Source organism: Pelobates fuscus, chromosome 3 (genome assembly GCF_036172605.1).
Source record: "Pelobates fuscus isolate aPelFus1 chromosome 3, aPelFus1.pri, whole genome shotgun sequence".
Lineage (NCBI taxonomy): Eukaryota > Metazoa > Chordata > Amphibia > Anura > Pelobatidae > Pelobates > Pelobates fuscus.
Window position 1 is genome coordinate 151,123,449 of NC_086319.1, and position 72,089 is coordinate 151,195,537.

At 44.7% G+C, this 72,089-nt stretch overlaps 1 protein-coding gene across 3 annotated transcripts; it reads right to left on the reverse strand.

Moving 5' to 3' along the window:
* Positions 1-3,930: 3,930 nt before the first annotated feature.
* On the reverse strand, positions 3,931-30,792 carry LOC134602555 (aldo-keto reductase family 1 member C1-like). 3 transcript variants are annotated; one of them, XM_063447528.1, is made up of 9 exons: positions 30,634-30,792; positions 18,886-19,053; positions 16,835-16,951; positions 15,384-15,461; positions 12,058-12,180; positions 10,801-10,910; positions 10,386-10,551; positions 7,349-7,431; positions 3,931-4,266 (listed from the first exon to the last, which is right to left on the reverse strand). In XM_063447528.1, exons 1-9 carry the CDS (start codon positions 30,721-30,723, stop codon positions 4,224-4,226), a joined length of 978 nt encoding a protein of 325 aa, XP_063303598.1. In that variant the 5' UTR covers positions 30,724-30,792; the 3' UTR covers positions 3,931-4,223. The 3 variants fall into 3 exon arrangements, with proteins under 3 accessions (XP_063303598.1, XP_063303599.1, XP_063303600.1); XM_063447530.1 differs by lacking the exons at positions 16,835-16,951; positions 18,886-19,053; positions 30,634-30,792 and adding an exon at positions 15,741-15,973 and having other exon boundaries at positions 3,932-4,266; XM_063447529.1 differs by lacking the exons at positions 15,384-15,461; positions 16,835-16,951; positions 18,886-19,053; positions 30,634-30,792 and adding an exon at positions 13,072-13,195.
* Positions 30,793-72,089: the final 41,297 nt, after the last annotated feature.

A 72,089-nucleotide genomic window follows, 5' to 3' on the forward strand; every position in this document is an offset into this window, starting at 1 on the left:
GTGTGCATGAGTATGGGATGCATTGTGTGTTTCTCTGTCTGTATGTGATGCACGGTGTGTGTGACAAAATGGCTTTTGTCACTGGGTCTGCATGTGGCAAACTGCCCTGCCCCCCTATTCTTGGAGGAGCCGGACTGCTAGCCTCTTACCCTGGGATGCTGGCCCGTTAAGTCATGGGGTCTTAAGGCACTTGGGACAGAGCCCTCTGTCTCTGGATCACATCATTCGCCTTACTTGCTTGGATTGTACATTTCCCCTGTTACACTCGTATGTGGGTTCGTGCAGTTTAACTTCCATAACAGCTGGTGAACTTAAACTTTACTCGACGTTATTGAGAACTGTGTTCGTGGGATCTGAGCGCTATTCGCCTATAATATGCGCTCAGATCCAAGCTATCTGGGGGTGTGTGGAACATGGGGACTTCGTTCAGCGAAACATGAGTTATTGATTTTAATACAGTTTTGTTAAAAGGTAAAAAGCACATGTTTCTCTCTGCCCGGAGATAATTAGGTTCTCTGCAACCACTTAAGTTAATTATCTCCAGGATAGAGAGGAGGGGTAAGTTAATTATCTTCAGGATACAGAGGAGGGGTTACACTCTTCCTGTGGGTGTGTATAAGAATTGTACTGTATACTGATTGGTTCTGCATATTTTGTTACAGTCTTCCACAAGGTCCCATGTGGGAGTTCCCTTGCTGGGAGACCATCATAAAAGGGCTGATTTTGGCCATCAATAAACACATTCGTTTTACCCCTTCATGAAGTCTCGACTCATGTTTGGGGAATTGGGAGCTATAATCACTACTTCACTCTTTTCAGCTTGGATTTCGGGAGACGCTGCACGGATAGCGGTGGCAGCAGTGGGATTTTCTCCCGAATGAATATACAGAACCGAATCAAGTAGTGAATAGCATCCTAGCGACACCGGTACCATGGATTTATAATTAGGGCAACGCTAGTATTCGTACAGTGCCCCTGGCTACAGCAGCATGGAATCAGCTAGTTCCTGGACAGCGTTCCATGAGGAGGAGCACCCGGATTACAGGGATGCAGCCCGGAAAGGCGTATGGCACGATGCTATGGAGGACATGCAGCGACAACGGAGCGAGAGTCTCCCCAGCGAGGAGCAGAGGTTGCGAATGTGATTGGCGCTGCGAAAGCCTCTGCTGGGGGAGCAGCCCCTGAAGGAGTGGGTGTCGGAGCTCGAGACCCTGGTATGGCAGGAGACCTTGTTAGGGGACGCATACCAGGCACTATGGTGGGACACAGTGCGGCAGGCTCCCTGGACGGAGGAATACCACAGACCCGAGGGTGAGGATTACAATGGCCCTGGTCTATTATGGGAGTCCTTTGACAAAATGGATTTTGGGAGCACGGGAGAGTCCAGATTCTGGGACCTTATGGACTACAGGAGAGACCTACACGATTGGCCTCCCGAAAGGGGGGTGAGAGCAGATCTAACATTCCTGGTCAGAAGGGAGTGGGAGCTGGAGCAGGACTACCAACATCTGCTCAGCTTGATCCACTCACAGCCTAACCTGCAGCACTACCACTGGCAAGACCCGGCTGAGGTACACCCTGCTCCGCTACCAGCTGCAGAGGTAGGGGACCTCATAGACTGGTCCGGGGAGGATCCACAGTCGGCAGGTGGAGATGGGACCGAGGTCTCTTCACCGGTCCTGCAGGGATTTGGAAGCCTAGTCTCCATTCCCCAGCGGCAGTGTGTCCAGCAGGGAATAGAGAGCCCAGTCTCCTTTCCCCAGCAGCAGGACACTGTATTAGGAGTAGAGACTGTCGGTCTCCAGCAGCAGAGCTGTGCAGCCAAAGGGGAGACAGTCGGTCTCCAGCAGCAGAGCTGTACAGCTAAAGGGGAGACAGTCGGTCTCCAGCAGCAGAGCTGTACAGCTAAAGGGGAGACAGTCGGTCTCCAGCAGCAGAGCTGTATAGAAAAAGGGGAGACAGTCGGTCTCCAGCAGCAGAGCTGCGCAGCTAAAGGGGAGACAGTCTGTCTCCAGCAACCAGGCTTCAACCAGACTACTCCCGTAGTAGTGCTTTTACCAGGGCAGAGTACCTCTGGTCTCTGCCCATTCAGCCACCCAACAAGGCAGCCTACCAGTCCCACACACAGCCGTGGTGAGGCACCTGGACATGGACAAGTTTTTCCCTCACTCAGGTGTAGAAACCAGTTATTGTGGGGGGGAGGAGGGGGCTGTACTGCTGTTTCTGTTTTGTGGGTGGGCTGCTGGACTAACAAGGGCACTGACCGGCAGGAGGTCAGATACCCTGTTAGTCCGTTTGGAAAAGGGGAGATGTGTGTACAGTAGAAAGAGGGAAGTGCTCATGCCATTGTACAGAACACTGGTGAGACCTCACTTGGAGTATTGTACACAGTACTGAAGAACATATCTCCAGAAGGATATTGATACTTTAGAGAGAGTTCGGAGAAGGGCTACTAAACTAGTTCATGGATTGTAGGATAAAACTTACAAGGAAAGGTTGAAGGATCTTAACATGTATAGCTTGGAGGAAAGATGAGACACGGAGGATATGATAGAAACATTTAAATACATAAAGGGAATCAACACAGTAAAGGAGGAGACTATATTTAAAAAGAAGAAAAACTACCACAACAAGAGGACAGAGTCTTAAATTAGAGGGGCAAAGGTTTAAAAATAACCCAGGAAGTATTACTTTACTGAGAGGGTAGTGGATACATAGAATAGCCTTCCAGCTGAAGTGGTAGAGGTTAACACAGTAAAGGAGTTTAAGCATGCGTGGGATAGGCATAAAGCTATCCTAACTATAAGATAAGGCTAGGTACTAATTCAAGTATTTAGAAAATCGGGCAGACTAGATGGGCCAAATGATACTTATCTGCCGTCACATTCTATGTTTCTATGTAACTAAACACACTGACTTGTAGAAAACAAAAATTTAATATTTACCGTATATACTAAAGTATAAGTAGAGTTTTTCAGCACATTTTTTGTGCTGAAAAACCCCAACTCTTCTTATACTCGAGTTAATGTCTGTATTATGTCAACTTACATTGCCATAATACAGACCAGGACCGCCAGGCTCATTACAAGCCCGGCGGTCCTGTTGGGGGCTGGCAGAGAGCTCTTACTTACCTTTCCTGCAGCTCCTGTCAGCTCCCTTCTCTCACCTCCGGTCCGGTCAGCTCCCCTGTAAGTCTTGCGAGAGCCACGAGAGACTGCAAGACTTACAGTGTAGCTGACCAGCCCGGAGGTGAGAGAAGGGAGCTGACAGGAGCTGCAGGAAAGGTAAGTAAGAGCTCTCTGCCAGCCCCCTCCTAAACAGCCCATCAACTGGACCACCAGGGAATGAGAGCCCCTCTCCCTGGCCAACTAACAAGCAGGGAGGGGGGACGAAAAAAAATTAAAAAAAAATTACTACAATAAGAAAAAATTTAATTATTAAAATTAAAAAAAATGTAATACAATAAAAAATACTAAAATATATATTTTTTAAATATTAAAAATAAAAATGCCCTCCCCCCACCCAGTTCACACACACACACACACACACACACACACACACACACACTCTCTGCATTATATACACACAGAGTGTGCGTTTATAATGCAGAGTGTGTTTGTATGAGTGTGTGTGTATAATGCAGATTGTTTGTATGAGTGTGTGTGTAATGCAGAGTGTGTGTTTGTATGAGTGTGTGTGTGTATATAATTATAATTATAAAAATCACAGAATTTCATAGCCCCAAGTTTTACCCTCGACTTATCCACGAGGCATAGCATATTTCACAATTGTTGGTCACAAAACTGCACTCCACTTATACATGATATCGACTTATACACTAGTATATACGGTACGGACATCAAATGACTCTGCAAAACAGTGAGATTTCTTGTTTACTTATTTAATTAATCATTACAGGTGATGTGAAAAGACAGTAAGTTCAGATGAAGAAAAAAAAAAAAAAAGAAAAACACATTATAGAATTAAAATGGGTTAGAAAATGAGAACTACAGCTATAAGTAGTCATTGTTCCAAGAGCAGTTCCCACTGCATTCTGGATGTTCAAATCATTCTTGATGTAAAAGATGGACAGTTATGGCTTCTTTAACAGTCTAGTGACAGAAGTAGTTACAGGGATTTTTCAAGTTGGGTGAAATAGTAGTGAAAAGAACTCAAGCCTTTTTCTGCCACCAGTAGAATGCAGCTATACAATGTAATGTTCTTTAATATTCATCATTATATGGGTACTTGGGGTGATCCTGCCACCTAAGGATATAGAGATAACACAAAAACGTATTAGTGATGCATGATCACATTCTTTATATAATATAAGAAAGTGTTACTACTAATTATGAACTAGAGGTGAAGGTACTAGGTCCCAGAATTTTTTCATTTTTTTTAGTAGACATTTCATTTATTTTACCAAGGTACAAAAAAAAAAAAAAAAAAAAAAAAATCTCCTTTTGCATTTACTCTTTTTAATATTATTTGAATATTGAATAATATTAAATGGCCCCAACTGTTTTCCTAACGGTTATGCTAACTCAACATTTGTGGTAGGAGAGTACCCACACAAGTATAGTTTTTTTTTCCTGACTTCTGAATGCAAACTCATTTAATGGAATGTGGGACGTGGTTGGTATTACAAGGGATAGAGACCCTAAAATAAACAAACAGGAGTGAAAAGGGGCTCTCTCACTCTGGCATGGGAGGGGGAAGACATTCTGAACCGTTGAACCGGAGCACACACAACAGAGAGACACCAATGAGGGGTAGACGGTCAAAGACAAGGGAACGGGAGACGTAGATCGACCTATATAGCCAGAGACGCCAGCAGCTCCAAGAAACACTATGCTCTGCCTCTCCCCCTCCCCCCCCACCCTCTCCCATGACGAGGGTCACCCACCCTTAGCGCAAGAGACCCCTAATGAAAACCCCAAGACGACCGCTAGATCCGGAAATAGCACGAGCACTGGGAAGTCGGGGGTACGCCTAGCATATAGTATACAAATAAGGACCTGCGAGTCCAATACCATTGAAACATGACAACATATAGGTGTCTTGCTTAACACCGGAATATTTCTTTGCTCTTTATTACTTGGACCTGCGCGTCCGCACTGTTGGTTATACCTGTTGAAATTCTTGACAACATCCACATAAAAATATATATTGACAAAAAGATAAAATATTGAAGAAGGGCCAAAGAGCCCATATGCAAGAGGTTCCCATAACTGATGCTACAATGGACCTGCGTGTCCAACTTGTTGTTGGGCCTGCGCGCCCGCGATATAACTGTTATTCAAGCTTTAAGGACAACACCTAGATCTGCGAGTCTAAATGCTTTATGCCTCTTGGTCTATGACAGAAGACAGACGCTACGAACCACAGTGACGAGGTTCGAAATGCAATGCATGTCAGCTTCACCCCCGAAAAAAGCACTATCCATATGCTATGACAACCTAGCAAACCCCAAAACAGAAGACACTTGGAAATTCATGAAAGACTGGCAGGAAGATCTCCAAGAAACAATCCCCCCACGAGAATGGAAGAAAATCTTCACGGCACACGAGGGTCTGTCCTCCTGTGCAACCCACCTCGAAACGGCACGCAAGCTACTATACACGTGGTACCTGGTGCCCTCCCGCTTACGCACCATGTACCCCGAAACAACAGACGTCTGTTGGCGTTGCAATTCGCATAGAGGCACGATGTTGCATATGTGGTGGACCTGCAACACTGTAAATGAACTTTGGAAAACAACGGAAATCATGATACAAGAAACTACAGAATGTACCCTGCCCCACGACCCGAAAACAATCCTCTTACGATCATTCCCTGATACCATCCCCAAACCAGCGAAAAAAATGATATACCTCATATTGAGTACAGTCTCTACTCTTATAGCCAGAAACTGGAAGACCTCCACTCTTCCCTCAATCCAGGAAATTACAGCTTTGATGTCAACGACAGTGGACTATGAACTCCACATGTGGAACCAACTGAAAATTGGGAAACTGAGCCCCACCATTGCCGTGATGTTGCGCACCTACTTAGCGAACAGGAGCCACTCCACAAGCCACTCAGCCTAATGCGAAAAGAGGCTAACATAAGTCAACACTCACGCAACCCCCACCACTAAGAGTAGGAGAGCCTGCTCTCCACTAATACGCAACACTATCACACCACACGACTACAATGACCCTAGACAAATTCCAACCCTCAGACGACCCCGACAAAGACAGCATACACCAGAACCGCGTCCGATACCCTCACCAGGTTCTCTGTCCTTATTCTCCCTCCCCCTTCCCCCTCCTCCCAACCCTCAGCTACGAACTTGGAATAGGAGGTGACAGCATGCACCTGACCCATAGACCTTTGCACAACGACAAACTGATATCTTCCAAGAGCTAGTTCATAAAGACATGGAACGTCACATCTCCCACTGAACTAGAACTAAGCGAGAACACCACATACATGGTTCTGATATACCACTATCAACGGAACCTAGTCGTAGGACGTACAACACACTAACACATACTGGAACAAAGACTAATTCAACATCATTCCCCTAAGTGGAACTTACCACACACACCTTCGTCCAAACCGAACAGTTAAAACACACTACAGGTTATAATATGTATTGGACCGATACCCTACGTATGTAAACTATGCTGTGCAATGAAGTTAACTATGTCATGTCAAACAAACCCTTTTGACCCCCCCCCCCCCCTCCCCCCGCTTCCTTTCTGTATCCCTATACTATTTGAAAACAATAAAGAATACGTTATAATAAATGCTTTATGCCTCTCTATTTTTGTCACGGAAAATAAAAAACATATTTACAAAAAAGAAAAAGTGCTACCTTTTAGCAATTGCCACCAATGTTCCACTGAAGATATAAAAAGTTATGCTAGTTAACCAGCTGCATTTGTGACTAAACTAGTGAGGATTCAAAATTATTATTTGCTGACCAGCATTCTTACACAAAATAAGCAATGGGCACATCTTAAACATATCTTGTTGAATCCCTGAACACAAAACACTGCTATACTCCGTGTGCACAATATGGAATACTGCTACATATGATATGCATAGAGACAACACATAAAGCCCTTCTGAACATAACATTTGTACAACTGGCCACCACTGAAATGACACATTAACTATCTAGCGGCATACAAAGATACCATGCAATAGTGAATGGTTCATTTATCATGTTTAAATCAAGCACTAACCTTTTATTCTCAACTCTGCACATTTAAATGGTGTGCTTGAGAACTACTAATACAATACGATTATAAACTAGTTATAGTTTGCATCATTCTAGAAATAAAAAAAAAAATCTTACTGTTTAGTTTCAATGTATCGCATGTTTGTATTAAGTCCATCGAGAGTTTTCATTTCTTCAGCACTTAACTCAAAGTCAAATACCTAAAGAAGACATAATATTGAATATATATTATTAGATAGAATCACAGATACTAAGAAAAATAAAAAAATGAATGAGTTACCATAGGTAATAAAAACAAACAATTTCATCACTGGGGACATCACTGTAGTGTGGTCATCACTAGTGGCACCACTACATTCACACAAGCTACCAGGAAGGACAGACTTGTTGTGAAAATTAGTAAACTAAATAGCACTTTTCGATAAAAGCATGTAAAATTCTAGCTTTGTCCCACAACTCTGATCCCGTGGTGTATCCTGGTTTTGTGCTGCCCTAGGCAGGACAAAACTTGCATATCAAGACCTTAGAATGCCCGTACTTAGCGTCTCCAAAAATAGTCAAAATACTTGCCGAGGTCAGGGACACAGAATCAGACACAAAGATGAGGTAAAGCCAAAAGTCAAGGATACCAGATATCAGGGAAGTCAAAACAAAGCCAAAGTCAAATACCAGAAAATCAAGATCAGGAACGCACTCTCAGATAGCCACATGCATGAAACCACAACAGGGCAATGAGCAAGAGGAGAGTTGAGTTTAAATACCCCTGTCATGGATCCGATTGGCTGTAACCAGCCTTTGACCCCAAAGGCAATTACCAGGTGTGCATGATTGCTGCTCAGCACAAACCCTCCTGTGGATTTGATTGGCCATGACCGGCCTTTGACCCCAAAAGCAATGACCAGGTTTCCATGTGCTTGATTGCTGCTTAGCACAACTTTTCCCTTCAGGACAGTAATGTTGCTCGGCACAACTTTTCCTGTCAGGACAGTAAATGCCATTAACCACATTTTTATGTGCAGATGAATACGTGTACATAGAAAATTTCCCCATGGTACAGACTTTTACTGGAGTGATGGGGCAAAGAGCAATATCATTATCACTACATTCGTCACCTCCACCAAAACCAGACCAGACATTGTGGACACTACGGTGGTACTCTGCTTTGCCTCTTCAGTAAAGAGTGACACTAATGACAAAAATAAAGTCTCTGCAGAGCGCTCCCTTTATTGAGTCTAGTGGGGAAGGGGGTTAGCAGAAAATGGCATTAAATTGATTGGTTTTGAGCATTATAAAACACAGAAGCTGTAAAGCTCAAAATAGCTGTGGTAGAAGGAGCTGCTATGATAGTGGTAGCAGTAGCAGAAGTTAGAAAAAGGTGAGATCAGTGGAAGCAGACTCTTTATCTCTCCCCAATAGTCCCAGTGACTGAGGGCTGAACAAGCAAGGGAATTTGCTCAAATATATATATATATATATATATATATATATATATATATATATATATATATATATATATATATAAAGCCAGAGAAGCCCGGGTGGGGGGGGGGGGCAGGAGGAGGGACATTTCTGACACACAGCACTGTACTGCTTCTCACTAATAGTTTTAATAACTCCTACTGCATTTACCCACAATCTTCTTTAAAGGGACACTGTGGGCACCCAGACCACTTCAGCCCATTGAAATGATCTGGGTGCCAACTACCAATTATAAACTGCAATAATTACCTTGCGGGTTAAGTCCTCCTCTAGTGGCTGTCTACCAGACAGCCACTAGAGGGACTTCCGGCTTCTTAGACGACTTTGCATGAGGACCTCCAGGATCACCGGAATCCCCATAGGAAAGCATTGAATAATGCTTTCTTATGGTAAGATCCTAATGCAAGCGGGGCCATTGCAGACGTCGGCGGGGGAGGAGCCTAATCTAGAGCCGAGGGACATCAGCACTGGATTCAGGTAAGGGACTGAAGGGGTTTTAACCCCTTTGACGACATGGGATGGGGGCGGGAAGAAGGAGGGCACTGCAGGATTCTACAGTGCCAGGAAAACAGGTTACAGGCACTAGAGAATCCCTTTAAAGTGTTCAGTCACTCTACAGCTGAGACCTGAGACACTCATGCTGTGGCTAGTTAAAAAGTGGGGAAGCATCAAACTCCAGGACTGGGGCCGTGACTCAGAGAACTGAGCTTATTCTGATTTCAATATTTTTTTAATCTGTAATGATTGTTAATTATGTAAACCATGTCAGCTACTTCCTGGCTCTATATTACCACTGCAGATTCATTATTTTGCCAGTTGTATATCATGGTGCCCAGATTGGTGTTTTATGTCTCACTATTTTACTCAGCTCTACCTTATGTATGTGTATCTCTGCGGTCTACCCAGCTATGTGTATTGTAAAAATCTATTTGTATTGAGCCCAGCTCTGTGTATTATATCTCTATTTTTATGTGTTTGACATTTGGAAAACACTGCCCAGTGCTTTGCTACTCATATGCTTGCATAACACATATTGGAATTGCACACACTCAGAAAAAAATTAAAAAATAAAATAAATAGGAATTTCTTCAGTTAAACAATTTAAAAAAATCTGTTAACAACTGTATATTGGTAAGCTAGTTTCACACCAGGATCAATGATAAAATGCCTGCCAATCTCCTATTTCCCACTCAAAAGTGATTCAAGTGCTTTTGGCCGAAGCTGCAAGCTATATACAGAAGGAAACTAAAACTAGTCTCATACTAGAATCAATGACCCAGACCCCACACCCACACAGCCACTTCTCCATTCCAGGTAATGACTCAGAATCAAGAACTGCACTGAACTAAACTTGTTTGGGCTCATGCATGTCAGTTTCCTCGAGATTCTGGCACATAGTGGTTCAGAATCCAGAATTTTGGGCGATCATCCAATCAGCCTGAATTTGGACACAATTAAATTTATCCTGAGACGAATTTCCAAATCTAATTTTTTTTTTATATAACTTTATATTATTAAAGTTCTTTTATATAAAAAAAAAAAATGCTTTGAAAGTTCAGTGCCAAGGATGTTTACAGAATTTTGACAGCTGATTGAGAGGCAACAGTGCCTCAGAGTGTGACACTATTGAATGTAATAATTATTATTTGATCATAGTGATCGATTTTTCTTTTACCTGGAAATTTTGTTTAATCCTCTCTGGGGTGTAGCTTTTTGCCAGAACAACAATGCCTCTCTGAAGTAAATAGCGCATGGCTATTTGGGCCGAAGTCCTGCTGAGCTTTTTAGCAACTGCATTTAAAACAGGATCCTCGAGGAGAACAGGAGAATTTGCATCTACCCTGTAAGTGTTGAAAAAAAATGTTTGAATGACTCCTATCATGAATCTGTTTTGAGAGGTCAATGCTAAAGCAGTTACCTGGCAGCAACTCGGGTAATTATGTAGAAAAAAGACCCAATTCTAAAGTGGTCCTCATTAAAGGTGAGCAATTGTGTTTGGTTAACATTCTGGAACAATCAATATATTATCTTGGATTTGACAGCATTTTAGGTATGTACTAAAAATGTAAATGTTCATGCTATTTCCTTACCACTTTTCAGCCCTGCTGGACCCTAGAACACTGTATGCCACAAGCACAATATCCTTAGACTTGCAGAACTCGAGCAACTTGGTCTGATTCAGGTAGATGTGACATTCCACCTACGGATGAAACTTGTTAATTTAGATATATACAAGATAATGATAGGCGTGTGAGGGGAACATTTCTTAATATGGTACAAAACTATAGTATTTTCAGGCATGCTTGCTTCGGCATTTCTTCCTTGATCTTGACAGCTTGGCATATGATATAAAAAGGGACTATATATATATATATATATATATATATATATATATATATATATAGAGAGAGAGAGAGAGAGAGAGAGAGAGAGAGAGAGAGATATCTCTATCACAGTGCATACAATAATACCTGTGATACAGCTCTTCAATAATACAGCACATTTTAATTATATTCTGATGGTGAACCTTCACTAAATAAACCAAGGAAGTTCCTCTATAAAACCAACAATTTAACTCAGGCCAAAATATTGAAAAGTTCATTTGCTGCTTACTCACAACAGACTCAAACTAACCTGATTATTAAAGGAACACTATAGGGTCAGAAATAGAAATGTGTATTCCTGACACTATAGTGTTAAAAACACTTTTAGTGGCTGGCCCCCAATACCTCCTTTAAAAAGGCAATAAACTTACTTTTATTCCAGCACCGCGTGGGTATACCCACGCTGGCTCTGGCCCTGATCACCTCCATGGCTGAGATAATCAAAATTGACAATCTCAGCCATTCCAGTGATTTCTCATAGGAATGCATTGAATTGGCTGAGATTAGGGGGTAGTTTGAACGCCTTTCTTGCCAATCAACATCTCCTCATCAATCAATGCATCTCTTTGGGGAACGTTTGGTGCCTACATGCAGCGTGCAGCACTAACCCAGAAATCACCGCTAGTGGCCGTCTGAGTGACAACCACTGGAGGTGTCCCTAGGGAGTGCTGCAAAGGCAGTGTTTGCATGGAAATGCCTGCAGGGACATACTATACTCACCAGAAAACTACATTAAGCTGTTGTTGTTCTGGTGACTATAGTGAGTGTCCATTTAAGAAAATTACAGAGCAGTTTAAACTATGGCATTAATGAATGAACGCTGACAGTTTGTTGCACGGTACAGTGTAGCCCCAAGTGAAAACAACCCAACCACTTTATTATCAGATGTAAAAGAATATTTAGGAAAGTGAGACCACTGTAGCAATAGGAGAAGGAAGTTATCAAGGAAATAGTTGTTGTTACCTGGTTACAAACTGGTTTGTGCTTTAGTCCTGGCTTATTTAGAATTAATTCGAGCTGCCTTTTATTAAAATTTGACACACCAATAGATCTAACCAGTCCTGCATCTTTACAATCCTCCAAAGCCTATAAAATAGAAAGAATAGTAAATGCATGGCATTTATACAACCAGGTGATCCTCTTAACAATGAAATGTGTGTATATAGTGCTTAAATATTTAATTGGTGAACAAAGCAGCTCTGAAACATCTGAGTGGGAATAACCCCTCCCCACATCTAAATAACAAAATACAAAAGTGTTATATAAGTTATCAGCCTACATGTGAACTGGAGCGCTTATAAGATACAAAAATAAGGATAAAAGTGTGAAATGAGGAATAAAACATTTTTTTTTTCCCGTTCTTACTCATATTTGGAGTACTTCTATCCTTATCCAAGGAAAGGTGTGATGCTACCTTTAAGAGCATACCGACATTACTAACTGAGACAGTTTCTTACAGGCTCATGACCATGTAAGTTGTTATAATTATCATCCATAAAACAAAAAGATTCAGAACCACTTTTCTAAGTTCCATTTTTTTCTATACCTCGTGCATTATTACACTAAAGAGGGGTAAACTAAACATGCATGCTTATTTTTTTTCTTGTAAGCACTCCACTTCACATATAGGCTGATAACCTATATAGCACTTTTGTATAAATGCATGGCATTGCCTTTCAGTAAAGGGACAGAGAAATAAAGTGAATTAATCTTAAGAATCAAAATAATTATGAACCTGTTTAGAGGGCTTTCAGATAAAGATATTATATACTTTATTAAAAAACAAACAACTCATTTTACAATTATAAATGCATTAGAAAAACCTCTAACCATGTCTGAACCATTTTACTTATTCAAATAAAATGAAAATAAATGTTGAGGGGGGGTGGAGCCAGCACCCGATCGAGCAGGACGCATTACTGTGCAGCTCCGTAAGCATGCCCCGACTAACGAGGCTTTTTGCAGCCAATTACTTACCCACAAGGGTCCGGTGGGGCTCCCTGGACTCCTTAACCCATGGGGGAAAAAAAAAAAGAAAAAGCACCGGGCGGATCTGGGCTCTGATACCAGAGACATTGGTGCGTACATGCAGCCAACCTCGCGGCCAGCGCCTTCCAAGATGGCGCCGGCTGGGGCCTACTTTTTTGCTTCGTCGGACAACGACAGCCTCCAGGACCTGCCTCCTGCCCCATCCCAGGTACGCTCTGTATCCCAGACACCTCTGGAGGAGGGTGACTGTGCCCTCTCTACTAAAGCAGACATACAAGCATTGAGGCAGGACATTAAAGCCATGTTCCAGGCAGATATGGCCCTAGTTCGGGAAGACGTCACAACACTCACTGGCAGAGTGGAAGCGGTGGAGGGAGACAGGTGGCACCAAACTGGCACAATATGCCACAGATGCTGCTCTTGGTTCACTACAAAAGAGATGAGACGATTTGACCGCACAACTGGCTAGCATGGAAGACAGGGCTAAAGCACGCAATGTGAGAATACGTGGCGTCCCCGACACCATCTTAAAATGCTGAACTACCCCATTACTGCAGGAGGCTTATTGCCACACTCATGCCACCAAAACAGCTTGTGGTGGATACCTGCTTCCGTCTCCCAAAGACGCAACTATGGATGTATTGCTGAAGTTTGCAAAGGACTCAGACCGAGGGATGCTCATGGGCGCTGTTAAAAGCTCTCCCACAATACCCTTCGAGGGCGCACACCTAGTCTTTTACAAAAGAGTTTTCTAGAGGTACCCTCACCTGGCGGAGAGCGCTCTGACCAGTTACGCAACTACTGAGAGAACACTCCATCCCATACAAGTGTGGCCTGCACCGATTGATGGTGGACAGGAACGACCAGATGCATCTCCTGACACATTTCAGAGGCAACAACGTTCCTCCATTAGGTTTACCGATGGGGACCGTGAAGAAGAACGCACAATCATCCTAGACGGTGGAGAGAATCACTCCCTTTGTGCCCAGACGGGCAGCACCGGAGACTACTGACTCTCCTACCTGACGCCAAGGGCAGCTGACACTACTGTTAAACGCATTATGGTTTACTTTTTCATACTTCGGTGTTGGACTTTAAGTCTCCCAAGCACTCTGGCTCTGTAAGTATGTGACGTGCATACTGCCCAGTTGTGAACCCCCCCATAAGCCAGACTGAACATGCCAAATTCCCCTTTCTTGCAGTACATGTTCCCTCACACGTTCAGTCTCTGCTCTGAGCCTTTACTACATACTCTCCTGCCTGGAGCCGACCAAAGTTACGAGTAGCTTACATGCAGAAAGCGAACGCATATCGGTGCCGTATGCGAAACACGCAGTCGGCACGTTGCTTTGTCAAGCTGCAGGTACACAAAGCCTTGTACCTGTCCCCCTGATTCACTGTTAAAGCTATTGACTACAGACACGCAGGGTCTCGCAGTTAATATATGTAAAAAAAACAACAACAGGTCGTTACTATACTTGTGGAGTGATTGTTGCACCACTCATGTAAGCGTTGATATTTTCACTTTACAGTTGTGATATGCTCAGATGTTAAGCTGACCACAAAAATAAAATAATTTAAATAAAATAAAGGTCAATGAAATCAAGATAAAAAAATAAGAAAAAAAGAAAGGCAGACCCATTGCTAGGGATCATCTTCTTTTAGTTATTGAGAGTGACTTGTGGAGTTAGCATCTGTAGATAGAACATTTTGTGGGGTGTCATTTTAAGAATTAATTCAATAAGGAGAGCACTTAAATATAAATAATTACTAGAGAAAGTAATGTAAAAAATAAAGCAATTTGCTCAAATAACGTTTACCCCTTCCTCAACGTATCTGCCAAAATGAATGAGAAATACTGATCCAAATTCACACAGCAATAAAGAGAGATGAAAACAAACAAAATATGTGAAAAGACAAAGTATATTTTAAACAAAATAGCTACACAGTCTTCCGCATGAGAGAACCCTGGCTTGGCTCATAGTCATATATTGCATTACTAATTTGTTTTGAAGGTTATAAACTATTATAAGGCATTTAGGTTTTTGTAAATTGCTTTATTGTATTTATTGATATAGAAAGCTATTCTGCATTTTTAATTACCAGATAAAGCTGGCCACCCATGCTGCTAATCAAAATTCCATCATAAAAATGTGCTCTTTTATGCTGGTTTTGTCAACTATTTCAAACTTCGACATTCTCTAGGTATGATATTTATTTGAACTTCACAGTCTCTACCCACATGATACACAGTCTGTTGATGAAATATACCAAGCCAGAAAACACAAAAAAATTCCTACCTTCCACGTATCTCGAATGTCTGTGTTGTTATAAATAGCTTTTCCATTTTCATCAGTTGGAAAAGGATCATCTCCAGGCTAAAGAATGAAAATAGTACACAGATAATTTATATGGCTCTGATTCTCACTTACCTCTTTAAAGGTCAGGAGCCACTCAATAAAATCATATTCACAGAATCATTAGGTTCAGGGATAGAGTGGGCATACAATTTTGTGTCACATTGAATATTTCATTTTTAAGAGGAGTTAAACCTAGGGTTAAGGTAAAGGAAGTTTTTTTTCCACGTTTAGGCTTTGAGTGATGGAATTTCTACAGTGTACAGGCATGTGAAGTCTGGTTATTTGCAAAGCACTCACGCTCATTTGATTGATAGTAGAACTGCAGACGTTGTTGTTATACAGTGCGTATCACTCAGTGTTGTCCCTACTGCTCCTGCAAAGCATTTTCCTGTGTGAGACGCTGTTAGTGAGCAGATGGAAAATGATCCCCTGCCTCACACACAGACAATGGAGGAGCTGGGACAGCACTGAATTTAACACCCTCTATAACTATTCCTGCAGCTCTGTTATCAAGCCTTGGAGGCTGACTAGACTACATGGAAAACTGGCCAAGGCTCCTGGCACTTATCTACCCTCACCAGCCCACCTATGTTTTGGGAAAAATATTGCGATTATGCATCTCTGTGATTGATTTAAGAGTGTGTGTTCACACCTATAGGTTACTTTGGGGACAAGCCCTGAGAGAGAGTTCACAAGTAAATAAAATGACACTTTGTGCCTTGGGTAAAATAAATTACATTTACACATCAACTTGGCTTAAGAAGTGGCAGCATTTGCAACATGGGGACCAATCCCTTTAAATATAGAAGTAACTCATAACATATAAGACACACCATACGCAGCACATACACAATACAACAGATATTAGATAGAAGGAATGTTTGAGTGTTATGCATGTGTTTTAAATTTGTAACACTAAAAAACTCTTTTACTATGTTCTTCTGTATATATCTAATTGGGCAGGTTCTAAGTAAAGTTTCTCTCTGATAAGAAATGTGGTTCCGACTGTTTAATTTCAGTATCGGGTATAATACCTTAGTAGTACAAGACTTATCTGGACAAGGGGATAAAATGATATGTTAGTTCTTTGAAGAGTTGACACAAGGATACTGCATTCATTATTTTTACATAACACAGACTGTTATGACTGAGTTACTTTCAAGGGATACCAAATGGAAGTATTGGAAGTGAGAGAGGAATTATACAACATAATTGGTACAGTGACTTTGGCCAGAAGGATTTTTTTCTCAATCTGCCTAGGAGTCAAACTTCATGCAGTGGTTATGGTACTTGGAGTGTTCCTTTAAGTGGTTAACAAGGTTGGACATTTTAAATCATAAAATACTATAACAACATTTTAATTCAAATTGATAGTCATCAGACAAGCAAACCTTGAGTTCTACAGGCGAGTGAATAATGAACAAATCCAAATAGTCAAATTCAAGTGATTTCAGGGATTTTTCAACAGCTGGGCGAACCAGTTCTGGGGTTTGGAATGTGCTCCACAGCTGAAAAGGCAAATTGTGAAAAGTTACAATAAAATATACAATAGATAAAGTAATAAATAAATAAATAATATTACATGGTTATTAAATTGCATCTTAAAAATATATAATGGGTACAACTGCCAATATCAAATTAGTCATATAAACTAAAACTGGTAATATACTAGATTTACAGAGCAAATAATACAATTTCAAATGCATCATTTGTTATTGAGTGACCCCACACCCAATATCCTCAACCTAACCCTCGCAACTCAGAAGGAATCTATATTGTCTTAACCTCCAGCAACCCTCAGCTGATCTCCATTCCAAACTCATCCATCCCTACCTTCTCCTGTCCCTCTCTGGCTATCTCTCCATATAATGCTACCCTCACCTCTGCCCTAGACGCTGCAGCCACGCTCCAAGCACGCTCCTCAAGGAGGGCGCGCATCCAACCGTGGCACACTAAGTCAACCCGCTACCTGCAGAGATGCTCCCGTTCAGCTGGAGGAGTCTCGCACCTTGTCAGACTTTCTACACTATAAATTTGTCTTGCACTCATACAGTGCAGCCCTCACCCTTGCTACTTCTCTTTTCTCATTAGTTCATGCTCCCGCAATCCTAGGCATCTCTTTAACCTCTTAAGGACCAAACTTCTGGAATAAAAGGGAATCATGACATGTCAGGTGTCCTTAAGGGGTTAATACTTTTAACTCTTCTTCGCCCTGCTGTGGCCACCCCACAAACTAATCTTTCAGCTGATAGCTTTACTAAACAGATTAAGGAATTCCCCCCCCTTCACACCTCTCTAACTCAACCTCACTTGGACCATACCACCCCTACCCTCCAAGACTTCGCTCCAGCTACTGAACAGGAGGTGGCTGCACTTCTCCTCTCCTCTTGTCCCACCACCTGTACGCTTAATCCAGGACCTTCCTACCTCATCAGAGCTCTCACCCCTTGTCTTGTACCATCCTTAACACACATCCTAAACTGCTCTCTTTCATCTGGTATTATCTCTGCTCCCCTTAAGCATGCTACTGTCATACCCATCCCCAAAAAAGGCATCCCTAGGCCACCTTTGCGCCTAATGCTCAGTTGATTCCAACTTAAAAACATTGCCCGCATACACTCCTTTCTTACTCAAGATGTTGCCATGGAGTTTGTTCATGCTCTAGTAATCTCTTGCATTGATTACTGTAATTCTTTCCTAATTGGTCTCCCCAGAAGCCGTACCGCCTCCCTACAATCTGATAAATGCTGCTGCAAGATTAATCTTTCTCTCCTGTCGCTCCTCTCACACCTCATCTCTCTGATAATCCTTACACTGGCTTCCTGTACCCTAAAGGTGTAAATTTAAAATACTAACCCTTACCTATAAAGCTCTAACCAAGTCTAGCCCCTCTTACATTTCTTCATTGATTCATAGGTATGCCCTCTCTCTGTCTCTCCGCTCTACTGGTGACCTTCTCCTGTCTGCTGTTCGCACCCTTACTGCAAATTCACACCTAAAAGACTTCACACGGGCAGCTCCTTTCCTTTGGAACTGTCAGGCTCTCCCCTATTCTTCAATCCTTTTAATAAGTCCCTCAAAACCCATCTTTTCAGGAATGCTTATGGCCTCCAAGAGTAACTTCTTTCTGTCAAATCTTCCTCTTGCCCTCTCCTTAAGGGCCACACTCCACTCTCACCTCCAGTTCTGCTACTTTCCCACCATGTCTATTTTCTGTTTCTCAATACCCTTCCTATTGTGTTTTTATACCCCACCTCCTCTAGACTGTAAGCTTGTTTGAGCACGGTCCTCAACTACTTATTGGTCCTGTTACATTTTGTTATTGTCTCATTTGGTAAATTCCCCTTTTATTGTAAAGCGCTGCGGAATAAGCTGGCACTATATAAATACTACTACTACTACTACTAATAAAGTACATGCCAAAACAAAACAAAACAGTTACCTTTCCAGTGTAGAATATGTCTTCTCTCTTGACTGTCCCATCTGAAATCTTTGCCCTTATAGCACGGCCGACCTCAACCTCATTACCATATATAAAAGCACCATCAATGTGACGATATCCAACTTCAATGGCCACCTTTGTACCTTCTTCTGCTAGGCTTTTGGAATACTAAAATGAAAGAAACATTTGAATTTGGCTCTCTTTTTCATAGTGTTGTGAAAAGTTTCTGGCTGCACCTACTGAAATCAGTCAGTTGCTAAGTAATGGCTAATGGCCCCTATAATTCTGTATGGGAGGCTTTGTCTGCTATTTATTGATTTAAAGGGACATTCAAATGGGGATCCCTGGTGGTCCAGTGGAGAGTGAACGCTAGCCTGCGGGGCTAGAGTTCACTCTCGCGAGATCTGAGCGTTACCGCGGCAACGCTCAGATCTCGCGAGAGGAACCCGGCGGAGCTGCTGGCTAGAGCTCCCCAGGTCCTCTCCTGCCATGCTGCAGTGGGCCGGTGGGGAGGGAGGCTTAGAGCAGAGCCGGTGCTCGGATAGCACAAGCTCAGCATGAGCCGACAGGGGAGATCCTAAGATCTCCCCTGCCGGTCTCAATCCATAGGCGTGCCGCGGGGATTAGGCTATGCCCAGGCACACCCCGTGCGTACGCCTAAGGTGGCAGTTACAAATAGCAATTGCTGTCTGGAAGTGTAACTCCCACCAGTCTTGACCAGGGAGATACATTATAATTAATGAAACGCTAACTATACCTTGTTTAAGCAACCTTTAGCACTAAAGATATTATGGACTACATCTCATGTAATGCTCTTAGACCCATAATGCTAACAAAGCATGATGGGGGGTGTAGTCCACATCTGGAATGTCGAAGGCTGCCTACTCCTGCCCTAGTCCTAACTCTAAACCTACCCTTTGCCCCATCTGTAAACCAAATTTGTGCAAATTTAAAAAAGATAAACAATATTGAAGCTTGCTATTGTGGGAAAACAATGTCATTGAAGCTTTCTGGAGACATCATTGTAAAATAACTAAAAAGACAAAATTAGAGTCTCCAGGGAAGGAGGCTCAAATCTGGTTTTGAAAAACAAAGTCAAGGACAATAATAATAGTAAAATATATACTATAGGTAAATGGTAAAACAGCACGGAGTGATGTTAGTGGGGGAAAAAAAACTCACCTAATTGTCACATATAGCTGTTCCAAAGAAGTGCCAAAATAATAAACGCTTTAATACGTAGAAAAGAGGCACTCTAAATGGAACAATTACAGTGAAACAGAAGGAGGGACAATGATAATGTCTATATATAAGGATGAAGTATAGACCATAGGGCAGTTACACAGAGTTTCACTGTAATTGTTCCATTTAGAGTGCCTCTTTTCTACATATTAAAGCGTTTATTTTGGCACTTCTTTGGAACAGCTATATGTGACAATTAGGTGAGTTTTTTTCCCCCAGTAACATCACTCCGTGCTGTTTTACCATTTACCTATAGTATATATTTTACTATTATTATTGTCCTTTACTTTGTTATTCAAAACCAGATTTGAGCCTCCTTCCCTGGAGACTCTAATTTTGTCTTTTTCGTTTCTTTACAATATCTGGGGTACAAGCCCCTTCTGGTGGATCTGGAACCACCATACTGACCTCTGTGCGTTCGATTCCCACATTGTGTGAGATCGATACACACAGTTTCTCTCTTTTCTTATACTTATAAAATAACTACCGTGTATACACGAGTATAAGCCGACCCGAATATAAGCCGAGGCCCCTAATTTTACCCCGAAAAACTGGGAAAACTTATTGACTCAAGTATAAGACTAGGGTGGGAAATGCAGCAGCTACTGGTGAATTTCTAAATAAAATTAGATCCTAAAAAATTTTTAATTGAATATTTATTTACAGTGTGTGTATATATGAGTGCATGAATGCAGTGTGTGTGTGTGTGTGTGTGTGTGTGTGTGTGTGTTGCAGAGCCTTGGTGGGGGGTGGGCATTTTTATTATTATTTTTTTTTTTTTATTAATTTTTTTTTTGTAATATTATATATATATATATTTTTTTTTTCGGCCCCCATCCCTGCTTGATACATGGCAGGGAGGGGGGCTCTCACTCCCTGGTGGTACAGTGGCATTGGCAGTTCAGTGGAGGGGTCTGGCAGGAAGCTGTAACTTACCTCTCCTGCAGCTCCTGTCAGCTCCCTTCTCCTCCGCGCCGGTCCGGTCAGCTCCCTCTGCAAGTCCCAGTGTAAGTCTCGTGGCCGCACTATGACCCCGCAGCTCTCGCGAGACTTACACTGGGAGCTGACAGGGGAGCTAACCGGACCGGCACAGAGGAGAAGGGAGCTGACAGGAGCTGCAGGAGAGGTAAGCGCTCTCTGCCAGCCCCCAGTCTGTATTATGGCAATGTAAATTGTCATAATACAGACAGTGACTCGAGTATAAGTCGAGTTGGGGTTTTTCAGCACAAAAAATGTGCTGGAAAAACTCAACTTATACTCGAGTATATATGGTAGTCTGCTAGCCAAAAGGTTTATGAATATCTCCAGAACCTGAGATGGCATAATTTTGCCATAGTACATGCTTCAGCATCATACCTATTTATGTTATTGAATTCATCTTGGTAATGAAGGAGGTTAAAAGTTGTGAATGTGTCTGTGTGCTGTGTTTGTAGGACATGCCCAATCATCCCAGGAATGTCGACCTTCTGCACACTGCAATACTTTTGAAAATTAACAGGTTTATCTACTAAAGTGAGAATTAGAAGTGAATTTCAAACTTAAGGTCAGAGTAGCTGGAAAAACTAAAACAAAAAAACCTTCTTAAGGGTTTATCGTAATTTAATTTAAAAAAACGTATCATACATTTGTTTTACAAAATACATGATTTTGCAGGTAGTAAAAAATAGGAGTTGGAATTTTTTTTAAATTTCATGTAGTCATCTACACAAAATAATTAGCTGTACTTAGCTGTATTGAGTATATACAGTTGCAAGAAAAAGTATGTGAACCCTTTTGGAATGATATGGATTTCTGCACAAATTGGTCATAAAATGTGATCTGATCATCATCTAAGTCACAACAATAGACAATCACAGATAAAAAGAATAAGACAGCGCTAGATAACTTTTGGCAGCAACCTTAAAAAAAGGGAATCCCTCAAACCCTTTGAAATAAGATAAATAAATACAGTAAAAAAGGCTGCGCACAAATATAAAATCCAATGGTTAAACAAAAAAGGAGAGAATTAGTCCAGCTATTATGTCCTTACAAGTGTCCTTGGATGTTGAGGTCTTCTACTTGTATAGTGGTATCACTTGGTATGAAAGATAAAAAGGAACAAGGAACAACCAATGGTGTAGTACGTAAAATTCAGGTATAGGTGTGAAAAGTAATAGTATAAAACTCACATTTACCAGAGCTAATGTCCAGCTCTGGAGTGAAGTGCGTACAGCGGTTTGATCCCCGCTTATGGGATATAAGGCAGGTTCCTCTCCGTGAGTGGTTTTCAATTCTCGGGATAAAAAGAAGAAACAGCCAATAGTGCTCACTGTATGGCAATATGAATAAGAATAATAATAAAATGTACTTACAAAATAAGAGCAGACACACTGCTCTTTGATGACAGCTTGGGTGGATTGATCCCCACCTAAGGATTTCTTTGAGTACAGGAAACTTCCAGGAGTATTCAAGGTTTTTTATAAAACCAGTAAAAAATGATAAAAATAACAATAAAAAGCCAGGGTAAAATAGAAGTTATGTGTCTATAAAAAAGATAATTGGCACAAACAAATGACCAAATAATACTTTAATATATAAAACACAATATTTTAAATATCCATAACGCGTTTCGTCACTCAAGGACTTTTTCAAATGGAATAACATGTTTCTCCTGGCAGGTAGATATTATATAGGAACTTAATTATTTGAATTTTGGCGCCAAAACTTGGTCCATCCAATCAGAATTAAAAGCACGTTTAAAACTTAAAATACGTTAATAACTTAATAAAAGCTTAGTTTATAATATAACAACATGATTCTAATTAATATAAATCAAAAACGAGGGTAAAAAAGTATAGATTTAAACATTTCAAAATGGTCACATGACCGGCATCACTTCCGCATTTCGGAAGTGTAGCCGCAATGCTCAATGGGAAATGTAGTTCAATTTGGCCGTGAGCGTTAAAGTTTAAAATCCATTAAATAACCTAATGGGAGCTCTGTTTATAATCTAGCAACATAGTTCTGGTTGATATGAATCAAAAACGAGGGTAGGAAAGTGTGAATTTAGAGGTTTAAAAGTTTAAAAGTTTTAAAATGGTCACATGACCGGCGTCACTTCCGGTTTTCGGAAGCATAGCCGCAATGCTCAGTGGGAAATGTAGTACAATTTGGCCGCGAGCAACGGCCGTTTCCCATTACATTAAAATTTAAACATGTATTTACCCATATTCATTTGTTGCTAATTCAGAGATAGATTATAAAAAATGAAAATGCCAAATATTATTTTTGAACAGTAAAAAATGGTCACGTGATTATCGGCAATAGAGGCCGAAATGGATTATGGGAAATGTAGTTGAAAAATGGAAAATTAAGAGGCAAATACCCACAGGGGACTAGTAAAATAAGGGGAATAATATAGGAAAAAACATAAGTACATTTAAATTAAAGGAACAAATACACCTTATATTAAAAAGGGCCAATACTTATAAAATGGGCAGGTTAAATAAAAGGGTAATTAGCAGGTAACAATAAGACCAGGATATATGTAAATAAAATATGTAAATAAAAGGAATAACAATAAAATCTAGCTTTAAAGGTACAGGCATCAAATTATATAAATATTTATAAAAAATTATGTAAGTCAAAATCTGCATTAAGGCCATGGGGTATAAGAGTCTGAAGTTTATACACCCATTCCATCTCTGTTTTTCCAAGTAACTTTTTTATATCACCTCCACGCCAGGAGGTAGAGCATTTTTTTATACCAACACATTTTAATAGGCGTGGGTCTTTATTGTGCATAATGAAATGTTTGGATACTGTATGGTTTAGGTATCCATTTTTAATATTTCTGCAGTGTTCGCTCAGTCTTATCTTTAGGCACCTTGTGGTCATCCCCACATATTGGAGGCCACATGGGCACTCGAGCAGATAGATAACATTTTTAGTATTGCAGCATATAAAATCATAAATATCATACACTTTTTTGGTTTGATTAGACATGAATTTTGTAACTTTAGATGAAATAACATGATCCACAGTTTTACACACAATACATAATTTGCATCTGTAAAAACCTTTAGTCTGAGGGAAAAAGGATAAATTTTTGGGAGGAGATTTTTTAGTAAAATTTGTAGTTAAAATTGATTTAAAATTGGGTGCTCCTCTAAAAACAATATTTGGGTGAGCGGGTATAATGGGATTGAGTACCTCATCGTGTTTTAGTATGTGCCAGTGTTTTTTTATTATTTTTTTGACATCGTTACTTTTATTATTAAAATTAAAAATAACTGGAAGTGATATATATTCATTATTTTCTTTGTTTTTGTATATCAAGAGTTCATTTCGTTCCTTTTGTTTTACTGTATTAATTGTGGTATTTAGATCTGATTCTGAATATTTTTTTTCCATAAATTTGTTTTTTAAAACCTCTGCTTGTTCATTAAAATCTATGAGTTCAGAACAATTTCTACGGAGGCGTAAAAACTGACTCTTAGGAGCACTCTCTAACCAAGGCTTATAGTGGCAACTGGATTTGTCTATCACTGTGTTTACACATACTTTTTTGAAGAAAGTTTTTGTCTGGAGTTGGCCTTCTTTAATAAAAATATTAAGATCTAAAAAATTGATGGATTGTTTGCTGAATTCATGTGTAAGGATAATGCCTCTATTGTTGGTGTTTAAATGATTGATAAAATCAATAAGATGTTTTTCTGGTCCATCCCAGATAAAGAAAAGGTCGTCTATGTATCTAAAATAAGAGACCAGGTTTGCCCGCCAGGTATGGTTGCCCCAGATGGCTTCATTTTCCCAGTCAGCCATGAACAAATTGGCATAACTGGGGGCAAACCTGGTCCCCATGGCAGTACCTCTCCTTTGTAGATAAAAAGAGTCTAAAAACCAGAAATAATTATTTTTTAAAATAATATTGATACCTTCTATTATAAAATCGATTTGGATACCAGGAATCCTAGCTTCTTGAGTTAAAATTTCCTTTATAGCTTGGCAACCAATATCATGGGGGATAATGGTGTAAAGTGATTGGACATCACAGGTGACTAGTATAAAATTATTATTCCAGGTAAAATCATTTAAAAAATTTAAAAGTGACATAGAGTCTTTTAGGTACGATTTCATAAGTTTTACCGAAGGTTGGAGTAAGGTGTCAATATATTGTGAGAGGTTGCTTAAAAGTGATCCTATCCCAGAGACAATAGGTCTACCTGGGGGATGTTCTTCATTTTTATGAATTTTAGGAAGAAAATAAATAACAGGGGTAATAGGAAATTTATTATTTAAAAAATTAAATTCATGTTTGTTTAAAATTTTTAAATCTAGACCCTTGTTTAAAAATTTAAGTAAAATAATTTGGATATTCTTAATGGGATCAGTTAAAAGTTGCTCGTATACATTTTCGTCTTTTAATTGCCTGTGAGCTTCATTTATGTACATTTCACTTGATTGAATGGTCATGTGACCATTTTGAAATGTTTAAATCTATACTTTTTTACCCTCGTTTTTGATTTATATTAATTAGAATCATGTTGTTATATTATAAACTAAGCTTTTATTAAGTTATTAACGTATTTTAAGTTTTAAACGTGCTTTTAATTCTGATTGGATGGACCAAGTTTTGGCGCCAAAATTCAAATAATTAAGTTCCTATATAATATCTACCTGCCAGGAGAAACATGTTATTCCATTTGAAAAAGTCCTTGAGTGACGAAACGCGTTATGGATATTTAAAATATTGTGTTTTATATATTAAAGTATTATTTGGTCATTTGTTTGTGCCAATTATCTTTTTTATAGACACATAACTTCTATTTTACCCTGGCTTTTTATTGTTATTTTTATCATTTTTTACTGGTTTTATAAAAAACCTTGAATACTCCTGGAAGTTTCCTGTACTCAAAGAAATCCTTAGGTGGGGATCAATCCACCCAAGCTGTCATCAAAGAGCAGTGTGTCTGCTCTTATTTTGTAAGTACATTTTATTATTATTCTTATTCATATTGCCATACAGTGAGCACTATTGGCTGTTTCTTCTTTTTATCCCGAGAATTGAAAACCACTCACGGAGAGGAACCTGCCTTATATCCCATAAGCGGGGATCAAACCGCTGTACGCACTTCACTCCAGAGCTGGACATTAGCTCTGGTAAATGTGAGTTTTATACTATTACTTTTCACACCTATACCTGAATTTTACGTACTACACCATTGGTTGTTCCTTGTTCCTTTTTATCTTTCATACCAAGTGATACCACTATACAAGTAGAAGACCTCAACATCCAAGGACACTTGTAAGGACATAATAGCTGGACTAATTCTCTCCTTTTTTGTTTAACCATTGGATTTTATATTTGTGCGCAGCCTTTTTTACTGTATTTATTTAATAGACAATCACAGTCTGCTTAAACTAATAACACACAAAGAATAAAATGTTGCCATGTTTTTATTGAACACACCATGTAAACATTCACAGTGCAGGTGGAAAAAGTATGTGAACCCCTAGACTAATGACATCTCCAAGAGCTAATTGGAGTGAGATGTCTTCCAACTGGAGTCCAATCAATGAGATGAGATTGGAGGTGTTGGTTACAGCTGCCCTGCCCTATAAAAAACACACCAGTTCTGGGTTTGCTTTTCACAAGAAGCATTGCCTGATGTGAATGATGCCTCACACAAAAGAGCTCTCAGAAGACCTACGATTAAGAATTGTTGACTTGCATAAAGCTGGTAAGGGTTATAAAAGTATCTCCAAAAGCCTTGCTGTTCATCAGTCCACGGTAAGACAAATTGTCTATAAATGGAGAAAGTTCAGCACTGCTGCTACTCTCCCTAGGAGTGGCCGTCCTGTAAAGATGACTGCAAGAGCACAGCGCAGACTGCTCAATGAGGTGAAGAAGAATCCTAGAGTGTCAGCTAAAGACTTACAAAAGTCACTGTCAAATGCGAACATCCCTGTTAGCGAATCTACAATACGTAAAACACTAAACAAGAATGGATTTCATGGGAGGATACCACAGAGGAAGCCACTGCTGTCCAAACAAAACATTGCTGCACGTTTACAGTTTGCACAAGAGCACCTGGATGTTCCACAGCAGTACTGGCAAAATATTCTGTGGACAGATGAAACCAAAGTTGAGTTGTTTGGAAGAAACACACAACACTATGTGTGGCGATAAAGAGGCACAGCACACCAACATCAAAACCTCATCCCAACTGTGAAGTATGGTGGTGGGGGCATCATGGTTTGGGGCTGCTTTGCTGCGTCAGGGCCTGGACGGATTGCTATCATTGAAGGAAAAATGAATTCCCAAGTTTATCAAGACATTTTGCAGGAGAACTTAAGGCCATATGTCTACCAGCTGAAGCTCAACAGAAGATGGGTGTTGCAACAGGACAATGACCCAAAGCATAGAAGTAAATCAACAACAGAATGGCTTAAACAGAAGAAAATACGCCTTCTGAAGTGGCCCAGTCAGAGTCCTGACCTCAACCCGATTGAGATGCTGTGGCATGACCTCAAGAAAGCGATTCACACCAGACATCCCAAGAATATTGCTGAACTGAAACAGTTCTATAAAGAGGAATGGTCAAGAATTACTCCTGACCGTTGTGCACGTCTGATCTGCAACTAATTGAAACGTTTGGTTGAAGTTATTGCAGCCAAAGGAGGTTCAACCAGTTATTAAATCCAAGGGTTCACATACTTTTTCCACCTGCACTGTGAATGTTTACATGATGTGTTCAATAAAAACATGGCAACATTTCATTCTTTGTGTGTTATTAGTTTAAGCAGACTGTGACTGTCTATTGTTGTGACTTAGATGATGATCAGATCACATTTTATGACCAATTTGTGCAGAAATAAATATCATTCCAAAGGGTTCACATACTTTCTCTTGCAACTAAATATATATATATATATATATATATATATCTCTATCTATCTCATCCTTATTTCTAAAGGTATACACAAGATCTTTTTAAGACCATAGAATTTATTACATAAAGAAGTAGAAGTAGTTTTTTTGAGTACGGCCAAAGATGTTCCAAATTTTCAATTTTTACAAATTAGCATCTATACACAGGCAGGGGTAGACTGACCACTCAAACACATCGGTCATGGACTGAGTGTCCAATGCAGTCAGGGGTTCTGGTGAACCATGCGTTGGCTAAGTGGGGAGATAACCCAAGAGGCTAAACTCCATAGACATATTACAGTGATAGGTTGTGGGGCCTAGGCAACCGAACTCACTGTGACACCACCCACATACGCCTTCTGAGTGAGACCTGACAGAGATACTCCTCTCTCTGTGCCAGCTTTCCTCCGTGATCTCCGCTGTTGTCATCTGTGTGAGCAGAGGTGGGGTCTGGGAAGTGATATCACTTCCTGTGCTCTCCTCTCCTGCAGAGTGTAGAAGATAAGGAGCACCCCTGGTAGCAGAGACAGGTATGTTACTTTTGAGAAGACAGCAGTGTGAGAGAACTCAGAGCACTCCGCTAATACAGGCTGTGCTGTGTAGCGTGGCCGCTCCCCGCCCCCCGCCCACCCCGCCTTTTAACTCTGCCCCCTTTGATCCCACTCGGGTCTATCAGTGAGGGCAAAGGGGGCAGAGTTAAGCGACAAGTGGAGGCAGAGCTACACGGCAAGTGGGGCGGGGCAGGCAGGCAAACCCTCTGCCTGGTAAGTTAGGGGAAGCAGGAAGGAGTTCCTGCTACCACACCTACCACCACACTGCCCCTGCTCCCCAAGCTAGCCTAGCTGTGCCCCCTGCTCCCCCACCTAGCCTAACCATTGTGTGGAAGTCTATTCACAAACCAGACTTTACATAGGACACGAGGTCATACATTTAGACTGGAAGAAAGAAGACTTTGTCTAAGGCAAAGGAAAGGTTTTTTTATTGTAAGAACAATAAGGATGTGTAATTCTCTGCCTGAAGAAGTGGTTTTATCAGAGTACATACAGATGTTCAAACAGCTGCTAGATGCATACTTGCAAAAACAAAATATTTATCATTTTTCAATGTAGGGTAATAACTGGTTGATCCAAGGATAAATCTGACTGCCATTCTGGGGTCAAGAAGGAATTTCTTTCCTAGCTTGTGGCAAAATTGGAAGTGCTTCAAACTGTTTTTTTATTTCCTTCTTTTGGACCAACAGCAAAAGACAAATGTGAGGAAGGCTGAACTCGATGGACGCAACTCTCTTTTCAGCTATGTAACTATGCCCCTGCTCCCCCACCTAGCCTAACTGTGCCCCTGCTCCCCCACCTACCACCACACTGCCCCCCCACCTAGCCTAACTGTGCCCCTGTTCCCCCAGCTACCCACTGTGCCCCTGCTTCCCCACCTAGCCTAACTGTGCTCCTGCTCCCCCACCTCGCCTAACTGTGCTCCTGCTCCACCACCTACCCACTGTGCCCCCTGCTCCCCTACCTAACCGTGCCCCTGTTCCCTAAGCTACCCACTGTGCCCCTTGTTCCCCCAGCTACCCTAATTGTGCCCCCTGCTCCCCCAGCTACCCACTGTGCCCCTGCACCCCCACCTAGCCCAACTGTGCCCCTGGTCCCCCACCTAGCCTAACTGTGCCCCTGCTCCCCCACCCAGCCCAACTGTGCCCCTGCTCCCCCACCCAGCCTAACTGTGCCCCTGCTCCCCCACCTTCCCATTGTGCCTCTGCTCCCAGTTACCCACTGTGCCCCTGCTCTGCTACCTATCACTACACTACCCCTGCTTCCCCAGCCGCCCACTGCCAGCAAGTTACCCTATCAAAAACAGTGTTTTATTAAAACACTGTTTTTGTTAGATTAACCTCTTAAAGGCTAATCTGGCTCTTTTTTCGACGACCCTGCGGTTGTTGGTGTCATGACTATGTCGCTCTCACGCAGCCGTTCTGGGTGCTGGGCAGCGTGCATGTAAAATATGTGTGAAAACCTCACTATGGAGTAGAAGACAAAAATCCTTGCCCTAAGAGGTGGTCCTTGATGTCCTATTTCCCTGGGTCCCTGTGAGGTGTCAGTCCACCCCTGCGCAAGCACACACACACATACACTGCTAGGGAGCAGGTAAACAACTTATTTGGGGACTCTTTTAAAAGTGCATAAACCTGGAATGTGTTGGATGAAATGAAGACTGCAGGAACAAAATATAATACAACAGCTCGGTTTAAGACCATTTTCAAATCAGCTATTTTTAACTAATGTTTTCAATTTAACTACCGATACATTGTTTAGTGAAAATATTACAATCTGCTATCTACATTTAAACTGGTTACTTTCCTAAAGCAGACATTGTTTAAAAAATATGCCTATACGATGCTTAAGATTAATGTTCTCTGATCATTATAGTTCAATTTACATTTTAGAAATATACTTAAAATACAGTAAATTAAGGTAACTAAAACAAGTACATGTAAAAAAAAATTAAAAAATAAATAAATAAATAAATAAATAAATAAAAACAGACCACCACCACAATATAAAGTTCTTAAAAGTGAATTGAGCTAAGATACACACCCTTTCCGGGGGAGCATAGGTGCCAAATCCAACCACTGGCATTTTGTACCCATCATTCAACACAAAATATGCATCTGGTGTTCGTGCCATGATTTAGTCTAGGAACCTGTACTGATACAGGATACAGTATATGCTTTCACTCCAATGCCTTAGCTTTTACAGGGGTTTATATTAAGATCAAAATCCAAACTCCACCCTCTGCCTGCCTGCCCAGAGACAGCCCAGACACTTTTGGAAAACAGGGGAGAGATTGAGAGTTATTTTCATTATGTGTATGTGTTGTTAACCATGGGCTGTGTGCTACAGTCGTTAGACTGCTATGTATTTAGTTTATTTTATATATTTTGCTCAGTCATTGTGTCACACCTTCCATTATTTGTATTGCAGCAAGTAGTCTCTGGCGCTGAAAGTGTTAAGCAAACACCTGTTAACTTTGCTCATAGTTCTTAGAGATTAGATTGACAAGTTCTTTTTTTTTTTTTAACTGGGAGCATTTATCACAAGTACAAAGAGGTGCATTGAAATCATTTCTACCCTGATTTTTTTTTTTTTTTTTTTTATAGAAGAAATTTCTTTAGTTTAAGCAGTATTTTGTAGTAGCTTTGTTGTATTGTGTACAGAAAATATTTTAAAAATTGTTATAAAATAAAAGTTTTTGTATTAATTGCTGAAAAAAATGAAACAAAACATGCAAGTAAACATGACAATGCAAACTGACATACTGGAACAATCTGTGATGAACTTTAAGACCCTGCTGAAACAAATTTACACTCTAAGGGAAGGTGGGGAATAATTTTACATAAGATTAAGTTTAAAGTATCCAGAGGTAATTTTGATTTCCAGTTAGTAATCATATATGCAGTGGTGTATCTCGGATCTCTGCTGCCCTAGGCATGTATGTACGTAGTGGGCATTGGATAGCACAGCATTTATTAACATCACCAAATACTGTATAACTCCTTAACCCCTTAAGGACCAAACTTCTGGAATAAAAGGGAATCATGACGTGTCACACACGTCATGTGTCCTTAAGGGGTTAAACATATATCATAATAAATTAACATAAACACTTTTTATACAGTCATACAGTAATCAAGAAACCGTCCTTGCCAATCTAACTTCCCCAAGGCTCTCACCTCCCCCCTCGGCATAATAAAACCTCTTCCTTTTCAGGGCTCCCCACCGGTCGACTTACAACCCAGTGGGGACACGTCCAACCTGGTACCTCCTCCAGGTTCACCATAAGAGACAGGGGGAGGATGAGACCCAGTCATTATCCCCCTTTTCATCTAATCTACCATCCCGTATTTGGCAAGGACATGCCCTGCCACAAACCCTGCTGTTTTAAGCCTAAAATCAGCAGGGGCCCCCGCCGAAACCCACCATGGCCTGTTCCAAAGCTTCTTGAAGCGCCAAGTTTAACAGGTCGAGCCCGACCTCCGTCAGATGCACCCCAGATGCAAAAATGTGCCGCATCTTTTTCAAAAACCTGGTGCCGTATCGAGATTGCCCCAACCCCTCGTTACAAACATCGCAATCCGCCGATTAAACTTCTTGCGGCTGCGCTCCAGCGCACTCTGGCTGTGGGCCTGCCGCCAAAAATTCCTCGCCACTACCTCCGACCAAATCAAGGGTATGTCGGGGAACAAGATTAAGATCTGGGACAAGTCCCTCCTGACCATATCCACAAGGCCCCCCACGGGCACGGTCCCCAGATCGTTACCCCCAGATGGATAATCAAAACCGAGTGAGCCCCAAGCAAGCAGGAAAGCCTGACCAAGTCAGGGAGGAGCCGGACCCACCTCATGCCTCTGACCCCGAACCACCGTACCTCCGCAGTTACTGGCGTGAGACCGAGACTGACGCTCTCTGCCGCGTCCAGTGGATATAGGAGTGGCCAATCAACCAGACCTTGAAGGGACCAGACCTAGGGAGGAAAACAAAACAGTCTAGCTCAGGAGGCCAGCAGGACGCACATAAGAGACAAATCTCCTGGATTCCCACCTCCCTATTCGCTGTACCTCCTGATCCGGCATACCCAGCTGAGAAGCCTCCGTCGCTGCGCCAATTCGGAAGGAGTGCCCTCCAAACTCTGCACCCTCCACGCCCAATGCAGCCAACCCCAGCCGAAACACCCTGACAAACTGAAAATGGGAGAGGAAGCTCCCATCCTCGTGCGCTAGCAGGGGGCCAGCCAGTGCAGGGCGAACTTCGCAAAAACACCGGAAGGACAGAACTGAGCAGGTGGCCAACCCTGGGGCAGCTGCCAGCTGAACCCACTTACCTTTACCAAACACGTCCGTCTTGGAGCGGCGAATCTTAAAGGAGACCCATCCCGGCCCATCCCTGACATCCGAGAAGAGGATTCCCCCAATGGTTGCCCTGCTTGGACACACCAACTCCCCAATCCTCATGGCCCCAAAGAAAGCAAACGAAAAGGCCAAGCGAAAAAGCCGCACCTCGAAGTCTGAAAAGCACATCTGTGGGAGCACGTGGCACAATTGCGCCAGGAGCACCCCGGACACCGGCCTCCGGGTATCCACCGTAACCCGATCCCTACGCAACCCCTTAACCGCCTGCCTCACCACAAACTCCTTGGTCACGTCCCCCCATCCTTGCAGCTTAAAGAAAAAACTCAGCCCAGCCAGGCGCGAGGACACCGCCGAAGGCGACATGCCCGCCGACACCCAAGTGTTCAATAGCCGCAACAAACCCCGCAATCGAGCGGGCGTATCCTTGAAAACTCCCAGACCTGTCTCCCACTCGAGCCATTCCGCCCATACCTTTGAGTATCTGGCCCAAGTGGAACTCGAACCAGGGCATGACCCTCGAACCAGGGCATGATCCTGCATGCAAAGTTCAACTTCCCCAACAGCGATTGCAGCTGGCATAGCTGTATCTTCCGCAAGCCCTGTGCTACTGCCACGTCCCGGCGCAACCCTTCCACCTTGTCTAGGGGCTGCCGGCACTCCATGGCCACCGAATCTATCTCGATGCCCAGGAAGCTAAGGCACATTACCGGCCCCACAGTCTTATCCTGCGCAAGGGGAACCCTGAAGCGCCCAAACACCCTTTCCACCGTGGTGAGCAGGCTCCCACACGCCGGAGAATGCGCAGGTCCCACACACAGGGCCCACACACGCCAGAGAATGCGCAGGGCCCACACACTCCCGCCGCACCACCCATTCCAGGAAAGTGCTGAAGCACTCGAAGTAAAAGCAGGATATGGAGCACCCCATCGGGAGGCACATATCCACATAGTACTGGCCCTGGAAACAACAACCGATGAGGTGATGTCAATCGGGGTGCACCGGCAACAAGCGAAACGCTGATTCCACGTCCGCCTTTGCCAGCAATGCCCCGGGACCTGCCGCCCTGACCATGCATACTGCCGCGTCAAAGGAAGCATAAGACACCCGACACAGCTCGGCAGAGATGTCATCATTTACCGAGCCCCCGCGAGGGTACGACAAATGGTGAATCAGACAAAATTTCCCTGCCTCCTTCTTGGGCACCACCCCCAAGGGAGACACCCGCAAGTTGGACAATGGAGGGGCCTCGAACGGCCCCGCCAACCGCCCTAGTGAAGACCACATCAGGAAAATCAAACACCGACTTCAACTTCCTGACTGCCCCGAAGGAGGGGCGCTCCGAGAAGGGAATCTAAAACCCCTGGGTAAGCCCCTCCAGCAGCAACCTCGCGGCCCGGCGAATCCTGTAACGGTCGAGCCAGGGGCGCATCACGTCCACGGCCACTGGCGTCTTCGCCCTTAGTCCCCACGTCACCTTTGTCCCCAGACTTACCCCGCTTAAAGCAGCGGGATGCCGAGTGGGCACCACCGCAATGGGAGCATTCGTGTTTAAAACGACATGTTGCTCCCCACTTGCATTGGCTGTTGTTGAACTTCCAACAACAGCCCGGCCGCCTGTGTGAGGCAGATGGGGCAGTACCACCCCCCCACATCCCCCCTTGGTGCGCCGCCGGGCGAGTCATGATGGACAGCCACAGGCCAATGTCCATCTGATCCCACGAGATAGAGGGGCGGACAGCGAGCCGCTGATGAAATTGTTCGTCATAGTGCCACCAACCCAGGCCGCCATAGGTCCGACACGCGTTCCAAATGGTGTCCTGATAGCAAAAGAGCGCTGAGCAGTGCTGGGGAGCCTTTTCCCCAATCACGATCGCCAAAATGGAAAACGCCCGCACCCAGTTCCCAAAAGTTTTCGGAATCTTCCTGTAATGGAACTTCTCCCTATCCTTGTCCGACTCTTTTCCCTCCTTGTCCCCCAGAGGGGGTGCAACCTCCAAGGGCAACAGGGAAAATATCTCCACGAATTCCCCTTTCCAGATCTTGTCCCTGACTTTAGATGCAAGCCAAGGGGACCCGACCGGCACACAATGCTAAACACTGCGCCAGGAACTGAACCCGCGCTCCCTCCCGTGGCTGAACCCACCTGGGGCAACGGAGGGGACCACACTGAACGAAGCTGACCATCCAACCCATGGGACTCCTGTGCTAGCGCCCCTCGCTCCCACTGGAAAAATTGCTCCCGCAGACCCGATATGAACCCACCCAGCGTGGACGCCCCAGCAAGCGCAGGAACATGTGACTCACCTGGCGGTGCCCCAGGACCCGCTGGCGGCACCAGAGCAGCAGCAGCAATCTGTGAAGAGGATTCCATGGCATGTACAGCAGTTTCCATATTCACCACAGCTCCAGGCACCATCTGGTGGACGGATCCAGCAACAGCACCCAGAGCCTGAGGAAGCAGTGAAGAGATCGTGAGCCCACGCCCCTGCACAGGAGGCTGCCGACACAGGTAAGTAGGGGGTGGAGGGGATCCCATGGGGCAGGTGAGACTCAGTGGCCAGGGGAGAGGAGGAAGGCAGAGTAGGAAACAGGGAAGGGAGGAGCAGGGGAGATAGAGAGAGGGAACAGGGGCAGGAGGTCCCCAGGAGTGAGGACCCGGCGGGGGGGGGGGACCCCCGGGCCAGAGAGAAAGGGAGGGGGAGCAAGGGGAGGGGGAGCAGGGGCGGATAGGGGAACCACTAAGCCCATTTACCCCCCCCCCAGAGGACGGGGAAGGGGTGGAGGAGGTGGAGGGGACAGGCTGGAAGAGGCCCAGAGGCCCAGGGACCGCGGTGGCCACCCCCACGGATGACCAGGGGGGGATGCCCGCCCAGCGGAACCACCGGAGGAGTGGGGGGGCAGAAACGGGAGGGAGGACAGGCTGAATGGGGCCCAGAGGCCCAGGGGACACCCCCACCCCCAAATTTGACCGGGACACACACCCGCCCAGCAGACCCCCCAGGAGGGGGGAGAACAAGTGAGGTGGAAGGGAGGGGGGGACCATGAGGGCCAGAGAGCCCAGAATCTGGAGAAGAAACCCCCCCACCCGGCGGCAGTGGGAGAGGCCCACTCCACGTGGCCCTCAGGGGCCTACTCACCACTGCCGGCCGTGAGGTGGGGGCCCCGGGCGGCATCCTGCTCGCTACCCGGGCCGAACGCCTGGCCAGTGCACCTGAGGGCCGTTGAGGACGGCGGCCCACATGGGAGGCCGCTGCCCGGCCTCCTGTAGCCGCGGGAGAGACCATGTGGTTCCCACGCACGGGCCTGTTGTTGCCTCGGGCCCGGGCTGCGACTCCTATAATGGGCCCGAGGGGAGGCAACTGGGCTTAGCCTAGCCGGCCACCCAGGGAGGGTACCGCAGGGGGCATGGATGGAGGAGCCACAGCGCTGGGATGGGGAGCCACATCGCCAGGCGGCTGTGGCTGGAGCAGGCGCCCAAACTGCTCGCTGAGCTGCCGGCCACCGTCTGCTGCTGCACTAGCCCTGAGGGCAGACTACATAGCCTCGATGTCCATGCCACAGGCTGAATATCGTACAGGCCCAACCAACAGGAGGAGGAGGATCACAGGAAACTTGTTGCTGGCCCAGCTCCTAAGTGGCACTGAGGTCAGTCTGCTTTGCACCACCCACTTCCTCACATCTCACACTCCCACACGTAGCACATAGCCAATCATGCACCATCCATCCCACACTCATACATGTGCCCCTGTCCGCTAAGCTGCGCACTCTCCCTGGGGCCTTGACAGAACTTGGGCAGGGCCGGTGCAAGGATTTTTGCTGCCCTAGGCAAAATAAAGTTTTGCCGCCCCACCCATGTGACATCATAATACCCCACCCATATGATCTGCCATATGAACCAATGCTAGTGCTGCACACAGTGTGTGTTTACATTAAAAAGCCTGCAGGGACAGGTTATAGACACCAGAACCACTACATTAAGCTGCAGTGGTTCTGGGGACTATAGTGTCCAGGGCCGGCCTTAGGGGTGTGCGAGCTGTGCGGCCGCACAGGGCACCTTGGAGCAGGGGGCGCCATGTGGCCGACACAGCTCACACATGGCCGGTTTCTGGGGAGCTAAAACAGGTTCCCTTGGTGGAGGATCAATTTTTCTCCACCCTGGTCTAAAATCGCAAAAAAAAAAACAAAAAAAAAAAGTTTGTCTGTTTCTGTGACTGTCTGCGTGCCTGTCTGTGTGTGACTGTCTGTCTGTATGACTGCCTGCCTGTGTGTGTGACTGCCTGCCTGTGTGTGTGTGTGACTGACTGTCTGACTGCCTGTGTGTGCCTGCCTGCCTGTGTGTGTGACTGTCTGCCTGTGTGTGACTGTCTGTGTGACTGCCTCCCTGTGTTTGTGTGTGTGACTGTCTGCTTGTGTGACTTTCTGCCTGAGTGTGAATGTAACTGTATGTGACTCCAATTGTGTGTGTCGCTGTAGCTGTGCCATTGTGTGTGCCTGTGCCTGTATGTATGACTATCTGCCTTTAACTGAGTGTGTGCTTATCAGCATGCATGAGTGCCTGCATGCCTGCAACTGAGCGTGTCTGACTGTCTGCCTGCAACTGAGCATGTCTGACTGTCTGCCTGTGTATGTGACTGTATACCGGCAACTTGGTGGGGGGGGGGGGCCCGTGAATACTTTTCGCACAGGGTGCCTAATGATCTAAGGCCGGCCCTGATAGTGTCCCTTTAATGTGAGGTAAATTAGAGTTTAGTGCAACAAAAAATATACTAGATTGCCTACTTACAACCAGATGAGGATGATGATGGGCTCTGGCTGCAGTCTGGCTTCACTGGTCTGGTGTAGAACAGGCTCTTTGGAGGCTGTTTGTAACTATGGTCACAAAAATCCATTTCCTGTGGGAACAGGAAGCAGCTTCATTTTTTGGGGCCCCTTACACAGCTCAAGGTTTGTGCCCCAGGGCCTGACGGTGAGTATACCCATAAGGCCCACCCATAAGTTCACCTTCATGTTCCACCCATGAGTTCGCACACAGGTGCTATGAGTTATTGTAGAATATCTAAAGTGTGTGTTCATGGAATATAGTGTATAGGGATATCAGTTTGTGTAGTGGGTGCAGTGTGTGTGTGTGTGTGTAGTGGATGCAGTGTGTTTTTTTGGTTGTGTGTAAGGGATGTATTGTGTGAATCTGTGTATGTAAGAGATGCAGTGTGTGTCTGTAAGGGGTGCTCTCTCCTACCCCCCCCCCCACCCCATGGTCCCTTGGTGCTCCCTGCCATCTCTTAGTGCTCTCTCCTTCCCCCTCCCCCTTAGAGCTCTCCCCTGCCCCCTGTCCTTTAGAGCTCTACCCTGCCCCTTTGTGGTCTCTCCTCTCCTTCTCTGTCCCTTAGTGGTTTCTCCTCTCCCCCACCCCATTAGTGGTCTCTCCTCTCCCTCCCACTACTCTCCTCCCCCGCCTCCCTAAGTGGTTTCCCCCCCCTTTCCATTAGTGGTCTCTCCTTTGCCTCTCTGCTCTCCTTTGCCCTCCCACAGTGGTCTCTCCTCCCCCTTTCCATTAGTCATCTCTACTCTCAACCCCCTTTCCATTAGTGGTCTCTCCCCCCCCCCAGTGTTGTCTCTCCTCCATCCCACTCTTAGTGGTCTCTCCTCTCCTCCCTCCCCCTTAGTGGTCTCTCCTCTCCCCCACTCCGATAGTGGCCTCTCTGTTCCCCCCACCCTTATTGGCCTCTCCTCTCACCCACCCTTAGTGGTCTCTTCTCACTCCCTCTCCCCTCTTGGTCTCTCCTCCTCCACCCCCTCCCTCCCTTAGTGGTCTCTCCTCTCCCCCCATCACTCCCCTAGTGGTCTCTTCTCCATAGCCCCACCCTCCCTTAGTGATCACTCCTCACCCTCCAACCTTAGTGGTCTCACCTCCCCTCCCTTCCATTAGTGGTCTCTCCACCACCCCCACTCCCTCCCATAGTGGTCTCTCCTCCACCCCCTTCCCTTTTTTAGTGGTCTCTCCTACACCACCCTTCCCTCCCTTAGTGGACTCTCTCCCTCCCCTACCTCTATTGTAGCGTGGCCGAGCTCCAGTCCGGTTCATGGTACAGGAGCTTCTGTTTCCTGTACCCGGCAGGACTGACAGGAATTGCTCACTGAACTACCACTGTCAGTCCGGCCAGGAATAGGAAACGGATGCTCCTGTACCGCCGACCAGAGTGGAGCTTGGCCACACTACACTGAGGGACTGGCAGGAGGGAGCGCTGTGTGCTTCCCTCCTGCCAATTCCTCATATTTAGTGCCCCGGGGCCGGTGTGCTCTAATAGAGGCTCCGGACCAGGCAGTGCTGCAGCCGCCAGAAGCTCTCTAAGACGCCATAGGCTGCCTAACTCTCCTACAGGATGCGCCGGCCCTGAAATTTGCCCCACCCCTGCCTGTCAAAGCCACACCTCTTCCTCTTAAAGACTAACACACACTTTGACTGACAGACACACACTCACACACCCATTCACAGACAGGCACATACTCATATACACTAACATACATACACACTCACTGATTTGACATAATCTGACAGACATACACACACACACTCACTCACAGATGCACACTGACTGACAGACACACATTCACTGACAGACACACACACATACTGAGTGACAGACACACTCACTGACATACCCACACATTCACTCACATACACACACCCACATCCATTTTAAGAGGCACACATACTCACAGACACACCCACATTCACTTACAGACACACATGCCCACTCACAGACACACACTGACAGACATACACACATTTACTGGCAGACTCACTCACTCATACAAACACATGCTCACTCACATGTTTATAAATTATCTTGAAGACAGCATTGAAAGTCTTGTTTCAGTGTTTGCAGATGACACAAAACTTTGTAAAATAATACAATGTGAGCAAGATATTACTTTGCTGCAGAGGGATTTAGATAGACTGGAGGACTGGGCACTCAAATGGCAGATGAAATTTTATGTTGAAAAATGCAAAGTTATGCACTTCGGCGTAAAGAATACACAAGCAACGTATACCCTTAATGGAAGCGAATTAGGGATACCAACACACGAAAAGGACTTGGGAATTGTTATAGACAACAAACTATGCAACAATGTGCAATGTCAATCAGCAGTGGCCAAGGCCAGTAGGGTATTGTCATGCATGAAAAAGGGCATTCATTCTCGGGACGAGAATATCATTTTGCCTCTTTATAAATCACTGGTAAGACCACACATTGAATATGCTGTGCAATTTTGGGCACCTGTTCTAAAGAAGGATATTATGGCACTAGAAAAAGTGCAGAGGCGGGCTACAAAATTAATAAAAGGAATGGAACAGATCAGCTATGAAGAAAGGTTAACAAATTTAAACCTATTTAGTTTAGAAAAAACTTTGCCTGAGAGGGGATATGATAACATTATACAAATATATTCGAGGCCAATACAAACCATTGTGTGGAAATCTATTCACAAACCGGACTTTACATAGGACACGATGTCATGCGTTTAGACTAGAAGAGAGAAGATTTTGTCTAAGGCAAAGGAAAGGTTTTTTTACTGTAAGAACAATCAGGATGTGGAATTCTCTGCCTGAAGAAGTGGTTCTATCAGAGTCCATACAGATGTTCAAACAGCTACTAGATGCATACTTGCAAAAACAGAATATTCAAGGATATAATCTTTCAATGTAGGGTAATAACTGTTTGATCCAAGGATAAATCTGACTGCCATTCTGGGGTCAAGAAGGAATTTTTTTCCTAGCTTGTTGCAAAATTGGAAGTGCTTCAAACTGGGTTTTTTTGCCTTCTTTTGGATCAACAGCAAAAAACATATATGAGGAAGGCTGAACTTGATGGACGCAAGTCTCTTTTCAGCTATGTAACTATGTAATATACAGACACTGACACACATACACACAGACTGACAGACAGACACACAAACTGACAGACACACATGCACGCACACACAGTGACAAACAGACACACACACACACACACACATTTTCCTCCACACATTTACAGATTTCTTAGCTTTAATTTAAATCCACCCAGCCTGTCTACTTTTGGGGCTGCTGAGTTGGCTGGTGGCCGGGCTGTTAAGGGTGCTGGGTAGACAGGAAGACGTTTTGGCAGACAGGCGGGTGGACGCACAAAGCAGGAAGTGAGGGAGCTGAGCTCTCCTTACTCAGCTCCCTCGCATGCTGCAGAGTAATCACGGGAGCCGGAATATGATGTCATATTACTGAAGGGTGCTCGAGGGAGCTGAGCAGGGCGCGCTCACAGACTCATCCGGCCAGCTCTTGGGCCCCCTTAAAACAAGTCTAACAAGCCATTTGCCAAGGGCATTTGGGGGCCGCATCTTTTGCAAGACAAATGCCTTGTTAGCCTCGCGGCAAATATAGCCCTGCATATAAGACAAATGTTTATAAATGATATCATCAAAGTATCCCTGTTTAGGAGGAACAGTCCATATTGTGGGTCCCTCTTTTCTATGAGTTCTATATTGTTTTGTGTCTGAGTGTATAACAGAGCTCCACAGCAGTAATGGGTCTTTGAACTATAATAAATGTGTTTAGAAATCAATCTGTATGAATAAGATACACTGTTTTTGTTCTAAATTTCATTTTAGTTTTAAAAAATTAGGTGGTCTGTCTGTTTGGTCGTGGCAATTGAACTGAAATGGAAAAGAGAAATACTTACCTGAACTACCACTGTTCTCCGTATGCGCGGGAGTACAATGTGGGTGTCTGTGGAAGAGACTTCAAGACCCTTCTGCTAAAAAAAACCCTCTTCACCTGAAGACACCTGACATAGTATATTGTCAGACATTGAAGTGAAGATACAGAGATCGTATATTTATAGTACGTATGCCCCCACCTGCAGTATATTCATCCTGCTAGCTATAGTGTCATATTGACCTTCACATGTTTTATTTTTTTTCTTATTTCTTTACAGTTTAGTTTGGCAGCTAAAATAGTCTTTAATACGCCCGGACCGGCGTATTAAGGGGTTAATAAGTTATATAGTGCTGATGTTTATTACATGTTTTAGGGCGGTCAAGCTGCAGCTGTGTAAGCAAATTTTAAAATAATGGTTGGCTTTATATTGCAGTTTTAAAGCGGCACTGTCATTGCCGAATCCCATTTTTTTTTTCCCGACTCCACTACATCTAACTGTCCCCCTAGTAACCCCCAAATGCCCCTAAGTACCCCATATTACCTATTTTTATTCTTTATTTTCTGCCCCGATCTATATTCAGGGCGCCGCCATCTTTGTGTGGGTAGAGGAAGTCCCTGTGGGACACGTCATCTGCCCACACTAGATAGCGCTGTGAGATTCCCGCACATGCCCAGTTAAACACTTGGACATGCGAACGGGAATTTCATCTATTCATTCATTCGTCAGAAAGACGAATGAATGAATAGCATTGTCAGATGAACAAACAAACACTGAATATCAGTGTTCGTGCAGTTTATTACAAGGAGGGAGGTACCGGTGCGTAGCTCCCTCCTTGTAATATGTAAAGATAGAAGCGGCAGGGAGCAGTGCTCTCTGCCACTTCCTAAGCCCCCCATGTCCTCCCTCACTCTATGGGGGTCAATATGACCCCCATAATAGCATAAGGGAGATTAAAATCTCCCGAATGCCCCTACTCGCGGTATAGCCTGTGGCTGCTCACTGTAAAAAAAAAACAAAAAAAACTATCCGGCCCCCACCCCTGCATGTCGCGTGGGGGCCCTAAATAACTATAAGGGGGGAGACACCTACTGTCCTCCCCCCAGCCCCCACCCTTGAGCGGTGGGTGGGGGCCATAAAGATAATGAGGGGGAGGTTGGGGAGGACAGTAGTTTCCCCCGCTCATTATCTTTATGGCCCCCACCCACCGCTCAAGGGTGGGGGCCGGGGGGGAGGATAGTAGGTGTCCCCCTATTGTAATTTATGTCCCCCACCCACCGCACAGGGGTGGGGGGAGGACAGTGGGTCCCCCCTCATTATCTTTATGCCCCCACCCACCGCTCAAGGGTGGGGGCCAGGGGGGGAGGACAGTAGGTCCCCCCATTGTAATGTATGGCCCCCATCCACCGCGCAGGGGTGCGGCTGGGGTGGAGGACAGTAGGTGTCCCCTATTGTAATTTATGGCCCCCACCCACCGCCCAGGGGTGGGGGGAGGACAGTAGGTCCCCCCCTTCATTATCTTTATGCCCCCCACCCACCGCTCAACGGTGGGGACCAGGGGGGAGGACAGTAGGTCCCCCCATTGTAATTTATGGCCCCCACACACCGTGCAGGGGTGGGGGCCGGGGGAAGGACAGTTGGTTCCCCCCCCGATTGTCCATTATGGCCCCCACACACCACTCAGGGGTGGGGCCAATAGGTTTTTTTTGTTTTTTTTTACAGTGAGCAGGCTGCTCACTGTTTACTAGACATGCCCCTACTCGCGGTATAGCGGGTAGGGGCATATTATTTACTAATACTAAGTAATCTTTACTTAGTATTAGTAAATGTAGCTGTAAGACCAATTTAGGTCTTTCAGCCTTTTGGAAGATAGCTCCCTAATACCGTTGGAATTAGGGAGTTATCTACTAAGCAGCTGCAAGATGCAGCCGCGGCACAAATTGAATCAGAGTTTAATTCATTCAAATTAAATTTCGATACGAACAAAGTGCCAAATTGAGTTCTAAAACAAACGAACATACTGTTCTCATTCAGTTAGAACGCAATTCGGCAGTTTCGTCTAAAATGACAGGAAGCATCGCAAGATCACAGAGGAAAGGTAAGAATTATGGGAAAATTGCTCTGACCAGCGGAAATGAAGCACTCCTTTGCTCCTGATTGTGGCCTGTGAAATGTTGGTCCACTCCTCTTCAATGACTGTGTGAAGTTGTTGGATATTGGCAGGATCTGGAACATGCTGTCGTATATGCCGATCCAGAGCATCCCAAACATGCTCAATGGGTAACATGTCCGGTGAGTATGCTGGCCATGCAAGAACTGGGATGTTTTCAGCTTCCAGGAATTGTGTACAGAACCTTGCAACATAGGGCCGTGCATTATCATGCTGCAACATGAGGTGATGGTTGTTGATGAATGGCACAACGATGGGCCTCAGGATCTCATCACGGTATCTCTGTGCATTCAAAATGCCATCAATAAAATGCACCTGTGTTCGTTGTTTATAACATACGTCTGCCCATGCCATAACCCCACCGCTACCATGGGCCACTAGGTCAACAACATTGACATCAGCAAACCGCTCATCCACTTGACGCCATACACACTGTCTGCCATCTGCCCTGTACAGTGAAAAGCGGGATTCATCCGTGAAGAGAACACCTCTCCAAAGTGCCAGGCGCCATCAAATGTGAGCATTTGCCAACTCAAGTTGGTTACGATGATGAACTGCAGTCAGGTCGAGATCCTGATGAGGACGACAAGCATGCAGATGAGCTTCCCTGAGACGGTTTCTGACAGTCTGTGCAGAAATTCTTTGGTTATGCAAACCGATTGTTGCAACAGCAGTCCAGGTGGCTGGTCTAAGACGATCTTGGAAGTGAAGATGCTGGATGTGGAGGTCCTGGGCTAGTGTGGTTACACGTGGTCTGTGGTTGTGAGGCCGCTTGGATGTACTGCCAAATTCTCTGAAAAGCCTTTGGAGATGGCTTATGGTAGAGAAATACACATTCCATTTACGGGCAACAGCTCTGGTGGACTTTCATGCAGTCAGCATGCTCCCTCAAAATTTGCGACATCTGTGGCATTGTGCTGTGTGATAAAAAACTGCACATTTTAGAGTGGCCTATTATTGTGGCCAGCATAAGGCACACCTTTGCAATAATCATGTTGTCTAATCAGCATCTTGATATACCACACCTGTGAGGTGGATGGATTATTTCGGCAAAGGAGATTTAGACAGATTTGTGAACAATATTTGAGAGAAATACGCCTTTTGTGTACATAGAAAAGGCCTTAGATCTTTGAGTTCAGATCATGAAAAATGAAGGCAAAAACAAAATTGAGTAAAGCATTTAATTATACAGTGATCATACTCACATGCAGACACAAACAATCTCACTGACACACACAAGCTCATTGATGCACAGCCTCATAGACAAGCAATCTCACTGATATACATAAGCTCATTGACATAAATACAAGCTCACGGATGCACACAAATAGGGTCACTGTCAGACAATCTCACTGACACACACAGACAAGCTTATTGGTATACACACATATGTAGTACAGACAAACTCTGACACGCACACGCTTACTACAGACAAGCTCACTGTCACACACACACACATGCTCACTGACACACACCTGATCACTACAGACAAGCTTACACCCACATGCTCACTACAGAAAAGCTCACTGACACAAACATGCTCAGTGAAGAAAAGCTTTTTGACACACAAATGTTCCCTACAGAAAAGCTTACTGACACATACATGCTCTCTACAGACATGCTCACTGACACACACATGCTTACCACAGACAAGCTCACTGACACACACATGCTCACCACATACAAGCTCACCGACACACTCATGCTCCCTACAGAAAAGCTCACTGACACACACAACACATGCTTCCAACAGAAAGCTCATTGACACACACACACACACACACACACGCTCAGTCACTAGCAGGTACACACACACACACACACACACACAAGCTTACTCACTAGCAGGCACACACATACACACAAGCTCACTCACTAGCAGACACACACACTCACAAGCTCACTCACTAGCAGGCACACACACACACACAAGCTCACTCACTACCAGACACACACAAGCTCACTACAAACAAGCTCACTGACACTCACATGCTCACCACAGACAAGCTCACTGATACACACATGCTCACTACAAACAAGTTCACTGACACACACACATACTTCCAACAAACAAGCTCACTGCCACACACACATGTTCACTACAGACAAGCTCACCGACACACACATAAAGGTTCAGTCACTAGCAGACACACACACACAACACACACACACACTCACTCACTAGCAGGCGCTAACACATACAATCAATGTCATGGCTGAAGCTTACCTGGCACTGGTAGGAGTAGTTGCCATTTTGTGGCCTCTTCCAGCGATGTCAGCAATGTTCATGGGGGCGGGGCTCGTATGTGGGAGGTGGGGCTATGTTCAGGAGGCGGGGCATACGTGTGGAAGCGGGGCATGCAGACAAAATTAATGTAAATTTTGAAGGGAGACTGACAGGTCAAGATGGCTATCCTTCTCTTGATAAATCCAAAATACCCATGTATAGCCAGTAGTGGATTTACATAATTGATCAAATTTTATGCCATTTTGTGACCGCTTTGATAAGATATATTGTTTGAAAATCAGCCTACCTTTAAATTTCGTAAGGTTTTCATCAATACAAATGTTTTTGTTTGGAATATAATTTTGTGAAATTTAGTTAGACAGGAGTTGGATAAGGGTTGGATTTTGTTGAGCCTGTCAAACAATGGGTTATATCTAGGGGGATACTCTATGTTATTGTTAAAATGGTGGAATCGCATCATTTGCTCATGGTGATCCCTCTTTATCACCTAAGGGAAAAGAGGGGGACCAGAAAGCGGTGCTTGTGCCAGTAGGATCTGATACTTTTCTTTTTACAATACCCATTACTAAGGTTAAAGCCCCAAATATTTTCATTTCTGCGAAATCAGTGAGATGCTACATGTTTTTTCAACTGTAATGTAATCCCAGATTTGCAAAGAGATACTGGTTGGCAAAAAAATGATTTTATGCAACCATCAAATATGTCATCCGAAATAAAGAGGCTGATATAATTCACCGGCTCACAAACATTTACTGTTATTGTAATGCCAGGTGTAGGCATGAATGCCTACACCCACTCCTAATCCCCACTTCCATCACAGAAAACCCAACACCCAACACAAAAATTCAAATAAAATTACTGATAGCAGGTCAAACAGCTGCAGCCAGTACTAAGTGGGCTATTTTTATTTTTTTATTTATTGTTTTTATTTTTTTTAAATAGAAACAACCCCCAAACTGTCAGCTTGATCAGAAAGCTAGATCACTGAGCTAGTAATCAGACAGGTCCCTCGAGTTCAATCTGCAGCATGGGTAGGAAGGTGAGCTGGAGAGAGGGCTGAAAAGGCAGGGCATGCAATACCGTTCAGCGGCTGTTAAGCACACCTCCTGCACGCCATAGCACTCCCGTTGTTCCTAAGGTGTTAATATGCGCTTCTTATGAAAAAATAATACACTACAGTATTTTCCCAAAAGTTAATTTATGTGTCTGGTTTATTTGTGATCTCTTATAATGTATTTTATTACAAATATTGCTTACCATACATATACTAGAGCTGCTGTCATAGACTTTTAAAACCAGTCTACTTTTTCTTACCACTACTTGTAGAGATGTGATTTTAGGGTTCTTGACCCTGAATAATAATGAATGCTGACACAAACACAAACAGGGTGATAAAAACTAAGACAGAAAGTGCCTCTAGCAAGTATGTTAAAAAATTACAAGCTTAGAGTAATGTCTACAAATTCTCGCAGTTTAGGGAATAAGATCCATGAACTTGGACAATAATGGCAACTGATAATGTAGATTTAGTCGCTGTTACTGAGACATGCTATAATGAGAAAAATAACTGGGATATAGTAATACCTGAGTATTCTTTATATAGAAAAGACAGAGAAGGCAAGAAAGGGGAGGGGTGTATGTATGTGAAGGATAGCTGTATTTGAAGGATAGCATAAAATATAGCTTAATAAAAGTTAGTGAGTCAGTAATCACACATTAACACATGTAGGTGTGATTTATAGGCCCCCAGGACAAATAGAAGAGTTAAATAATCTACTAGTTGAGGGGATAGTTAAAATGACATTGAAGGGGGAAGTTATCATCATAGGTGACTTTAATCTTCCTGATGTGAAATGGAAAACCAAAATAGCTGCTTGGGCCAGGAGCACACATATTCTAAACTCCCTAAAACAAGTCATTGAGGAGCCAACTCGTAAGGAGGCCATACTAGATATAGTGTTAACAAACTAAGATTTGGTATCAGATATTACTGTAGGGGAAAGTTTAGTATCTAGTGATCACCAGTCAGTGTGGTTTAATGTAAAAACAGTGACTGACAGGGCTGCAAAGATATATATATATATCTATATATCTATACATCGACAAAGACATTGTCACATACGACCACTTAAAAACTCAGGCCCCACTCCAGTCAAGGGACTATTACCGCTATCTCCAAATCAGAGACTTCACCTGTACAGCAGAGATCCAAACCGCGGCAAAACAAAAATTTACGTTCTTTGAGAAACTATGTAATGAGGAAGCTAACCAGACCAAACTTATTACACTACTTTACCAACACATTAGCTTGGAATCAGGGAAATGGGGATCGCTCAGATACACCGATCAATGGGAAGCCGACCTGGGGGAGACTCTAGAGGGAGTGGACTGGCAGGAAATATGGGAGGCATGCAACAAAGTGTCCATGTGCGTCACGCTCTTGGAACAGAGCTATAAGACGCTCTTTAAGTGGTACACAACGCCAGTTAAGCATGAAGCTGATTCCCACAGATACCTGCTGGCAGCTTTGTGGAGATTTGTATCACCGTCAAGTATTCCCTTTTTCCCAATAGCAGAATAACAACAATAATCCACAGGGTAAAATAACGCTGGTATCGCCAAATAATCCACACATGAGCCAAAGCTTAATGCTGGAACAAGACTGATTCACTGGAAGCAACAGGCATTCAATGTATACAGGCTAGATAATTGAGTTTCAGCAACATACTAAACTCAATTATCTGCTGACCAGAAACATTAAAAATTTTCATCATTTTTGGAAATATACTTTCTACATGACATACGAATATAAAATCTCTGGGTAGCTGAGGATACTGGGAGTAACATATGCAAATTGCACGAAAATCCGTTTGGTAGTTTCCGTGTCGCATCATGTGGAAGTTTGACCGACTCGCCATGTGGTTGTATCCGAGTTAGAGTTCCATGAAATTGGTAGCAAGAGCCGTCTCCGTTCATGCAGAATTACACGAAAACCACCACAGTTATACAGTATCTGGTTACATGTGAATGCTCCCCTCATTCGGTTGATTGAAACTCCCGAACGCCAGTCTGATACTGTGAGTGGAAATAGGTCAGACGGGACTTCCATGGAGACTGGGTGTTCGTTTGATTGCCATGCCGAAAATGGTTCCAGGCAATCCTCAAGTAAGTCCTGCTGGCCGCGTTCGGGAGATTTAAGATGGCCACCTTCCTTTGTTCTCGCCACGTGTCCGTATGCCGAATGGCGACCACCTAGGAGCACTCAATTATTTTGCGGTTTTCGTGGTTACTTGGTGTTTTAAGTTCTGATTGCTACCCAGGGTGGTCTCCGTTCGGTAGAACGAATAAATGTCCCGAACACAGAAATAAAACAAATACTTTAAAGTCACTTCACTAGCAGGGAGAGGAAATAACCGAAAGGTAAATACAGGGAAATCCTTTACAGTCCCCCCTTCTGTCTCCCCCCCCTTTCCCTGGTCTTGCCCTTGGGTCCCCTCTGTGGTCTGCCGGGGGGGGGGGGCCCAGCTTGCCTCTGGCCTGTTTTTCCTCCTGCTTCCTCTGGTCCTTCTGCCCCCCTTCCCCCGCCCTGCTGGGTCCTCATTTCCCCTTTCCTCTTTTCCCTCCCCTGTCTTCTTCCTGCTCCCTCTGGGTCCCCTCTTGGTCCCCTTTGCCCTCTACACCTTCCCCCTGTTCTCTCTTTGTGTTCTCTCCATCCCCCCGCTGGTCACTTACCTCGGCTGCCTCCTGGTGTGGAGCATGGGCTCACCTTCTCTCCATTGCTCTTCTCACAGGACCTGGCTGCTGTTACTGAAACTGCTCTGCAGGTGGCGCCTGGAACACCTTTGAGGAACACAGTGAATTTTCCTATCTATCTGCTTTCACTTTCTGTGCTTGCTGTGCTGCGGCCGGAAAGCCAGGCTTCCACTGGTAAGTGTGTTTTTTCCTCCTCAGTTAGTCATTCAAGTCCCGCGTTGGGGTGGGGGGGTCCTCTCATGTCTTCATGGGTTTCTAGATCAGTGGGATCGGGGGGCGGCAGTTCACGGGGAGTCCATTATGGATAGTCGGCTCAGGCCCTCTGTGAATCTTATCTTCAGTTGGTGGTGGTCCGTTGCCTTCACCCCCCCATGTCACGTCCTTTGTCTATGGCGTCTTGCTCCATTGCAAGGTCAGGTGAAGCTTCCCACAAGGCGGGCCTTTTGGACGTGCTGCAGGGCGCTGCTTACATGTGCTGGTCTGGCCCGCTGGGCTTGCACTTGAAACAGAAAAATAGGGATATGATTTGGATAGGGGGGTTCATAGAAATATTTTCCCTCCTGCCATTGGAGGAAGCCCCCCAGTCAGAAAGGACAGTTAGGAGTCCGAGAAGGACAGGGAGTAATTCCGCTATCGGAAAATTCCTGTGACGTTTGGTAATTGGTAACGGGTGCTTTTTCTATCCTGGCTAGCATCGTTGGGGTGACGTTATTAAAAGAACTTAGTGGTGTACAACAAAACCTTCAGCTGATTTATTTACCAATCATTGTTAACTGGAGTAATCCCAGATTGTAAATTAGGGATTGTTGTGCCAGTTCACAAGAAATGTAGTAGGGAGGAGTCAGGAAAATGTAGGCCAGTAAAGCCTTACTTAAAGTTGCAAGAAAAAGTATGTGAACCCTTTGGAATTCTATGGATTTCTGCACAAATTGGTCATAAAATGTGATGTGATCATCATCTAAGTCACAACAATAGACAATCACAGTCTGCTTAAACTAATAACACAATAAAACAATAATATGTTTTTATTGAACACACAAAAACTTCAACCAAACGTTTCCTGTAGTTGCAGATCAGACATGCACAACGGTCAGGAGTAATTCTTGACCATTCTTCTTTACAGAACTGTTTCAGTTCAGCAATATTCTTGGGATGTCTGGTGTGAATTGCTTTCTTGAGGTCATGCCACAGCATCTCAATCGGGTTGAGGTCAGGACTCTGACTGGGCCACTTCAGAAGGTGTATTTTCTTCTGTTTAAGCCATTCTGTTGTTGATTTACTTCTATGCTTTGGGTAATTGTCCTGTTGCAACACCCATCTTCTGTTGAGCTTCAGCTGGTAGACAGATGGCCTTAAGTTCTCCTGCAAAATGTCTTGATAAACTTGGGAATTCATTTTTCCTTCGATGATAGCCATCCGTCCAGGCCCTGACGCAGCAAAGCAGCCCCAAACCATGATGCCCCCACCACCATACTTCACAGTTGGGATGAGGTTTTGATGATGGTGTGCTGTGTTTCTTCGCCGCACATAGTGTTGTGTGTTTCTTCCAAACAACTCAACTTTGGTTTCATCTGTCCACAGAATATTTTGCCAGTACTGCTGTGGAACATCCAGGTGCTCTTGTGCAAACTGTAAATGTGCACCAATGTTTTGTTTGGACAGCAGTGGCTTCCTCTGTGGTATCCTCCCATGAAATCCATTCTTGTTTAGTGTTTTACGTATTGTAGATTCGCTAACAGGGATGTTGGCATTTGCCAGTGACTTTTGTAAGTCTTTAGCTGACACTCTAGGATTCTTTTTCACCTCATTGAGCAGTCTGCGCTGTGCTCTTGCAGTCATCTTTACAGGATGGCCACTCCTACGGAGAGTAGCAGCAGTGCTGAACTTTCTCCATTTATAGACAATTTGTCTTACCGTGGACTGATGAACAGCAAGGCTTTTGGAGATACTTTTATAACCCTTTCCAGCTTTATGCAAGTCAACAATTCTTAATCGTAGGTCTTCTGAGAGCTCTTTTGTGCGAGGCATCATTCACATCAGGCAATGCTTCTTGTGAAAAGCAAACCCAGAACAGGTGTGTGTTTTTTATAGGGCAGGGCAGCTGTAACAAACACCTCCAATCTCATCTCATTAATTGGACTCCAGTTGGCTGACATCTCACTCCAATTAGCTCTTGGAGATGTCATTAGTCTAGGGGTTCACATACTTTTTCCACCTGCACTGTGAATGGTTACATGGTGTGTTCAATAAAAACATGGCAACATTTCATTCTTTGTGTGTTATTTGTTTAAGCAGACTGTGATTGTCTATTGTTGTGACTTAGATGATGATCAGATCACATTTTATGACCAATTTGTGCAGAAATCCATATCATTCCAAAGGGTTGAAAGTAATGGAAACCATGTTAAAGGATAGGATTGTTGAATATCTAAAATCAAATGGATTTCAAGATCAGAGACAACATAGGTTTACTTCAGGAAGAACAAAAATAATATATCACGGTGGTGCAGAAGACATTGTTTACCTAGATTTCAGTAAGGCTTTTTTTATTATTATTGCCATTTATATAGCGCCAACAGATTCCATAGCGCTTTACAATGTTATAAGAGGTGGGTATTTAACTATAAATAGGACAATTACAAGAAAACTTACAGCAACGATAGGTTGAAGAGGACCCTGCTCAAACGAGCCCACAGTCTATAGGAGGTGGTGTATAAACCACAATAGGACAGGAGATAGCAATCAAATAAGGCGGGAGTAAAGCAGAGCTGGAGGAGAGAGTAGAGTGCTGCCCTTTAGGATAAAGCAAGATACAGGTATGTAAGGTAGGGGTTACTCTGGGAGGCCATAAGCTTTCCTAAAGAGATTTTTTTATTTTATTTTTAAATTTGTATTTTATCGAATTTCGTGTAAAATAGCAGATATTCATGTCAGGTATCGGTTTTGCAAGTCACAACAGGAAATAGGACATCTTGCAAATAACATAAAGTCAGACACAGTGTATAGACCCTAGGTATGTTCCTTGAGTGTAACTTGAAGGTAGGTGGTAGCTTCTGTAAGTAGCGGGTAGTAGGTTCTTCTGTCCTTCAAGTTATGTCATAGGGGTGGTTGTCTCGCTGTGTGGTAGCGGTGAGGTCTGGTGTGTGGGTGTGTGGGCACCTGACTATGGTAGTGTTGTGTTTCTGGGAAAGTGACTCGTGGGGATGTATGTTGTCTCCTGCAGCATGGTAATGTTTACAGTTTTCGTTTTCCCCTTTTTTGTATCTTGGGCAGGGATCGCGGTCTGTCTTCCCCGATTCTATGCTGTTCTCTGCTTCTCCGCTCTGGTGTGGCTGCTCATACTTGCTTTAGGTAGTGTGTCTTCCTTGTCTAGGCTCCGGAGTAGTGTCTGAGGGTCATTGGCCGAGGTAATTGTGGTAGTCTTGTCTCCATTCATTACTATCAGGGCTCCGTCAGCTCCCCAGCAGTACTGCCTCCAGTTGTCTCTTAGTTTCTTGGTTATTGGAGCCAGTCTCCATCTTTCCAGCAGTGCGGCAAAGGGGATGTCGTTAAAGAAAGTGATCGAGGCTCCTTCCAATTCCGCGCTCCCCAGCGCTCCGGAGCGGGCCATGCAGGGGCGTATTAGCCGCGAGGCAAACAAGGGGGCGGCAAAAAAAGCCGCCCCAAATGCCCAAGGCAAATGTCTTGTTAGCCTTGCGGCTAACAGACATGCCGGCGGGCTGCTGGGCTGGGCGGGCGGCGCTGGCGAGGGAGCACTTCCTCTGAGCTGTCTGCTCAGCTCCCTTGCGCGCCGCAGAGTGACGCTGGGAGCCGGAATATGATGTCATATTCCGGCTCCGCCTCCCAGCCTCACTCTGCGACGCGCGAGGGAGCTGAGCAGACAGCTCAGAGGAAGTGCTCCCTCGCCAGCGCCGCCCGTCAATGCCGCCCGCCCAGCAGCCACTGGACCACCAGGGAGGAAGAGAACCCCCCCCCAGCATTTCCAAAGGTAAGGAGGCTGGGGGGGTTACATTTAAAAAATATATGTGTTAAAAATGTGAGTGTATGTCTGTTAGTGTGTATGTATGTCTGTTAGTGTGTGTGTGTTTCTGTTAGCTAGTGTATGCGTATCTGTCAGCGAATGTGTGTGTGTATTTAGAAGGTCGGGGGAAGGGTTGGGTGGGGGTGGCGGGGGGGGGGGGGCGCCTGAGTTTTGTCCTGCCTAGGGCAGCACAAAACCAGGAAACACCACTGGGGCCATGATGGCCGATCTTACAGCAATGTCCCTTGTTATCATTATTGTGTCTCTTGGGACTGCCCCCGGGGCCTTCATCACTCTGAACACCGTGAGTATCATGTTGGGATCTACTTCCCCTTTGAGGCCTATAGCTGTTATCAGACGGCGGGAGTAGGGTAATAGCTGTTCCTCTTTTACCTCGTCAGGTATTCCCCACAGGCGTACATTACAGCACCTGTGTCGAGATTCCAGGGATGCCACTGTGTGGTTCAATCTCTGGACCTGTAATGTCAGCTTTGGTTTCAGTGGTTTGAAGTCAGGTTTCCCTGGCTGCCTCTCTCTTCAACCTCTTGGAGCTTTTTCCGCATTGTCCCTATGTCTTGTCAGATATCCCGGAGGTCTGACTTTCAGATTTGGCACATCTCTATTTGCTTTATGTCTGTCACGGTTCTCACCTGTTAGACAGACAGCCAGACGTGGTCGCTCCTGGAGTTCCCAACAGGGGACTTGAACCGGGGAACTTATCAGTCCTAGTACTGCTCTCTGCCTCTGAGCCACAGCAGCTTTACACAGAGACTACTGATTCCGGTCCTGTTCATCCTGGCATGGCTACTACACCGGGGGCTGCACCTTGACTTGGCTGTGTCTCACCTGACTCTGATCGGTCATCAGCAGGGTATTTAAACCCAGCCTCGCCCTGTGTTCAGTGTCAAGTCTTTGATCTTGTGTTCCTGTTTTGTACCAGTGTTCCTGTTTATCTACTTCGTATTATTGACCCCGGCTTCTGACTCGTTTATTCTGACCTCTGGCATCCTTTGACCTCGGCTATCCGTCGACTATCCTGCTGTTTCAGTCCTTGCCTGTCCTACGTATTTGGTACTGCATCCTGCACAGCTCCCGTGCACAGACCCACAGGCCAGGTGAATTCTTACCTGACCACCTCGGCCTGTGGCTATCTGCAAGGGTGAGCAACATATCTGCGCTACAGACTCCCAACTCAGGTAAGACCCTGACAAAAGACTTAACCAATATGGAGTCCGCAGAGATGTGCTCACCCTCACTCCAGCAAGTGTCCAGCCTGGCCCAGACTGTTTCGAAGCTGCAGCAAGAAATTTTATTTCTTAAAGGCGCAGTACATCCAGCCCCGGAACCAGCTTATCCGGAACCGTTTGTCATCATGCCCGACAGATTTGATGGTAGCTGCACGTCCTTTCAGTCATTCAAGATGGATTGCGAGGTGTTGTTTTCTTTAAAGCCTCGAACTTATGCCACAGAATTCATCAGGGTCAGGGCGGTTATCAACCTGTTGTCTGGACGCATCAAAGTTTGGGCTCACCAAATGTTGCAGACGAAGAGTCCTGTCCTTGTCAGCTGGGAATCCTTTATTACTGCTATGGACTCACAATGCAAGACCACTATGCCCAAGCCAGCTCCACGTACTAAAAAATCGCGGAGTCTTCGTAACCAAGGAACCGAGTACCATCACCACATCCCAGTGATGCCCCCTTATGATCCAGTTCCCAGGAAAACTCCAGAGGTATCCTGTGTTCCACTTGACCCTGAGGAACCTATGCAAATAGGACTTGTCCACTGCAAAGTGACACCTAGGGAAAGGGACCGAAGGAAAAGCCATGGCCTGTGTTATTACTGTGGAGAAAAATGGCACTTCATCACGCTTTGTCCTGTTCGCCCTCCTAGACCTCCAGCTCTCCGACTGGGTACTAACTACCTTCGTCCAGTGTACACCGCATACCAGCCTAAAAAGCTACAAGGGAGCCGTTATTCTTGCCCATGCTTGGCTTCCATGGAAAAAACTACACCCCCTGCTCCAGAGCCGCCTGCATCTACTGCCGAAGTTACTTCCTGTGGTACCACCGCTACTTCCTGCCCACCTGAAAAGGATTTACCTGTGGATTGTGCCATTGCTTCTAATGGCACTACGGTCCGTAAAGAAGACCTTGAAATGTTCGACAAAGCATTGTTAGCTACGAACACTGTTCCTGCCGAAGTTGTGGAAGTGCTTGCCACCTGTACCCGGAACCTAAAAAACCTGGACAGTTCTTCAGCCGTACCAGAAGCTGGTACTGGGAAATCCCAAGCTATTAAGGGATCCCACACTGAGGACTTTGACTATGGGGATTCACTGGATTCTGATAGTGACCCTGGAGAGGTGTATTATTTCGATGGAGAACCTACTTACGCCCAGAGGTCGTTTTTAAAGGGGGAGGTACTGTCACGGTTCTCACCTGTTAGACAGACAGCCAGACGTGGTCGCTCCTGGAATTCCCAACAGGGGACTTGAACCGGGGAACTTATCAGTCCTAGTCCTGCTCTCTGCCTCTGAGCCACAGCAGCTTTACACAGAGACTACTGATTCCGGTCCTGTTCATCCTGGCATGGCTACTACACCGGGGGCTGCACCTTGACTTGGCTGTGTCTCACCTGACTCTGATCGGTCATCAGCAGGGTATTTAAACCCAGCCTCGCCCTGTGCTCAGTGTCAAGTCTTTGATCTTGTGTTCCTGTTTTGTACCAGTGTTCCTGTTTATCTACTTCGTATTATTGACCCCGGCTTCTGACTCGTTTATTCTGACCTCTGGCATCCCTTGACTTCGGCTACTCCTCGTTGTTCCTGACCTCTGGCATCCTTTGACCTCGGCTATCCCTCGACTATCCTGCTGCTTCAGTCCTTGCCTGTCCTGCGTATTTGGTACTGCATCCTGCACAGCTCCCGTGCACAGACCCACAGGCCAGATGAATTCTTACCTGACCACCTCGGCCTGTGGCTATCTGCAAGGGTGAGCAACATATCTGCGCTACAGACTCCCAACTCAGGTAAGACCCTGACAATGTCTCCTTTAGTTGGGGGGACAAGTCATCCTCAGAGTCGTCTGCCCCGTTTGAGTCACCTTGTCTCGAGGAGGTAAGTTCTTCTCCCTCTTCTTCCAGGGATTCCTCCGAGATCTCTTCCTCGCAGTTTAAAGCAGGCGCCATTTTTAGGGGCGCCGGCGGTGTAGGCCACTCAAATGATAGCCTTATATCTCTGTGTTTGGGGGTTTCTGGCCCTTGAGATTTACGATGTTTGTGCCCCATTACGTCTCTGGGGGAGTGAGGTTGTAGGTGGTCCTTTTCATTGGAGTTATCCGTATTTTTTCGGGTTAATTTCTCTGGGTGTAGTGGAGCTCTACAGAAACACGTCTGTTCCGTCTCGTGGTTGGCCACGCCCCAAGAGATGGGTTTAAGGCACTTCTTAAATGATTAAAGACTAGAGGAGAGTCTGATGGCGGTAAGCAGGTTATTCCATAGGAAGGGCATACCTATGGATCTGTGAAGAGATTTAAGAGGGGCTAGAATTGTTCAATGCTTTATATGTATGGGTTAGTACTTTGAATTGACTCCTATAGGTATGGGTTGCAATAATTACTATAGCATGGACAAGCTCCTTAGTAGCATCTTGAGTAAGAACGGGTTAAAAAGACAAGGAGCTCAGTTTTAGAGAGATTGAGTTTTAGAAACCTAGTATTTGTGACACTGTCACACAAGGCTTCTCAATAAACTGCAATCTTTGAATTTGGATTCCAAGTTTTGTTGAATGGGTTAGGCAGTGGCTGAGTGACAGGCAACAGAGGGTTGTAGTCAATAGAGTATATATTGAAGGAAGGTCTTGTTACCAGTGGGGTACCTCAGAGATCTGTATTTTGACCCATTCTCTTCAATATTTTTTTCAGTGATATAACAGAAGGTCTTGATGATAAGGTTTGTCTTTTTACTGATGATGCTAAGATTTGCAACAGGGTTGATGTTCTAGGAGGGATAAGCCAAATGACAAATGATTGAGATAAACTAGAAAAATGGTCAGAGCTCTGGCAACTGACATTTAATGTGGATAAGTGCAAGATAATGCATTTTGGGCAGAGAATCTAAGGAGGGTAGAGTATAGAATATTTGATAGTGTCCTAACCTCAACATCTGAGGAAAGAGATTTAGGGGTAATTATTTCAGCTGACTTAAGGTATGCAGACAATGTAAAATAGCAGTAGGAAATGCTAGCAGGGGCCGCATGTCAAGGGGTCCATCAGGTCGCCCATGCTGTCAGGTTTTAAGGGGGCCCGGTCTGCGCTGAGCGCTTTAAGTGCACAACCAGGCCCCCTGTGAGGACATCATCACGGCTGGGAGGAAGTGACCGCACGTCACTCCTCCCAGCATACTGAGAGTCCGCGCGGGAGGAAATAGAAAGGAGGAGGGAGTCAGAGTGGGAACTCTGACTCCCATCAGGCTGAGCCACCACTGGACCCACACATGGTAGGAAACATGTTGTGTATTTGAGTCTCTGTATGTATGTATGTATGTGTCTCTGTATGTGTGTATGTATGTATGTATGTGTATGTGTGTATGTATGTCTGTGTCTCTGTATGTGTGTATGTATGTGTCTCTGTATGTGTGTATGTATGTCTGTGTCTCTGTATGTGTGTATGTCTGTGTCTCTGTATGTGTGTATGTATGTCTGTGTCTGTGTATGTGTGTATGTATGTCTGTGTCTCTGTATGTGTGTATGTATGTCTGTGTCTCTGTATGTGTGTATGTATGTCTGTGTCTCTGTATGTGTGTATGTATGTCTGTGTCTCTGTATGTGTGTATGTATGTCTGTGTCTCTGTATGTGTGTATTTATGTCTGTGTATGTGTGTATGTATGTCTGTGTCTCTGTATGTGTGTATTTATGTCTGTGTATGTGTGTATGTATGTCTGTGTCTCTGTATGTGTGTATGTATGTCTGTGTATGTATATGTGTGTATGTATGTCTGTGTCTGTGTCTCTGTATCTGTGTATGTCTGTGTCTCTGTATGTATGTGTGTATGTCTGTGTCTCTGTATGTGTGTATGTCTGTGTCTCTGTATGTGTGTATGTCTGTGTGTGTGTATGTCTGTGTCTGTGTATCTGTGTGTATGTATGTGTGTGTTTGTGTATGTATGTGTCTGTGTGTGTCTGTGTGTATGTATGTATGTGTGTGTCTGTGTCTCTGTATGTGTGTGTGTCTGTGTCTCTGTATGTGTCTGTGTGTGTCTATGTATGTATGTGTCTGCATGTGTGTATGTATATGTATGTGTGTCTGTGTCTCTGTATGTGTGTATGTGTGTGTGTCTGTGTCTCTGTATGTGTCTGTGTGTGTCTCTGTATGTATGTGTCTGCATGTGTGTCTCTGTATGTATGTATCTGCATGTGTGTATGTATGTGTGTGTCTGTCGGGGGTGTGTGTATGTGTTTGTGTCTGTATGTATGTGTCGGGGGGAGGGGACCACAGTCAGGGGGAGAGGTTCACGGTAGGGCGGGGCCCACGGATCAGTTTCGCACCGGGGCCCCATGGAGTGTGTGTACGCCACTGTTAGTTGTAATATATGTTTGTTTGCAGACCTATTTAATTTATGACTGTGCATATTTTTAATAACCTGACTGTAATTGTACTTGACAGCATTGAAACATATGCTAGAAACCAATTTACTGAAATGATTAGACTTTTCCTTTTTTATAGTACATAGCTCTGTTACAGGGTAAAACAGTCATTTAAACTGTAACCCAGTGTCCTTCAATCTAATAACTGAACTAATACATGGATATAATAGAGGGGTAGGTGGAATATCAGTACTTGTTATTATCACGGCCGGATTTTCCTATAGGCTAACTAGGCTTCAGCCTAGGGCCTCAAGATCAAGAGGGGCCTACATTCAAATTGTTAGAAAATTAAAATTACACTATTCTAAAAACAGTGAACACTAAAACACTGAACCAAAAATAAGGATAAATTATACGCATATGATATGACCAGTGGCGTACTAAGGGGGGTAGGGGGGGAGGTCCGCCCCGGGTGCCACTTACTAGGGGGGTGCCCGGGGCAGACTGCAATGCCCCTCCTGCTGCGATCGCCGAGACCGGCGGTCTGCAGCTCCGCAATGTGCAACGCTCTGATTGGGTCTCACGAGATCCATGGTCTGCAGCTCTGCGGAGCTGCAGACCGGAAATGAGGGCCACCGGACCACCAGGGATCCCACCAGACCTCCAGGCAGCCCCCACTGGACCACCAGGGATTTAAGGTAATTTTTTTAGTCACCCCCCTCTCCTCATCACCCCCCTCCCTCTCACAATCACCCCCCTCTCCTCATCACCCCCTCTCCTCATCACCCCCCTCCCTCTCACAATCACCCCCCTCTCACAATCACCCTCCCTCTCACAATCACCGCCCCCCCCCCCCTCTCCTCATCTCGACTTTTTTTAAATTTATTATCCGTGCCACATTTTTTATAAAGGTTAGTACCAATCACAACATGTTTCATTTAACATATTGATATATATCACAGTAATGATGTATTTTATTGTCTCTCATGTAATTTAAAAACTTAAAAATGGGAGGTGAAAGGGCCTCATAAGTGGAATAGCCTAGGGCCTCTTTACATCTAAATCCGGCCCTGGTGATTATAGTATGTGGCTGCTGAAACTTCCCAAAAACCAGAGTCTCTTCTTTTCTGGTGGTGCGATGAATGTAAATAGTAGGATCAGGGAGCAGCGCCTGTGATGGAATTCCCACGCTCAGAGTACTATGGAGGAGGGAAGGAAAAAGACACGGATGTAGTGTAGTATGTTGAGATCTTAAGTGATGGTAAATGAAGGAAAAGGAATTGCGCTTACAATTTTATGTTTATATGTGCGCCTGGACGGTACAATCCCCGCCTATGGATATGTAGATGGTCCTTGGATGTCCTCAAAAGGGGGTCTCCAGTGGCAGTAGGGTGTATCTCCTTTCCAATGTCAGTAGGCCGGTATTTAAATAGTTGATGATATATATAAAAAAAGAGGATAGAAACACAAAATAGTGCTCTCTGGATAATACAAAATAAAATGATAAACAAAATGGAGGTATACTCACAAGTGAAGAGCAAATAGGATATTGCTCAATATATGCAGGCGTAGGTGGTATGATCCCCACCAAGGATATCACTCCTCGAGTCCTCCAGTGGGTGTGTGGGAGAGAGTTGAAAGGAATTATATTATTTAAAAAATAAAATAGAATAAAAGGATAGGCTTGGAGGCTCCAATAGCATAAATGGGCTATCTTTATTGGAGACAAAAAAAATCAGTAACCTACAACAGCGTTAAAAAACACTAACGCGTTTCTCCTGCAAAGAGGCTTTAACAGCTTTAATGGTCAAACATTATAAATCAGTTTAACATAACATTATTATCTTACATACACTGACTACCAACTAATAGGCCCAGGTCCCGCAGGCAGAGTCAACTGATTCAAAGTTTGGTCGCTGCAGCGTGTGATAAACAGGAACCCTCTCTCCCATCTCACTCTCTGGCTCCAAATATCCCAGGCCCTGCCAGGAAATAACCCACAAGCTATGACAACACTGGAACAAAAGAAAGAAAAGAAGTGGGGAAGTAATAAAAGGGAGGGTGGGTGGGGATAGGACTAGTTTATGCTGAAGTCCTGGGAGCAAAATGAAATGGTGAGTACATTTGGCCTTTATATAACTTCAGAACCAACTTGAAAATATTACGATTCTCTCAGCCAGTAACCCAAACATTTAAATCACAGCCTTTAGTGGACATTATGTGCAGTCAAAGCCCATTCCTCAGATACTGTCATGGATATCCTTTCCCATTCTGACCAAGTTCAAGTGATAGATCCAATCCCAAAAGTATATTTCTCATTGACAGGGGCTTACCTGGAGCATTTGGCACCCGGGGTAGATCATATATTTGGCATTCCCCCTCTTCCCCCCCCCCCCCACACACTGCCCCAGCTTAAAAATGTTAAAAACACCCACAATTTTTTTTAAATGCATTTAGCACTGAGCAGTGTTTGTATTTTATTATTTTTTTTTATGTATTTATCACCGAGCAGTGTTTGTGTGTTTGTATGTAAGCATGTTTTTCTATGGAGTATGTGTGAGTGAATGTACAGGTGTATTTGCACATATTGGCATTTGAATGCAGGCGTACATTTTTCTGCAGTGTGGTTTTTGAATATGGTGGTGTGTTTTTATGCAATGTTGACATTTGGATGCAGGGTTGTATTTGTGTGTAGTGTAGGCGAAATGCTGATATATACACATATACACACACTGGCACAGATACACATACAGATAGAGACACACACATACAGACACACTGATACAAACACAGACACACAAATAGATACACATATACACACTTACACATATACCAACACACATACAGATACACAGGCACACATGTATAAGTGTGTGTCTGTGTTTGTTTGTATAGTGAATGCAGTGTAGTGGATGAAGTGTGTGTGCTTGTATAGTGGATAATGGTGAGAGGGATAGGGTGATGGTTTGAGGGAGGGTGGAAGGTGAGAGGGAGGGGGGAGTAATACTGTGATGGAGGGGGTGATGGTGTAAGGGAGAGGGTGATGGTGTGAGGGGGGGTGATGGTGTGAGAGGGGGGGGTGATGGTGGGAGGGAGGGGAGTGATGGTGAGAGGAAGGGGGGTGATGATGAGAGGGAGGGGGTGATGATGAGAGAGAAGGGGTGATGATGAGAGGGGGGGTGATGATGAGAGGGGTGGTGATGATGAGAGGGGTGGTGATGATGAGAGGGGTGGTGATGATGAGAGGGGTGGTGATGATGAGAGAGGGGTGGTGATGTGAGAGAGGGGTGGTGATGTGAGAGAGGGGTGGTGATGAGAGGGAGTGGGGTTGATGATGAGAGGGGGTGATGGTGAGAGGGAGAGGGGTGATGGTGAGAGGGAGAGGGGTGATGGTGAGAGGGAGAGGGGTGATGGTGAGAGGGAGAGGGGTGATGGTGAGAGGGAGAGGGGTGATGGTGAGAGGGAGAGGGGTGATGGTGAGAGGGAGAGGGGTGATGTGAGAGGGAGAGGGGGTGATAGAAGAGGGAAAGGGAGAGGAAGATGATGTGTGAGGGTGAGGGGCTGATGGGAGAGGAAGAGGGGGTGATGGGAGAGGGAGATGGGGGTGATGTGAAAGGGAGAGGGGGTGATGGTGAGAGGGAGAGGGGGTGATGGTGAGAGGGAGAGGGGGTGATGGTGAGAGGGAGATGGGGGAAGGTGAGAGGGGTGATGATGAGAGGGAGGGGGTGATGTGTGAGGGGGGGTGACGATGTGGGGGTGTGATGATGAGAGGAAGGGGGTGATGATGAGGGAGAGTGATGGGAGAGGGGGTGATGGTGTGAGAGATGGGGAGAGGGGGGGACTAAATACCTTAATACCCTGCAGACCATGAATCTTGCGAGACCCAGTCAGAGCATTGCCGTGGTAACCCGCGGCAATGCTTTGATTGATCGAGTAGCAGGGTCTGCAGCTCTGCACACTGCGGAGCTGCAGACCGGTCTGCGATGGGCACAGGAGGAGCATATCGAGCAACCCACCGGGCCGCCTCCTGGTGTCGGGTCCTCAGTCAGTGACCCAGGACCGGACACAGTCTGCCCCGGGCACCTCCCCAGTGAGTGGCACCAGTGGTGAACCGCTCCCTCCGTCCCCCCCCCCCCCCCCTTAGTATACCACTACCCTTTGAATAAAAAGGATATGAATTTGAAATATCGTTAACCGTTTTTTGTCTGACGTACCCTGTTCGTGCACGGTCATTATGGAGTTAATCCCCCACTCAATTTCAGGCAAGGTTATTTACTTAAGTGTGACTTTAATTTTTGCACTTGAATACTTCTTGCCAGGCATAATAAAGAATATTTTCTGTGGGTTCTCTCCAAGCTTTGGATATCAGTAAGGAAATACATTATTTTGGAGATTATTCTCTGCCAAAAAAAGATTTTTCCTTAGCTGGCTGAGCCTGCTACTCAAATTCCTTGACACAGTACTAACTACAAAATTATTTACTTTCCCAGTAACATATTTAAATTTAGGATTTTTGCATGACGTAAATATTAATTAAATTACAGAGTACTTTCAAAAAGAAAAGTTAAGAATAACTAAGGCATACCTGTGCAATAATCATGCTGTCTAATCAGCATCTTGATATGCCACACCTGTCAGGTGGATGGATTATCTCGGCAAAGGAGAAGTGCTCACTAACACAAATTTAGACAGATTTGTGAACAATATTTGACAGAAATAGGCCTTTTGTGTACATAGAAAAAGTCTTAGATCTTTGAGTTCAGCTCATGAAAAATGGGGGCAAAAACAAAAGTGTTGCGTTTATAATTTTGTTAAGTGTATTTAACATTTAGGACTAATCAGTGAATCTATTTTTTTACAATGTTTGTTTCATTTTTGTGGTGTCATTGCAGAAACAATAAGCAAATCTTGGTTGTTGCTTTTTAGAATGCAATAGGTAAATAAACATAAAATACATTGGTACGTAGACAATTGGGTTTCAATGACTGATAATCCCAATAATATAATTGTATAACTTTAGTATAGGTATCCAGTTAGCCCTAAATAAGCAGCAACCTTAGCTGGTATCTGCAGAAAACACCTCTCGTCTGACTGCTGTCATAGTGTAGGGTCTACCCAATCAATTCCTTCCCAATCAAACTAATTTACTTCCCTCTTCAGTGTGGGGACCCCAAGCCATGATGAGGATGCACAAAAAGGAGAAGGAGAAATAAGGGAATAGGCAGAGCAGAAATAAATTTAAAAAAGGACTCAATGGTAGGGGGGGGGGGGGATATCAAAGGAGAATGAGGCAAAGAAGCCCTCAGTCCCATTGTTGTGTGTCCTCAGTATAAAGTGGTAAATTTCAAAGGGCCAGCATAAGTCAATCACAGAGTGAACTGATAGTATATGATGGAAAGGTCACCTCTCTGTTCCTGCAGGTTCTACCTAAAGCTTAAGCCTGCCTATGGACTGGAAGTGTAGAGCCTTTGTGTTCTTTTTTTGGCCTCGAGTCTGGACATGTATTTTCGCCAGTGTTCTCAGGTCTGCGCTTCGCTTTCTGTATATATGCTGTGAGTGTCTCCAAATCATAGAATTCTTTAATCTTCAATTAGGGATATGGCTGTGTTAACAAGATGTTTCATCAAAGATCTCTTATGGACAGAAAGTAATTTTGTCTGGTGCAGAAGCATTGGTAGGGGTTTAAAGGGTAGGGATTTATCTTGTATGTCCTTGATTGTGGCATGGATATTTCTCCAGTATGGTACTAGTTGTCTACAGGGTAATTCCTGGGTTACGAGACGTGGCACTCTATATTGATTTATGATATCAACTTTATCCAGTATACATTTGTATTCATATTTATTCACTGTGTCACAAGGTGTATTCCCTTAATGGTATATTTGCATTCTTTGGTTTTTATTATAGTACCAAAATTGCTTGAGCAATCATTCTTGAGTTGAGCACAGGTCCTTGATTGTACGTGAAAGTATTGAAATCTCTCCAATGAAGATTGGGCCTTATTCAGGATTAAGTTAAGTGAGGTCACAACGAAACTCCATGATCTCCTCCCAGATAACAGAGTTCCGCCACCACAGCTTTCCAGTCCTCACTGGTGTGCACGTTAGCTGATATGGATGCCTCGTGTCTTGTAGACCATTGGGTGTAGCCAGGTAATCGTCCATGTGACCTGTAGTCCCTCCAGATGCTACAGGGGTACAGGGAGCGGAGGGTTGTGGCCTGCTTGCTAATGGAGTAGAATGCACACGGCTTGAGCTCTGCAGGCCCCAGCTCACAAAGCCCCTAAATACACAGCACCCGTAAGCTGAATATGGGGAACAACAGGAGAGTGCAGACCCCTGTAGCATCTGGAGGGACTACAGGTCACATGGACGATTACCTGGCTACACCCAATGGCCTACAAGACACGAGGCATGCAGACAAGATGGCAGCAGCCTCCCCGAGCTCTGATAGTGTGGGAGAATTAATGCCGGGATTGGTGAAGAAAGACACCCTGACACAGATCTTAGTGGACTTGGCCTCCATGTCAGCTAACGTGCACACCCATGAGGACTGGAAAGCTGTGGTGGCGGAACTGCACTCTGTTATCTGGGGGGAGATCATGGAGTTTCGTTGTGACCTCACAGCCCTTGAATCCAGGGTGGAAGACCTGGAAACAGATTACCAGCAGTTAACCCACTGCCAGCAGTCTGCAGAGCTTACCATCTCAAGACAAGGCTTCATGCTCCTGGAATTCTGCAGACAGGTCAAGGACCTGGATAACCAGGGCTGGCTGAGTAATGTCTGCTTCAGGGCATTGCCTGAGACCGAGGGGGAGCACCTTATGGAGGTACTTAAGGGCCTGTTTATGCAAATACTTGGTGACGACACTCCAGCCGACTTCAAACTAGAAAGAGCACACAGGGCCCTTCGGCCACCAAGATGGGACGGTCTGCCACAGGACATTATCTGTTGTTTCCGCTCTTTTAGGCTCAAGGAAGCTATCATGCAGGTTACCCAACCACTACAATCTAGCCATATATGGATGCGCAGATCACACTCTACCAGAACCTGTCAGCCCTTACCCTTGAAGCCAGAAAAGCAATGAGACCACTAACTAGGGATCTGCAAGAACACCACATTCAATACTGATGGGTATTCCAATTTAGCCTGCAGGTAAGACAGGGTAACAGAATAGATATATACAAAAATGAGGATGCAGCTGTAGATCTACAAAAAAACTAAATAAAACAATAGTGCAACACTGTATAATAAAGTATAAGTGCGCTGTGTAGAATATAACTCACAAGATTGATGTTATATTCTACCCATCAATCTTGTGAGTTATATTCTACACAGCGCACTTATACTTTATTATACAGTATTGCACTATTGTTTTATTTTGTTTTTTTGTAGATCTACAACTGCATCCTCATTTTTGTATATATCTATTCTGTATTAGTGATGAACCGAACTGTTCGCCGGCGAATAGTTCCCGGCGAACATAGCATGTTCGCGTCCGCCACCGCGGGCGAACACATGCGGTGTTCGGTTCGCCCCCTATTCGTCATCATTGAGTAAACTTTGACCCTGTACCTCACAGTCAGCAGACACATTACAGCCAATCAGCAGCACACCCTCCCTAGCAGACCCTCCCACCTACTGGACAGCATCCATTTTAGATTAATTCGGAAGCTGCAACCATTTTTTATTTTTTTTTCAATTTATTATTATTTTTTTAGTGCATATAAATGTTACAAGTAGATACTACCCCCAGACACTCTGTGTTACTGCAGATACTCCCTCCAGACACCCTGTGTTACTGCAGATACTCCCCCCAGACACTGACACAGAGCAGAATAGGGACTGTTCCCCCTACATAGGGTCACTTGGCAGATATGGATTGACACCTATCCTAAGGATCCCTGATAAACACTGACACGGAGCCCTCCATGGGTGAAGATGGATTAATTTTTTTTTGTGCTCGGGTTTTTTATTTTATTTTTAAGTTCGACGGGTATGATGGCTTTTTATTTGGCCTTTTTTGGGGCAAAAAAAATGAAGATTTTAGAAGAAGAAGACGTTGAATAGTAAGTTGAATTTTACTTTACAGGGTAGTAATTTTATTCCCCCTTCACTATTTTTTAGGGTGAGGGGGGTAGGTAGGGGCTTTTTTATTTGGTTGTGTGACTAGGGGCTTGGGGACACACACTACATACACACTATACACACACTGCACACACTATACACACAATATACACACACTATACACACAATATACACACACACTGTACACACTATACACACACTATACACACACTATACACACACTATACACACACTATACACACACTATACACACACTGTACACACTATGCACACACACTGCATACACACACTACACACACTGCATACACACTGCACACACTATACACACACTGCACACACTATACACACACTGCACACACTATACACACACTGCACACACTATACACACACTGCACACTCTATACACACACTATACACACACTGTATACACACTCTACACACACTGCATACACACTGCACACACTGCATACACTATACACACACTGCACACACTATACACACACTGCACACACTATACACACACTGCATACACTATACACACTATGCACACACTATGCACACACTACACACACTACACACACTATGCATACACTATGCACACACTATATACACACTGCACACATTATACACACATTATACACACATTATACACACACTATACACACACTATACACACAATATACACACACACTGTACACACACTGTACACACTATGCACACACTGCATACACTATGCACACACTATACACACACACTACACACTCTATACACACTGCACACACTATACACACTATACACACACACTATACACACTCACTATACACACACTGTACACACTATACACACTCACTATACACACAATATACACACACTTTACACACTATACACACACTGCATAAACATACATTTTAAAAAATTGCAGCTGTTTTTTACATTTCAAAGTTGGGGAGGGGGGTGCCAAATAAAGGATTCACCCCGGGTGCCAAATGCTCCAGGTACGCCCCTGTATAGAGGGGAGCCATGTTACTCTGTATATAGAGAGGAGCCATGTTTACACTGTATATAGAGGGGAGCCATGTTACTCTGTATATAGAGGGGAGCCATGTTACACTATATACAGTGGAAACATGGCTCCCTCTATATACAGAGTAACATGGCTCCCTCTATATACAGAGGGGAGCCATGTTTGCACGGTATATAGAGGGAAGCCATGTTATTCTGTATATAGAGGGAGCCATGTTTACACGGTATATAGAGGGAAGCCATGTTACTCTGTATATAGAGAGGAGCCATGTTTACACTGTGTATATAGAGGGGAGCCATGTTACTCTGTATATAGAGGGGAGCCATGTTACTCTGTATATAGAGAGGAGCCATGTTTACACTGTATATAGAGGGGAGCCATGTTACTCTGTATATAGAGGGGAGCCATGTTACTCTGTATATAGAGGGAGCCATGTTACTCTGTATATAGAGGGAGCCATGTTTACACTGTATATAGAGGGGAGCCATGTTTACACAGTATACAGAGGGAGCCATGTTACTCTGTATATAGAGGGAGCCATGTTTACTCTGTATATAGAGGACTGTTTGCGGTGCGTTAAACGGGGAGTTTGGTCTGTCACTGTGAAGCGGGCGTAACCCTTACACTACCTGATCGATACAACATCATACCTGATGTTTTAAAGCACGTTATTCCAAACAATTTAGGAATGTTAGGTGATTTATGCCCTTTATGGATTAAAACCAGACTCTGCATCAACTATGTAATTTTCCATGGGAGTTTTGCCATGGATCCCCCTCCGGCATGCCACAGTCCAGGTGTTAGTCCCCTTGAAACAACTTTTCCATCACTATTGTGGCCAGAAAGAGTCCCTGTGTGTTTTAAAAATCGCCTGTCCATTGAAGTCTATGGCGGTTCGCCCGTTCGCGAACATTTGCGGAAGTTCGCGTTCGCCGTTCGCGAACCGAAAATTTCGGGTTCGCGACAACACTATTCTGTATTGGAGGGATTATTGTTGGTGTGGCAAATCCAGCCACTGTACATTGTCTTTTATGTATATATAATGTTATGCATACGTGTATACACCTTTAAGAACCAAGCGTATGTACTCTGTGTAAAATGGTTCAGGGAAATCATAGCGTTCATATGCTGCCGGGATACGAAAACCACCAGCATTCATGTAATCGTTTCACGAACGGTGAATTTCAACACCATTCGTGAAACGACCAAACTACCGAATGGAGACCACACACAGGAGGTCGGGTGGCACCCATTAAGGATTGCAACATTGTTGCAATCGGAAATTAAGAGGATTCAGGGTGGCCGTCATTCGGCTACCGACCACGCGGCGGTCGGCCATCTTGGATGCTTTGTTAAGCCCAGCGGTATTTGGTCGTCGAGTGCCTGGAAGTAAAATCGGCTACTCAACGGCACGAATACCGCTGGACTTCCAAGCCGTTCGGGAGCCCCGGTCCTTCGGTAATGTGTTTCTATAGAGTCATTCGGTAGTTTGGAGGTAACTTAGAAATAATGTGTATTTCGTACGGCGTTCGGTTATTTAAGCTGGGATCTGAGCGGCACTTTCAGGAAACGTGCGCTCAGACCCCAGCTATCTACCGAACGTCCATTCGTTTAAATCAGACGAATATTGTATGAGTTATGGATTTTTGTGTGAAATATTGGTTTTGCTGCACGAGGGGATAATCCACTTAACTGTATATTCTGGTGGGAGTGTCCCTCTCGTGCAGCAGTGTATTATGGGAGAAATGTCCAGGTTGCTAAGTTCCCCATGTAGTCCCCTACTGTACAACCCCTGCAATGTCAGTAGGGAAACCCCTTGCATGGGGAATTGCATAAATACTGTGACCTGTGAATAAAGCACTCAGTTGACTCCCAGCCTATGTTTCGTCTAGTTCTTGGGAGGGAAGGATTCTTATTACGCTACCTGGAATATTGTATGCTGTACCTGCCTATGCTGATTATTGCCTGTGTTCCTGTCTACCAGCGGAGATCTTGTGGATTATACTGCCTCTCCGCTACAATTGGTGGCAAGCGACGGGATTTCAACTACCCAGCAAAGCAGCGTTCGGCAGAATCCTAACGAACAGAGAAAAGAAAGCAACAATTCGTGAGTTTATTCATTCGGTGGAAATGGGAACACGGGGAAACTCACGAACGGCCGTTAAATGAACACGGATTACACGCTCTTAAAGAGAAGTACTCTGAAAGAGTTGCTGGAGGCAAGAGGAGCAGCAAGCAGCAAGACAAAGGCTACATTAATTGCAGAGCTAATGGAAGGGGACAGAACCGCAGCTGCTGCAGCACCTCCAAGGGAGGAAGAGCAAACCGAATTTGCTAAAGAGTACAAGAGCAGGATGACTTTATTCCCACCAGCCCTAGCTGACCAGATGGCTGATATGATATGACATCATATTCCGGCACCGGTCTCTTGCTAGCGCGCGAGGGCGGGGAAGCAGAGACAGAACAGCCTGCTCCCCCAGCCAGCGGCCGCCGGCCAGCAGACCTCCCCCAGCCAGCGGCCGCCGGCCAGCAGACCTCCCCCAGCCAGCGGCCGCCGGCCAGCAGACCTCCCCCAGCCAGCGGCCGCCGGCCAGCAGACCTCCCCCAGCCAGCGGCCGCCGGCCAGCAGACCTCCCCCAGCCAGCGGCCAGCAGAATACCTCCCCCTGCGTCCACTAGCCCACCCAGCCGGTCACCAACAGGTAAAATATGTCAGTGTCAGTATGAGTGTGTGTGTGTGTGTGTGTGTGTGTGTGTCTGTGTCATGGTGTGTGTCTGTGTCATGGTGTGTGTCTGTGTCATGGTGTGTGTGTGTGTGTGTGTGTGTGTGTGTGTGTCTGTCTGTGTCATGGTGTGTGTGTGTCTGTGTCATGGTGTGTGTGTCTGTGTCATTGTGTGTGTGTGTGTTTGTGTCATGGTGTGTGTGTCTGTCATTGTGTGGGTCTGTGTCATTGTGTGGGTCTGTGTCATTGTGTGGGTCTGTGTCATTGTGTGGGTCTGTGTCATTGTGTGGGTCTGTGTCATTGTGTGGGTCTGTGTCATTGTGTGGGTCTGTGTCATTGTGTGGGTCTGTGTCATTGTGTGGGTCTGTGTCATTGTGTGGGTCTGTGTCATTGTGTGGGTCTGTGTCATTGTGTGGGTCTGTGTCATTGTGTGTGTCTGTGTCATGGTGTGTGTGTGTGTGTGTGTATGTGTCATGGTGTGTCTGTGTCTGTGTCATTGTGTGTGTGTTTGTGTCATGGTGTGTGTGTCTGTCATTGTGTGTGTGTGTGTGTCTGTGTCATTGTGTCTGTGTCTGTGTCATTGTGTCTGTGTCATTGTGTGTGTGTGTCTGTGTCATGGTGTATCTGTGTGTCTGTGTGTATTTAAAAAGTGTTTTTACTCACCTTTTTTTTTTCTCCCCACGCCGTGCTGGTCTCCCCTCGACTGGCCCTGCCTCTATGGCTGAGATCATCAAGCATGATGATCTGAGCCAATCCAATGCTCTGCCATAGGATTGGCTGCAAAGGTGCTGCACACTGTGCAATCACGCTGTGCAGCACTGACACAGGAAGCACCTCTAGT

Coding starts and splice junctions, on each gene's coding strand:
- LOC134602555 (XM_063447528.1), bottom strand. CDS start 30,723: ATGGCACGAACACCAGATGCATATTTTGTGTTGAATGATGGGTACAAA. Junction 16,952..18,885: donor ACATATTCTACACTGGAAAG/GTAACTGTTTTG, acceptor TTGCCTTTTCAG/CTGTGGAGCACATTCCAAAC. Junction 15,462..16,834: donor ACTCGCCTGTAGAACTCAAG/GTTTGCTTGTCT, acceptor TTCATTCTTTAG/CCTGGAGATGATCCTTTTCC.